This window comes from Chelonia mydas, chromosome 2, assembly GCF_015237465.2.
Source record: "Chelonia mydas isolate rCheMyd1 chromosome 2, rCheMyd1.pri.v2, whole genome shotgun sequence".
Taxonomy (NCBI): domain Eukaryota; kingdom Metazoa; phylum Chordata; order Testudines; family Cheloniidae; genus Chelonia; species Chelonia mydas.
Window position 1 is genome coordinate 231,005,562 of NC_057850.1, and position 72,089 is coordinate 231,077,650.

Sequence of the window (72,089 nt, forward strand, 5' to 3'; positions counted from 1 at the left end):
ACCTTTCTGTGATGGCCGATTTCAATGCTAGGAACTCCACTTGATAAGCAGGGTAGTTTCTCAGGTGGTGTGAGACCTCGACTTGCAAATGCTACTGGTTGGAGTTTGCCCTCATGCTCTTGATAAAGGACAGTGCCTAAACCGGTGTAGCTTGCATTGACATGAAGTTCATATGTCTGGGGGGGATCAGCGTACACCAAAACAGGTGCTTGAGTGAGCTGTTGAATGATTTTATGGAACGCTTCTTCCCACTCAGCGGTCTACCACTTTCCAAAAGGTGTACCCACATTAAAGTATTGATGCTGAAGTGGGTTCCCCTTCTTATTTGTGTGGGGGGGGTATCCCTTGGTGAGCTCTGTGAGTGCATGTACGATGTGCGAAAAATTCTTTATGAACCTGCGGTAATAGCCACAGAATCCCAGAAACTACTGTAATTCCTTGAGAGTCATGGGCCTCGGCCAGGGGGTTACCGCCTTCACCTTCTCTGGATCTGTAGATATACCATCTGCAGACACTATGCGTCACACATACTGCACGGATATCTTGCAGAAGATGCACTTGTCTAAGGATAACTTGAGGCCACCCTGTTCCAAACGATCCAGGACTTTGCACAGCTGAGTCTTGTGTTCTTCTAAAGTGCGCCCAGACACTACAACGTCATCCAAGTACACCAGACACTAATATGTGCATGTCCCCTACAACCTGCTCCATGAGTCATTGAAACGTGGCTGGGGGCTCCAGATACTCCCTGCGGCATCTGATTAAATTGGTAAAACCCTAAGGGGCAGATGAAAGCTGTCTTCTCCCGGTCCTCTGGTGCCATGGGCACTTGATGAACTCCACAGTGGAGTTCAAGGACAGAGAACCAGCAGCTACCATTCAGACTATCCAAGGCTTCATCCACCCAGGGCATTGTGTATTGGTCAGGGATCGTTCGCCAGTTCAGAGTGCGATAGTCGACGCACATGCGGACCTTTCCACTTTTCTTTCGTACTACAACGATCGGCGACGTGTAGGGGCTCCTGGATTCCTCAATGATACCTGCTTGAACCAGTTCCTGTAGGTGCTGCCTCACATCTTCAACATCAGTGGGGGCTAATTGTCTTGACCTCTCTTGAAAAGGCCAACCATCCTGCATTTGGATATGGGGCTCCACACCATGTGCACACCCAACATCCCACTCGTGCATAGACAAAACAGCCTCTCTTGACTAACTTCTCAAAGGCGGTCCTTCTGCTCAGCAGGAATAGGGGAATCCCCAAACTGGAAACTATCCCTCCCAAAAGGTCTAGCTTTGGTCTCCTCTTGAGAAGGGGGGCCCCCCCTCGCTCGCTGGTTTGCTGCTTTACATAAAGCGTGCATTGGCAGCTCCTGCAGATAGTTGTTCCCTGCCATTTCACGGCATTTCCACGCCAATCTCTGGAACAGGTTTGCATTTGTCCCTAGGATTAGAGGTGCATACTCTCTTCCCTTTGGATCTGGACAGACCAGTGCCGATGTTTCTATTTCCTAGTTTACCTCCACAATGTTCTTTGGAAACTGGACATTTAACAGGATATATCCCAGATGTGGCAGGAGTCAGAGCCAATTCCCCAGACTGTCAGTCCAGACAGGGGACGCATGGGCAAATGCTGCAGGTGTTCTCGGTAGTAAGATTCATAAAGTATGGTGACCTGTGATCTGCTGTCCAGCAATGCCTCACACAATCGTCCTTCTATACGAATGGGTACTATAACCTGGGGGCCTACCAGCCCATCTGGGTAACCCCTGTTTGTGTTTTTTTCTGGGGAGCCTTGGGATTTCTGGATCTTGGGTTGCTCCTTCTCCAAGCCCCGTTGGCGTTTCCCTGAAGCTCCCTAATGGTTTGCTGCAATCTCTGAGATACCCTTGTATGATCTGTCTTGTTTTGGCAGGCCAAAGCATAGTGACCATCTCTCCCACAGTTGTAACAGAAACCTCCTCGCCGACTATCAGCCCTCCTGCTACTCTCCCCTCTTGAGGATGGCACAGTATGTCTGAGCCTTCATCATGGCCACTTCTCGGGTCAAATCTCTCAGTGCCGCTGCCACTGATGGGGCCTCTACCATCTCTCCAAGCACTGTGGTGGTGTGACTCCCTGCCTTTTTTGGCTGCACCACTGCGTCCACTTGCAACTGTTGCTCCTCCTCTTCACGTATCTCTCGAATGAGCTTGTGAAACGGGGGTGGGTGTGGGGCCTACTCCCTCAGCTGCAGTCGTCACAACATCAACCCATCTTGGGTTCCCCGAAGGATCTGGTCCAACCTAGCGGAATCAATGCACTTGGTGGGGATGCCCTCCTTCCACACTACCTGTTGTAGCAAATCCTCCAGTCTCCTGATGAAATCTGACAATCGTTCTTGGGGCTCCTGATAGGTATGGCGGAAATGATAATACAGGTCTTCACTGCTATCAGTAGCACCCAAGAGCAGTTAAATAGTCTTGCACTGTGGCAGCTGGTTGGGAGTCTTTCAGGGCTCGGACAATTCACATGGCAGGTCCCCCAAAACTTTCAAGTACACGTTTCCGCTTCTCAGCATCAGAGCATTTCCATTCTTGGACAAGTGGCATTGTAAAATCCCTCCAGGTCTCATAATCATCCTCCCCCGAGGGTACAGGTGACACCTGAAAAAGAATGTAACTGCTTGTATGGAGCACTTTCATATGCTGGCTTCAATGCATCTTTGAGAGCATTTCCCAGCTCTTTGACCCATCCCACCAGGCTGGGTGCTGCGGGTGTTGGAGACCCTCCTAATGCCAAAATTAATTCCTCTCTTCTCCGCTTCTCATCCACCATCAGAGCTTGCAATTTCTGCGCTAAAGAATCCACCTCAAGTGACACAGGAACACTAGTAGGGGACTGCTCTGCCCCCCAGAATTGTCCAGGGGATACCTCCTACTTGCACCTCTTTGGTCACTTTATCAAGATCTGCTTCCTTGGAGTGAGTACATAGTGCACCGTGCCCTTCACTTCGCAGTAGTAAATACAGGGCTGGACCTTCACTCTCCAGTATTTCAGCTGAATCTAGGCTCTACTCAATTTCATTTGGTTCCGTCTCTTCTGGAAACCCCGCCACCAGCACAGCTTTGGTTCCTGGGATTCTAGTAATCCCCTCTCCATATTTTTTTTTTTTTTTTTTAAAGTGAGATGAAAGTCACTCGGGAGTTTCTTTGCTCTGTGAAGGAGAGCCCAGGGTGCACAGCGTAGGTGTGCGTGCATGTGTGTACTGCAAAGTCCCCGTACGGGCCACTGAGTGTAACTTTAGCACCCTTGTGGCCAAGATGGAGTCTGCTCTGCAGGCAGCTCTGGCCAAGAGACGGCGCGCGCAGGAATGTAGCAGGAAAAATTCCCTCCACTCCAGGGGCACCTGTTCTAAACCCCCCAGAGTGAACACACCCCCACAGGAAAAGTACAATAGATATAACAAAGGGAGATTTATTTACAGAGGGATGAGAGGAGAAAAACAAGGGGAAATGTAGGGGGAGCAGTAGAACAGGGTTGCATCGAAACCAAGGCGCCACAGGCCCAGTGGTAGCACAGTCTGAAAGGGCAGACACTGAGCAATGTGTCTGCACACAGAGTTCAGGAGTCCTGAGCAAAGTTCCAGTCCAGTGCTGAGTCTTGGGTGCTCCTGGTCGTCTTCAGCGCCAGTGAACTTACCCCAACAACCCCTCCAGTGCCCTCTTCTGCCGCTCTCTGCAGAGCCACACAGAGCAACAACCTCCCCACTTAACTAACTAGCAGCCTCCCTCCTTATTCCCAGAGTCACAAGCCCCAGTACTCAGAGTCCCATGCAGCTCTGGGCAGCAGTGATACCGGGTACAGCTCTGGCCTGTCCTTCTCTGGCAATTCCCCCCTGGCACAGTGCTCCTCCTGGCTCCTGTCCTGGGGTGTCCCCGATCGGCCACCCTGTCCTTCCCAGGCTTCAGGCAGGTTCTCTCTCCTTCACTTTGTCCAGGGCCTCCTTGCTGCATCCCTCCTCTCCTGGGGCTCCAGAGTCACACCCCCAAGTTTCCCTCCTTTCTCTCACTGCTCCCCCTCCCAATAGGAAAAAGATTTAAAGGGGCCATGCTCTCTAAACCCCAAGGGATTAGACCTGTTTTTACAGCTGTGTAGCACAAACTTCAGGGGGTTACCCTTAATTTATGTAAATGTAAGTGAAAGGAGATGAAGCTTAAAGGGGGACTGCAGCAGAAAATGGATCACAACTGTCCAGAAAGAAGGCAGGAGTCCCACTAAGCTCATCATGAGTACTGCAAGCAGTCAAGAAGCAGCTAATAACTGGGTGTAAGATGAACCAGGCCTGCTACTTTTATGTACAGTATGCCCACACCATGGTGGACCTCTCTCATCTGCCAAGAAGCCAGCAGTTGCAACCAGTCACTTCAGAGCTAGTTTTGAGAAAATGACCCCACAAAAATTCAGAGTTCTCCCCTCTCTGAATTCAGACCATTTTCACAAAATGTTACCAAAATTTGAAAGCCTTGTATTTCTGTGTTCCAGGATCCCTTTCCAGTCAGGCTGGGGACATGTTGCAGGTGGGGTGCAGAGCTCATAGAAAAATGGTAAATATATTTTTTGGGGAAAAAAATTTCTCAAAAATGTTCACTGTCTTTGATGAACAAATGAGAGCTGAGGATGTTTCAGTTTTTCTCCCCTTCCTCTCCTTTTTCCATTTGGCAATTGAAAAAGGGAGCTCTACTGTGGTGGCACACAAGGAAGCCCAAATGGCTGCCCAGTATGCTGTCCCTGTTCTGTGGATACATGGAGGCCTTGAGTCTCCAGGGCTGCCAATCCAGCATAGAATCATAGAACCATAGGGTTAGAAGGGACCACATGGGTCTAGTTTAACTCCCTGCCAGGCATGTCCCAGAAGAATTAAACTCCCTCACAAACATGAACAAAAAGTTTACAAACAGCAACTTTTCTTCTCAGCAGATCAGAAATAAATTCAAAACACTCGTATCTAACTTATTAGCATTTCTAACTTACCCACTAGTGGGTAATCCAGGCATCAGGAAAGTCCACTATAAAAAACCATAAGAGCTGCCATATTGGATCATACTGGTCCATGTTGCCCAGTAGCCTGTCTCTGAGAGTAGCCCATATCACAGCTGCAGAGGGAGAATACAGAACAGGACAATTACGGAGTGAGTCATCCGTCTTCCACTCCCAGCTTCTGGTAGTGGGAGTTTGGTCTCCCCTAGCATGGGGTTGCAACCCTGACCATTTTAGCTAATAGTCTTTGAGGGACCTATCCTCCATGAACTTATCCAGTTCTTTTTTGAACCCAGTTATACTGTTTGACATCACAACATCCCATGGCAATGAGTTCCACAGATTAACTGTGCATTGTGTGAAAAAGTACTCCCTCTTGTTTGTATTAAACCTGCTCTTTATTAATTTCATCAGGTGGCTGCTGGTTTTTGTATTGTGTGAAAAATTAAGTAACACTTCTCTATTCACTTTACCACACCATTCATGATTTTATAGTATATTTGTTCGGATGGGTATTAAGACATTTAAAAAGCCTACTAAAATATGTCTGGGACTCGCTTCAGGAAAAGCATGATCAGTAAGCAATCAAGAATAGCAGGGTTGTATTTGTTCAAGCAAAATCATTAAAGAACCCCCCTTCTCCTCTGTGTTTTCAATATTATGAATCAGTTTAGCTTGAAAATGAAGAAGGGGCATATGTAAAGTCTCAGCTTGCTACATAAAGCTTTTTAGATGCATAACTCTCATTAGCTTTAATAGGAGTTGACCAGTGAAAGCCAGCTGTGCAGTAAGTTGAGTAAATACCCTTCAGATATGAAACACAGTGCTTTCTCTTTAAAAAAAATCTCTAGATTCCAGACAAACCACAAAGATTCCTTCTATAAATAAAGGGTTGTACTTAAGAGATAAGGTGAATGAAACAGAACATTGTGAGTGGATAATAGTCTCATGCTACAAGATAAATACCAAGGCACTTACAGAAAATAAAACTCAAGACACAGTCAAGACATGTATTGTCGAAATAGGTTATTTCCCAGTACTTATATTCAGTGCCGTTGACATTTACTGTTGTACCCAATGTCATACTAAAAATATTTACAATAAATAAATATCACTGGCAGACTGTCAGGAGGCAAAACCACCAATCCATTGCAGTATGCTGGGGAAGGGGAGAGGCACACTACCCAAGCAAGAGTCATTGCCTCGAGGTGTTTAGAAAGCAAGTAGGACTGGATTCTGATCTTGCTTAAACCAGTGTAAAACAGGAGTCACTCTGCTAAGATCAGGAGTCACACTGGTGTAAAACCAATGCAAGAGGAGAATTAGAACAAATGTCTCTGCTCACAGGTGCCGACTTTCCAATGTGCTGTGGCGTGCTTGACCCGCAGCTCTGCCCCATGCCCTGCCCCCACTCCACTCCTTCCCCCAAGTCCTCACCCTGTGTTCCTGCCCCAACCCAGCCCTGTCTGTTCCTGCCTGAATTCTGCCCCCTCCCCTGAGCATGCCATATTCTCACTCCTTCCCCTTCCCGCAGAGCCTTCTGCACGCTGCAAAACAGCTGATTGTGATGGGCTGGAGGCACAGGGAGGGAGGGGGAGGCACTGATCGGCAGGGCCCACCAGTGGGCGAAAGGCACTGGGGGAAGGAAGGGGGCTGCTGGTGGGTGCTCAGCACCCACCATTTTTTCCTGTGGGTGCTCCAACCCATGGAGTCGGCGCCTATGTCTCTGCTGATGCTGGATGAGGGAGTGCCTGGGACATTTGAAAAAACTAGCCAACACTCCTACTCAGTACAGCGTTTCCAGCAGCACCCCTTGCTCTGCCTGCTCCCTGAAAGCAAACTGGGGTTGCTCCTGTGCTGGTGTCTTATGTGAGGGAAAATGGCTCCATAAGCCCTATTCCTCCAGTGCAACTGGACAGGCCAGGCAGAATTGGGCCCTAAATATATTCTGGTTCTAAATATGAGCTGTGATTTCTGCACGGAGTGGATGTGTTCTTTGCTCCAGCCAGCCTACAAAACAGTTTATTCATAACAATATTGTATATTTTATTTAATTGCTGTTTTATTGTTTGTAATGTTTTTATAAATAAATCTGTTCAGCCATCTGAGATCTGGTGGCTGCCAGACACCAAATGCAGTCATGAGTGTAGCAGACATGTTAGTTTGTATCCGCAAAAAGAACAGGAGTACTTGTGGCACCTTAGAGACTAACAAATGTATTTGATCATAAGCTTTTGTGAGCTACAGCTCACTGCATGCATCCGATGAAGTGAGCTGCAGCTCACGAAAGCTTATGCTCAAATACATTTGTTAGTCTCTAAGGTGCCACAAGTACTCCTGTTCTTTTTGCAAATGCAGTCAGTTAGTATAATTGACAGGGCTGGAAATCTATTGCCTTGCCCATCTCAGTGTGTGCTTGGTGAAAAGTGTTCTGGCAGTCCTTGAAAATGTAGTTCCAGAGCAAATCATTAGCACATCTAACCCCAAATATTTTGAAATCCAGAAAAAACACTGAGTCATGCTGCTTGTTCTATCAAGTTTTACTACATTTTTAAAGCTAGATAGTCAAAAGCAAGCATAGGATCATGCAAGTTATCTCTTCACATGTGTCAGACACAGGAATTTGGCACATGTATCAAAATGATGGAGTAGAACAAAGAGGCCACCCATAGCGTATCATTGAATGAAAATAACTTCATCATTGGGAATGTACAACAGATCATCAATCAGGATTGCCATTGTCTGTGCCATGTACCCAGCTCAATTTTCCATCTCTGAAGAGGTGAAGCCATAAATACCTTTGATGTATATTAAATATAAGCACTTTATAAAAACAATGGAGTTGGAAAAAATATGTTCTATTCTTAACCTGTGAGTGCCCTTAAAGGTATGTGTTGCCATGGTCACTGTATCTGCAGGCCAGTCTAGCCAGGGAGCTGTAGGAAGGCCTCAGGAAGACTGACAGTTGCTGATGAGAGTTTCCAGAAAACTCTAATCAGGAAAGGTCAGGATTCAATTATGACAGAAACCATCAGTCACCCTTTCATGAATGATCCCCACAATTCTGGTGATTGAGCTACTGGGACAATATTGTTATAGTTAAAGCTTTGGGGGAAATATATTACTCTGAGTTTTAGTGTGTTAGTAATAAGTGATAATAGTTTACATTTATGTAGTGACTTTCATACCATAAGATCCCAAGAGCGTTACAAGCTGTGGGGCAAATATGAGGTCCTTACTCAGGAAATACATTTAAGTTAATGGGCCAAATCACAGAGTCTTCTCTGTTATTAATCAGTCCTTACTCAGGCAAAACTCCCATTGAAATGCAGTAGGGTTTTGCCTGCGCAAAGACTGATTAATAACTGAATAAGCACTGAAGGATTTGGCCCCCCATGCCCAATTCTGCTGCCTTCACTCAGTCAGCACTCCCATTGGTCCTCTAGATGTGAAAATATTTGGGGTTAGATGCACCAGTGCAAATTGTTAGCACTACATTTTCAAGAAGTGCCAGAATGCGTTTCGCAAGCATACACTGGTTGAGGTAATAGATTTCCAGAATTGTCAATTAAGGGAAATGTATTTGGTGTCTGGCAGCTACCAGACCACAGCAGTAACTTTTTAATACAAATTACGTTGACATCCGTGGGAGTTTCACTTCAGTAAGACCTGCAGAATTGAGCCCTTGGTATATGATCTGTGTAATGAAATGCTGCCACCTCTGGAACTAAGCTGGACAACCCAGCACACTGCTCAATAAGGTGAGTGTTGAAAGGGCATCAGAACAAATCCATACACATCTAAGAATTGTCATGTGATATGTAGCGTCTATGCAGACAGCCAGGACCTTGGTTTAGCTTCAGTCACTCTGTTCCTATTCAATACACTTGTTGTTGAAAATGTGACCTTTCCACACCTTGGGGAGTAGCTGCAGAGCCACACCTTTTACTTTCCAAGGCCCCACAATGAAGAAGCAGGATGGGCAACTCCTTAATGAGGTCATTCAAACTGTCTTTTTCCAAGTCGTGAGGTGCTAAAGGCTTAAGCTTTCACAAATGGCCACTGGAGTACCTCATTTTTTAGGCCCTCAGCTTGAGATACTCCAGATCAGTGGCCTCCTGGAAAATGTAGGCCTAAATGACTTTTTGAAAACCCTTCACATATGCATCTATTTGCTTTGCATTATTGTCACAGATCCTAGCGAGCACTCCTCCCGACCGCCTCCAGGGACTGCTCTGAGGGGAATCCAACCCTGTGGGCTCTGGAGCCTCTGGGCTATGTTAAGCTTCTCGAGCCTCAGCAGGCTGTGGCACTAGTTCCTCTCTTGGCCTCTCTGGCATGTTTCCTGGGCACCAACTCTGAGTGTGCGGCCCCTTTTTGGAAGTCAAGCTCCTGAACCGATCTGTGCTGGGCCCTAGGACCAACAGTGACCGCTATGACACCTCAGTTACTCAAATACACCCCTTCCCCAGAACTCCACCCCACAGGTCTGACGCTTCTAATTTAGAGTCGAACTCTCTCAGGGGCACACAGGTTTTGTGAAGCAGTTGGCACAAATACACTTTGCACAAACTAACCCTTTTATGCTCTCTAAACTTAATCATGTAAAGCATAGAAGCAAAATAATTATACAAAACACTAAATGTACAGCCCTGCCTGAGTTTGCTCACCACTCCATGGTATTCTTTGGGCGGAGGTCTGAGTCCCTTGGGTTGTTCAGCATCCTAGGGGCCATCTGTGCTCAGGAAAGCAGGCAGGGACCTCCTGCCCCAAGAGGGTGCTACATGCTGGGTGATCTCTCCCTCCTGGAGCCCCCTTACCCACCTTCTGTGACCTGGCTCTCACTTACCCAGGCATCCTCTCGCTGTCTCTCTTCCTCTGTGGTGGCTCGCTATTTAACCCCCCCGTATTCATTTGTTCTGTCTTTTGGGTAACTTTCCACTGCTCCCTATCTTCTCCTCTCCCTTTAAAAGAATCCAGTAAACTGTTTTTTCTAAAGATGCAGCTGCTTTTTTAGCATAACTGTTTGTGACGTTTAAGTACCATTGTTACCCTTAAGTATTTTCCATAGTCCTTGTCTGGTTTGTATCTGCTACAGGGCCTGTCAGCAAAGGTGGATCAACACATATAGGAAGAGATGACACAGCAGGTTTTCATAATACAACTTCACAATATCAATCAGAATTCATAAGTTGTAGAGAGATAGCCCCAGTTCATCACAATTGTATTTTAACGAGGGATCTACAATACCTTACCTCTGTTTTGAAATGATCCCAGCCTAAAATAGTCAACATGGCCTTCTTACAGAGTGTCTGGATTTAACTGGGACTAACTGTATTTGGATCTACAATCTTTGCTAGATGCATTATGTGGGTTTCCACTTTCCTTTGCACAATCCAGGATTGGGCACTGCCAAAGGCAGTATACATGACTTGATGAGTAAATGGTCTGCTCCGGTAGGGCAGATCCTGTGTTCCTGAATCTTATGACTTCATATATTTAGAATAGCCCATTGTGAAAGTCTGAACTAGAGCCCACCAAAATAAGCAGAATGAGAACATTTCTTAGAAAGTGTTCTCCTGCTGTGTGGCCATGTGACATGCTGGGTAATTCATGGCAATGGCTAGCTATCGAATGCACATAAGGTAAACGAGCAAAATCTCCAAAGGCTTCAGCATTCAAGGGCAAGTCTCATCCCTCCCGCGCTGCTCCACCAGAGTCAGAGGGCCCCAGAGGCAGTGGGAATACTGCAGCCCTGCTGTACATGGAAGAACAGGATTTACCTGTGTGGCCAGGCCCACTCTCCATGAGCACCGTGTAGTTGGTGAGGGACTTTTGGAGAAGGCACCTGCACAGGTACACCGGCCATTCACCCCAGATACAGGGACACCGAAGTAGCAGCTGTAGAACAGCGCTTTTGTCACTCTGTTTGGGGAAGGGCTTCGTTCCCCTGACCCCCGTGGAACATGATCTGCCAAGCCCTTATATCTGGGCTTAGTTCACTGTCCAGAAGGAGGGTATCACGGCAATGCTCAACCTACCAAAGTCCAAATATGTGACAAATTCCTAATATGAGGCATATAACAAGGTACTAGGCGGATGCTTGAACCAAGATGGCCTTTAGTTTCTTTATGCATACAGTCTTCTCCTTATCCTCGCGTCTAAGATTTAATATGAGACGGATGGAAGTACTGATGCTAACAAACCCTTCCCACAGCACTGGCTGTCCCTTTGTCACATGGATGTGGGCTTTGTAGGAGCCTTGGTTTGGGGCTGACTGACATTAAGGCTTTACCAAAGGTAGCACTGTCACACTTGTGCATGAGATGAGGCAGGCTGAGTCAACAATCTTTTTCCAAAGCTGGGCTCACTGAATCAGCTACAAAAGGCCCAGCAGGCCCACAAATCTGTCTGGTTGACTTTGAAGAGTTGCTGTAAATGGAATGGTTTATTTTTTATTTTGTGGCTGTAGCTTGTTAATTTCTGTCAAGTTTATTTTTGCTGTTGTAGCCAGCTGCAGTGTGAACAAACCCACCTAGTTTGTGTTTTCACACTGTCAGTGTGTCTGATGTCAAGAGATTAAAGTAATAGACAAGGAGAAGACATTAGGTGTGTGCAAGGAAGTCAGTTTGGGTCCTGAATGAGTGCTGTACCTGAACGAGCGTTCTGTTCCCAAAAAATGCAGAATGCTAGATCCACTCCAATTCTGTCTTAGAGGATATACATGCATTGTCCTTATGCCCTTTTTAGCCCAACCATATTTCCATTTGGAGATCCATTGTCTCCTGTATAGAAAAGCCATGAGTTTAGCATAAAGTGCTGATTAGGATATGTAAAAAGCCTGTGTATCCCCAGTTACATTTCAGCCCCTCAAATAAGGGGTATATCTGAGTTCCTTTCCACCAGTCTGATAGTAGTACTTGGCAACTAGAAAGTGAGCTATTGCCAGCCCATTCCCTCTTCCACCCACATTCCTACCTCTTATTGGAAATGGGGTGGAGACTATTCCATCTGATGATGGTGACAGTTTAAGTACAAAGAACTGTCCCCCCATCCCAATTTGATGCTGGAAAAGGACTGACCCTAATAACTTGAGGACCAAATTCTGCCCTCTAATATCCACACACAACTCCCAGTGAAGTTATATATGCAGATCTATGGGCGGAGTGGGAAAATATTTCCATGGTGAGTGAAAGACTGCACAGAGACGGCAGAGAGGTAAATTTTTCATATGAACTAAATAAAGGAAAGCATTTAGAGTTCATAAATAGCCTAATTAGTGTTAATCCTTTATTTTGCTTTAGCTATAAGCAGCTCTGGATTCTTGCCGCATGAAATCTCACTTCCTGATTCATTACTGACCCAGCAAAGTTACATGGTGTCATTTAAACTAAAAAAGGATGGTAAAGTGTGCTACAAGTTGAGAAGCAAAGTGTAATTTTCTGCTGCTCCACTTTAAACACTAATAACTGAGAGCATAAACAACTTTAGTTAAAAAAATGCTTGCTGAAGGTTACTTCACTTCTCTGTGTTGGCTGGTTTTAGGCGGCAAGAGGGAAGCAGTTTTTTTTTTTTAATCAGAAGAATATACCAACTATAAATTATATGTGCTTGTTATACATCTAGTTAATGTTTTCTTGAGTTTGTTATTGTTGTTGTGTGGGTTTTATTATGGGCTGACCTTTTCATTTTGTTTATATTTTCCTCACGCAAATAGTGACTTTTAGCCAAAGTCTTTCTTCACAAATGCAAAGAAGACAGGAAACTAATAACAATTCCCACAAAGCAACTTTTACTCTTTTTAGCCATGATAATTCTCCTAGCAGGATCCCAGACATCCATATGTAGATCAGCGTATCAGATTAACATGCCATGGAGGCTCTCATCTGTACTAGGGAACAGGCTAGTCTAAATGGGGCTGTGATGGATGGGGATACCCTGTCCAGTGTGGGGTGAATGCATCCTGTGAATAAGTGCCAGATTGCCCTTGGCCTCAGGCCAGTAGGGCCTAATGGTTAGAGCCAAAGGCGTTGTCATAAAAACGTAAGTGCAGCCATACTAGGTCAGACCAAAGGTCCATCTAGCTTAGTATCCTGTCTTTTGACAGTGGCCAATGCCAGATGCCCCAGAGGGAATGAACAGAGCAGGCAATCAAGTGATCCATCCTCTGTTGCCCATTCCGAGCTTCTGGCAAACAGAGGCTAGGGACACCATCCCTGCCCATCCTGGCTAATAAGCCACAGATGGACCTATACTCCATTAGCTTATCTAGTTCTTTTTGAACCCTGTTATAGTCTTGGCCTTCACCACATCCTCTGGCAAAGAGTTCCACAGACTGACTGAGTTGTGTGGAAAAAATACTTCCTCTTGTTTGTTTTAAACCTGCTACCTATTAATTTCGTTTGGTGACCCCTACTTCTTGTGTTATGCGAAGGAGTAAACAACACTTCCTTATTTACTTTCTCCACACCAGTCATGATTTTATAGACCTCTATTATATCCCCCCTTAGTCGTCTCTTTTCCAAGCTGAAAAGTCCCAGTCTTATTAATCTCTCCTCATATGGAAGCCATTCTATACCCCTAATCATTTTCTGAACCTTTTCCAATTCCAATATATCTTTTTTGAGATGGGGCGACCACATCTGCATGCAATATTCCAGATGTGGGTGTACCATGGATTTATATAGAGGCAATATGATATTCTCTGTTTTATTACCTATACCTTTCTTAATGATTCCCAACATTCTGTTGTTTTTTTGACTGCTGCTGCACATTGAGTGGATGTTTTCAGAGAACTATCCACAATGACTCCAAGATCTCTTTCTTGAGTGGTAACAGCTAATTTAGACCCCATCATTTTATATGAATAGTTGGGATTGTGTTTTCCAATTACAACTGCATTACTTTGAATTTATCAACATTGCATTCCATCTGCCATTTTGTTGCCCAGTCACCCAGTTTTGAGAGACCCTTTTGTAACTCTTTGCAGTCTGCCTGGGACTTAACTATCTTGAGTAGTTTTGTATCATCTGCAAATTTTACCACCTCACTGTTTACCCCATTTTCCAGATCATTTATGAATATGTTGAACAGAACTGGTCCCAGTACAGACCCTGGGATACACCACTATTTACCTCTCTCCATTCTGAAAACTGACCATTTATTCCTACACTTTGTTTCTTATCTTTTAACCAATTACCACTCCATGAGAGGACCTTCCCTCTTTTCCCATGACAGCTTATTGTGCTTAAGAGTCTTTGGTGAGGGACCTTGTCAAAGGCTTTCTGAAAATCTATGTACACTATATCCACTGGATCCCCCTTGTCCACATGCTTGTTGACCCCCCACCAAAGTTGTCCCTCCTCAGAGTTGTAAGGCCTAACAGATAGAGTTGTCCTGACTCTCCTGGCTCTCAGGCCTAGTAACCAAAGTCAATAGGACTGCCCTTACTTCTAGGGCTGTAAAACCTAGTGGTTGGAGTCAGTAGGGTCAGCCTGGCTCTCAGGGCTGTAAGGCCTAGCGGCCGGTTGGGAAAGGGGGGCATCACTTAGGGGGTGGGTGACAGTTGGGGTATGGGGACCCGGGCCCTCCCTGCTCCACCAGGTCATGGCCCAGGGCCCTAGCAGTGGCAGAGTGTTCCTTCACTGAGCCAGCAGGAGTCCAACTGAAGAACACTGGCTTCCCGCAGGACTATAGCTGAACAGCTGTCTAGATCTATTCCTGAGAGATGCACAAGATCAAGGATCCACATCCTTAGGCCTAGTCCTTCACCAAGACCAGATATCTCTGTGGTTCTCCCAGTCTCCACTGGTTGGAGGTGCAAGCATCCCATGATAGTTTGGGCATGGATCTCATTCTTGGTTGCTCACTGAGCTACTGAATAAGGCCCTGATCCTGCAAAGATTTATGTATATGCATAACTTTGCACCCTGCACATGGTATCATTAACTTCAGTGGAACTACTCACATTGCGTAAAGTTAAATACATGCTTACAGCTTTTTAGAACTGCGGCCTATGTCCTCTGGCTGTTGTTAGATAAAATAGATCCTCAATCTCTGCTCCCCCACATACCTTATTACTAGATATTTCATTTTGACAAGTTTCTATTTTTCATGCCTATGATATTTAGTTACTACATAAAACAATGAATTCTATTAAAAATGGAAGATCCAAATTCTGTAGTGATTGACCACATGTGTAACCCTGTTGGCCCTAACAGTTTATCCTACACAAGCATAGAATAATACAAAGGTAGGGCTGGAAGGGACCTCAAGAGGCAGGACCAATTAAACCTAGACTATCCCTGACAGGTGTTTGCCCAACCTGTTCTTAAAAGTCTCCAGTGATGGGGGTTCCATAACCTTCATTGGAAACCTATTCCAGAGCTTAACTCCCTTTATAGTTAGACAGTTATTCATAATCTCTACCTAAATCTCTATTTATGCAGATTAAGCCCATTATGTCTCATCCTTCCTTCAATAGACTTGGAGAACAATTGATCACCATCCTTTTCATAAGTGCCCTTAACATATTTGAATACTTTTATCAGGTCCCCCCATAGTCTTCTTTTCTCAAGATTAAACATGCCCAGTTTTTTAATCTTTCCTCATAAATCAGGTTTTCCAAACCTTTTATCATTTTCATTGCTCTCCTCTGACCTCTCTCCAGTTTATCCACATCTTTCCTAAAGTGTGATGGCCAGAACTGGACACAGTACTCCAGCTGAGACATCACCAGTGTGGATTAGAGCAGGACAATTATCTCCATAAGGCATTTCTGTTAGTACTGTAATAGAGCCGGACTCACCTGGTGACACCTCCTGCTGGTTGTCCTTGGGAATTAGCTCATCAGTCTCTGGAGCGCCCTCTGCCATCTGGTGATCCACCTTACTACCAGCCCCAGTCCTTCCCAGGACCCGGTGCCTCCTCCCACTGGGGTGCTGCCCCCTGGCAGTAAACCCCAACAATCCCTGAGGGTCTCCCCTCCCCAGGGAACCCCCACCCACTATCCCCACCTCGCCTCAGTCTTGGCTACTGCCAATCCTCACTTAGCCCTGCTCCCTGGGCAGACTGCAGTGTATCAGCCACTCATCACAGGCAAAGGGGTTTGGACCCACTGCCTCTGTCTACCCGTCAGCTGCCCCCTGGCAACCCCAGTACCTAATAGGCCCTAACCTAGGCCTCACAGCCTTGGGGTTTCCAGGCCGGAGCTCCCCTGCTCCAATCTAGGTATTCCCTCAGGTCCCTGCAGTCAGGCCCTTCCCTCTCTAAACACAGAGAAAGACTGGCTAAGCTTCAGCCTAGCAGCCCCTTTATAGGCCCAGCTGCAGCCTGATTGGGGCATGGCCCAGCTGCGGACATTTCCCCAATCAGTCCATCTTTTCTTGCTCTCAGCCCTGGCTCTCTCCCAGGGCTGGCTTTTAAGCCCCACAGGGCAGGAGCAGGTAACCCCGCTACAGTACACAGCAGAATATTAACCTTTTTTGCAACTGCATCACAGTGTTGATTCATATTCAATTTGTGGTCCACTAGAACACCCAGATCCTTGTCAGCTGTACTATCACCTGGCCAGGTGTTCCCAATTGTGTGATTGTGCACTTGATCTTTCCTTCCTAAGTGAAGTACTTTGCACTTGTCTTTATTTCATTTCATCTTCTTGATTTCAGACCAATTGTCTAATTTGTCAAACTCGTTTTTGAATTCTAATCCTGTCCTCCAAAGTGCTTGCGACCCCTCCCATTTTGGTGTCATAAATTTTATAAGCATACTTTCCATGCTATTATCCATGTCTTTAATAAAAATATTGAATAGTACGGGAACCAGGACTGACCCTTGATACACCATCCCAGTTTTACAGTGAATCATTGATAAGTACTCTTTGAGTATAGTCTTTCAATCAGCTGTGCACCCAACTTATAGTAATTTAATCTAAACCACATTTCCTTAGTTTGTTTGAGAATGTCATGTGGGACTGTATCAAAACCCTAACTACAATCAAGGTGGATCATGTCTACTGCTTCCCCCATCCTAAAGGGCAATAACTCTGTCAAAGAAGGAAATTAGGTTGGTTTGGCACTATTTGTTCTTGACAAATCTATGATGGCTATTCCCAGAGGTGGGCCAGTACGGACGTACTGGTAAGAAGTGTCCACCTTTCTGTCACTTTCTAGGTATTCAGGTAAATGAGTCCAATAAGGTGTGTGTATTATTAAGCAGCTTGGAAACCTATATTGCTCTAGATCTGTGGTAGAGGTCTATGTTGTGTCTGTGAGGTAGTGGTGAACCTACTGTGTGTATCCACTGTTGCCCAAAAGTAAGGCAATATGTTCCCAGGCACTAGCGTTATCAAATGAGTCAAAAAGAGGCACAAACTGTGATGTGGATCTTCTTTGGTAGAAATACATCTTGATCAATTCAGGTTGAGTCAAGCTGTTCCAAAGGTATGATAAAGAAAAAATTCTTATTAGCATTTATGATAATCCTGTGGGTACCATATTTATTCATTTCTCTGTGGGCTGGTTTGTTAACGAGGAGAGCTCAGCTTCTAGCTTCATGCCACTACTTCATTTCCCACTCCCCATTACTGCCATCCACAGATGATATGTACAAATTGTACTTACAAACCAGATAACAGTGGAGATTGGAAAAAGACTGATGATTAGAAATAGTAAATGGAAGGGTTAGTGTAATGGGACCTGTGATGCTGGCAGAACAGGTGACAGCTCATGCCAAGGCCCTTAGGCATCACTGAACACTGACAAATGCATAGCTGGAACCCAGTCTGGCTCACCTGTGTGTTAGTACTGTTAAAAATGAGTTTAGTGTTTAGACTTTATGAAATGCTTGTAAGTTATTGCATGCATTAATCTCACTTATAACATCTGTATCCCATGTTATAAGGTAATATGTTTGCTCTGTAATTGTGTAAGTCATCAAACAGGAGAGAAGTGTTACCAAGTGTGAAATACTAGTTTACTATAAGAGGTGTCATCTAGGGATTTCCCTACACCCCTCCCCCCCATGGCAGTGTTTACCCCCCCTGAATTTCCCCAACACCCTCCCCCCCGCACAGTTTTGTGAACTAGTTACATGCAGTGTTGCCAATTTAGTGATTGTTTGGAAATGTGAATTGAAATTGAAACATTAATACAAACTTTAAAAGCATATACAGTGTATGATAAAATACATGTATCTGAAAAAGTATAAAAGTATGAACATAGACTAGCTTCCTTGTACAGCTGTTGTTTTTATGACCCTGTCAGTGCATTCATTTTGGTGATGTTGGCCAACCTAATAATTTCAAATTATGATTTGTAAGCAAAGTCTAAATGAGCTCTCCCTGACAGCTAGTGATGAGCTGGAGGCTGGGGGGAAAGGCTTCAGGACCAGATTGTATTTACATTCACACCTAATCTACCTAGGTATCCAGCAAACAGAGGTGTGTTGCCCAAGTGATAGGTTTTGGCTAGGGTTGGGTTACAAATCAGTTGAATACGGGGGGGGGTAAAGAAATGTTGTTCACTTGAATACGGGGGTAAAGAAATGTTGTTATTCTTATTGTCTGAGTAAACGGCAGTAGAACTGTACTTAGCCTGTGCTGATGAGGGCATCAAGAGAGAGGGTGGGGACAGGTGTTTTGCTTGATGGTCTGCCTGAGTCACAAGTACTATTTGACCTGCCCCTCTCCACTGTTTAAAGACAGAGCTGATTAGGGCTCCATAAATAGTTTTTTGTTCTGTTAAGTGACCACTACAGTTGAAATCACTGATAATCAGGTCTAAGTGCTTAGACCGGCTGTGGGACAGTGTTTCTGTGGAAGAGATGGTCCAGTCTGCACTAGCAGTGAGGTTCCCCCTGTTGTGAGCTCAGCTGAAATCACTGAGAGCTGGGTGGAACCTCAAGAGACCAACCCGCAGAGGTCACAGTGGCAGGTGGCAGCAGAAGGTGATGGCCCAGGGCTATTGGCAACAGAGTGATGGAGTGAATGGTGGCACAATGAACAACAGTGGCCAGAGTGAACAGTGAGCAGCTGGAGGAACAAGCAAGGTGCCTTCTTGCCCCCCACGTAGGAGGTGAACTCATGTGAAAGCACCTCTGAACTCTGAGTCTCTGCTGACCAAGGACAACACTGGTGAGTGTTAATGAGGCTGTTAAGAATGCTGGAGACACAACACAGTTCATGCCAACAAACATGGCCGTGGCATCATACTTTCTATTTAAGCAAGAGATACCACACACTACAAACTGGAGGCCAATGTTAAGTGCATTGTCACTTGTTCATCCTGAAGTTAAACAGTGGTTCCGAACAAGACCAGCAAATGCTCCTATCTTTCTGCAAGAAACTCAACTGACTGGCTAGACGCATGTGATGTGAAAGACTCAACAGTTGAAAAAGTGAAGAACTCTCTCACCACATTCAAAAAATTTGCAGACATGGCTGATGAATGCACCAATGCAAATGGTCATCAAGTATTAAGTCACTGTGTACATTATCTTGATGTCAGAGGTAGGCCAGTACATGCATTTCTAGTTGTTCAAGTTATAGAAGACAGATTGGCTGCATCTGTGACAACCCACATCTTAGAAGAGTTAAATGCTTGTCAATTGGACCCCAAACAGATGGCTGCTTGTGCATTTGATGGAGCTGCAAACTTCTCTGGAAGACATAGTGAATCATAAGCTTTGCTCAGAGAAAAGTGTAACCCTAATCTCTCCTATACACACTGCAGAGGCCATCTACTCCAACTAGCGCTAGTACGAGCTGCAGACTCTTCAAAAGACATTTAAAAAGCTATAAATTTAATGTCTTCATTACATTCTTTTTTCAGCAAGAGTCCAAAAAGACTGAATATCTTGGAAAATATAGAAGATACACTGGGACTGAAGTTCACATTAGTCCAACCTGGGAAAACCCTCTGACTTTCTCATGAGCGATCCTTGGCTGTTGTCTTAAAATTACTCCAGCCGCTATTACTGGCTTTGGAAAGTATCTACCAAGATGGGATGGATCTAAGTAGTGAGGCTGGTGGATTACTTTTGCTACTACGTTCAGAGAAGACTATTGCCATTCTCTGTCATGTAAGTCTACTGTTGAAACCACTTGGGTCATTAAACAATGTCATCCAGGCATCTGCTACAACATTAGTAGATCTTTGTCCAGCAATAGAAGCTACATTTGGATCAATCAGAGAGCTGTCCTTTGAAAAAGTACAGGAAGAAGCAAAGGCTTCAGTCCAGAAGTTGACTAATGAAGGCATTTATTTTGAATTCTTAAGCGAAGAGGACAAGAAGTGTTTGTTAAGACAACTGAAAAAATACACAGACTTGATTCTTAAAAAACTACAACAGCGACTTCTAGATTCTACTCAACCTCTTTGTAGCTTTTACAGATCCCTGTCTTATAAAACACCAACAGTTGAGTGGAGTGAGGCACTACCAGCAATGGGACTGCCATGTGCTCAGGACAGAATAGAGAATTTGAACACAGAGTGGAATATTGTATGACGAATGAATGAAGATTTGACTTCAACTTCTTTTTTATCATTACTAGTGGCTCGACCCGATCTTCATGCTATGTTTTCTGGGCTGAAAGAAGTAGGAATTCATCTCTTGCTACTCCCAGTCACAACAGCTACAGTTTAGCATTCTTTTTCATCATTGAATAGAATTTTGTGTTTTGAAAGAAGTCGCCTTCTGCCTGATCATGTGAATGAAAAAATGAGCATATCAACTGAAGGAATGGAAGTACCGGACACACGAGAAGCCACCAAAGATGAATGCATTGCATTCAAGAAGTTCATTAACAGAGTTGTGCAAAATTATAACAAGAAACCAAGATGGATGTAGATGTAGTGCTTCATGGAAGGCTTGAGTAGCCAACTTTAATTTGTGTGATGATTTTCAAATCTAATAAAATGGTCATGAAACATTTTTCAGTTTTTACTATGGTGCCATACAGCCCAACTTCACCCTCACAGTCTCACCCCTCATCGGCCCTGACACCCCCCTAGTTTGAACACCCCCCCCTAATTTCAATTCCTGGGGAAAACACTGGTGTCATCTCCTCTCCAACCAAAGAAGGCCCAGAGAAACCAGACAGGCCATTGTGGAACATTGGTGGACAAAAGACTTTGTTGACTGTTTCCCCCATGTCCAAGAAGGGGAGACATGCATGAACACTCGTCCCATCAGCCTGAACTCTGGAGGAAGGGAATAAAAATTCCTGTCAAGAAGAAATTATTGTCTCTATGCTGCTTGAACTCTGAAGGGTGAAGATTACTAAGCATAAGCAAGGGATCCCCAGCTATTTAGATTGGGTTAGCTCTGAAGCATATATAGAGCTAGCATATTGCAGCAACTTCTATTCCCCTTTGGAACTTAAGACTGTATCTCATTTGTCTGTGTATGTTTGCCTGCTTTCACCTTGTAAATAACTCTTATTTTTTTCTAGTTAATAAATCTTAAGTTAATTATAGGATTGGGTACTGGTGTTATCCTTGCTTTGATATCTGAGGTGCAATTGACGTGGGATAAGTGACTGATCCTTTGGGCCTGGGAATAACCTGAGTATTGTTGTAATTTTTGGTGTAAGGGACCATCTATCACAAAGGCAAGCTTGGCCTGAGTGGCAAGATAGACCACATGCCCAAGGGGACTGTTTGTGACTCCATCTTAAGGCAGTTATAGTGCCTGAGGAGTTCACACTTGAAACTTACTAGGTGAAATCTAAGTATATAACTCACAATCAGGTTGGGGTTTGTGCCCTAATTTGTAATAGTCTGCCCTGAGGTTGGTACACATGTTCGTGAGCCACTCCAGACAGCTTGACAAAATCTATCTAATTATCTCCAGGGCACATGGAGAATATGAAATAAAAAAGTGAATTACTAAAATGAACAATAAAGTAAACCTTTGTTCAGAATCAGAAGTAGGTAGTGGGATTTAATTATACAAAGCAATTTCTGACTAAGCAGCTCCTACAGGAATATAGACTGCACAGCAATAAATCTGTAGTGTAAAAAGCAATATAAGAGTAAAACCAGGAAGAACTTGGACTCTTAACAACAAGGTAATTAGAAACTAATACCACTGTTGGCTGTCATTCAACGGATTCAAAGGCTACCCATTGAAAAGAAGATAATAATATACTAATAACATGAAATATTAATGAATCGATGTTGCCAGTAAGACCGCAAGCAAGGAAGTGTCATAAAACCCTTATCGAGGAAGAGACCTAACAAATTTTACATGTTTTGGAGCTCCTAGTCTATGACCCTGATGGAAAGTTTTCAGGTTCTCTCTTCCTCCTCAATAGCCATCTACAGAATCTGGACCAACAGAACAGGTGGTAGGCAGTCAGGAGAATCTAAACTCTCTCCCTCACCAACACAAAGTCAGCCAGCACTCTCTGAAAAGAATTTTCCATTTATCAACCACATTTGAACCATGTGCATTGCTTCTGTGGGATCAGGGCTGTACCAGGAGGACACATCATCTCCTATAGTCTAAGCTAGTCTTGCTTTATTTCCATGTAAGCAGAGGGGGAGAGGGAGGGAGAAAGAGAAACATCTTTTGTCAGTTCATTCCCAGGCTCTTAAGTCATGGGGTTACAACTGGAGTGCTCTGAAGCCATCATCTCTGCAGCAGCAAAGATGAAAGTCAGACAAAATAATCCAAAGAAGTGCTTAACTGTGACTATTAAGTCCCTAAGGATTTATCAGAGTTTACTTTCCTCTGACTGCTGGGAGAAACTTCGGCTGAAGTCCATTAAGCAAATTAAAAAGCAGAAGGAAAATAAACACAGATTAATGGAGATAGTCATTTTATGAGGGAGTGAAGCAGCTAGTCCTTCTGACAAAGCTCCTGGGCTGATATTCAGGTTTTAGGGGCCCCAGACCTTATACATGGAAGAGATTATTCTCTCCACATTACCCTGCTGGTAGTCATAAAAGAAAGTTAATAGAATTTTTTTCCCGACCACTGAGAAATCCTGAAGAAACTAGAGTAATAATAGAATCCATAATGTTTCACTTCAGTGCACGACATACAGCTATTTGTTTCTTTGTTTCCAAGCAGGGAATTAAGTTGTAAATCTTGTAGTGTCAGAGATACTGTACTTGCTCAGTCTCCTGCTGAAACAGAAACCCATCAGAAATGTTTCCACGCGATAAGGGACTTGCATGCTAATATAATCAGGAAGACTTGATTTATTTATTACTCTGATGCTGTGATTAATATTTAATCTAAAAGAAGAGAAATATTATATATGTTTGAAATCTCTTATAGCTTGATACAAAATAAATTTATTCCAAGAAGTAAAATTACGCCACTACCACAACCCTATTTTTGGTTAATTTTAGGCATTTAAAAATAAAGCAAATCAGCTCTGTTGCTTTAAGTTATTCAGGTGCCCCCTTAAGAAGGGATTTCCATCCTCTTCTCCCCCTTCCCCCACAGTATTTTTAAATGGGTTTATTAATTTTCCATGCTGAGTATAACAAATACATGATGAGCTGATAAAACAAAATGGAGCTAAACAAAATCTTGGAGCTAGCAAACAGGGGAATTTTTGCTAGGCAGTTCTCCAGGTGAAGGAGGAGCCACTAAGTGACCCTTGGGGTGAGTTTGTTGCCTGTTTGTTTGTTTGTTTGTTTGTTTGTTTGTTTGTTTGTTTGTTTGTTTGTTGTGCATGCCTCCTTGATTGAAGTTTATAGTGTAGCCTGTTTGGGGGGCTGTGTGCTGAGCCCAGCCGCCAGCTAGGCAAGGCTGAGAACTTCCTAAGGAGGCTCTAGTCTGCCATTCTTTGATCAACTAATCCCTTTAGGATCCCTTGACAAGGGGGCAAGGGTAAGTCAGGGTAACTGGAGCAGAGAGGAATGATTGCACAGTCGGGACTCTCCTTCCAGATGATATCATGGTATCTTCTTGCACTGAGGATACCCCTCTGGCGGAGGGGACCCCTGTTATTAGGAAGAGACAGGTAATAGTAATGGGAGATTCGATTATTAGAAATATAGATTGCTGGGTTTGTGATGACCAGGAGAAGGGCATGGTGAATTGCCAGCCGGGTGTGAAGGTTGCAGACCTCTTGAGACATCTAGATAGACTTATGTGCAGTGCTGGGGAGGAGACGGTGGTTGTGGTACATGTAGGTACCAGTGACATAAGGGAAGGTAGAAAAGAGGTCCAGGAGACCAAATTTAGGCTGCTAGGTAAGAGTATCAAGGCCAGGGCCTCCATGGTAGCATTCTCTGAAATCCTTCCCGTTCCATGCGGAGAGCCAGTTAGACAGGCAGAACTGCAGGGTGTCAATGTATGGATGAGACCAGTGGTGAGCTGGAACCAGTTCGCACCGGTTCACACGAACCGGTTGTTAAATTTAGAAGCAGTTTTAGAACCGGTTGTTAGGGCTCTCTGAGCTCCCAGCCAGGCAGGCTCCCCCGGCCCCTCCCCCACCCTCCGCCGTCTCGCAGAGCCTCAGCATGCCGTGCCGCCGGCACCAGCGCCCTGGACTGCTCCTGGGCAGCTCTGCAGCCCCTGCCGCTTTGAGCAGCATGGTACAGGGTGGGGCTGCGAGCTCCAGCGGGCCGCGCGGCATCCATACACGCTGCCCTGAGCAGCATAGGAAGGGGGCTGGGCCGGGGCTGGGAGGAGGGGCTGGATAAGGAGCAGGGAGCAGTTGGAGGGGGCGGAGGTTCTGGGGGGGCAGTCAGGGGACAGGGAACAGGGAGGGTTGGGTAGGCAGTCGGTGCCCCAGAAAGTCCCAGCCATGCTGTGGCTCGGTTGGGGCAGCCCCAGGCCAAGGGGGCCCCGACTCGTGGCGCTAGGGAGGGTGCATGGTGTAGGGCTCAGTGTTATAGAAGGGGGCTTTTGGAGACAGGGCCGGCTCTAGGCACCAGCAAAACAAGCAGGTGCTTGGGGCAGCCCATTTCTAGGGGCGGCATTCCGGCGCCGGCCATACCACCCCTAGAAATGTGCCCCCGCCACCCTAGCTCGCCTCCGCTCCACCTCCGCCTGCTGCCCTGAGCGCAGCGCCGCCACTCCGCTTCTCCCCCTCCCTCCCAGGCTTGCCGCATGCCAAACAGCTGTTTGGCGCGGCAAGCCTGGGAGGGAGGGAGGAGAAGCCGAGCACCAGTGCGCTCGGGGGAGGCGGCAGCGGTGGAGAGGAGCTGAGCTGGGGCAGGAAGCGGTTCCTCTACCCTCCCCCCATTATTTCCTGCGCTTCCCCCCCCCCCCGCTCACCTCCGCTCCGCCCGCTTCCCTGAACGCGCTACCTCTCCCTTGCCTGAGAGGGAGGGGGGAGAAGTGGAGCAGTGCCGTGTTCAGTGGAGCAGGCGGAGCAGAGGTGAGCTAGGGCAGGGGGTTGCGGGGGGAGAACTGTAGGAAGCAATGGGGGGGGGGGAAATGTGGCATGCCCGGGGGAGGAAGCGGGGCCGGGGATTTAGGGAAGGGGTTGGAAAGGGGAGGAGCCAGGGGTGGGGAGGGCATGAAAAAAAGTGGGGGCGGTCAAAAAATTTTTTGCTTGGGGTGGCAAAAATCCTAGAGCCGGCCCTGGTTGGAGAAGGGGCTTGGTGCTAGAGGGGGGTGCATGGAGCAGCACCGTTTCGGGGGCACGGGGCTATGGAAGGGCTGCGGGGCCCCATGTCCTGTCTCGGGGCAGGGGCCATGCTGCGGCTGGTCCCTGTGCTGCGCAGACATCCGGGCAGCTGCTCCGGGGCCCTGCACGCAGAGGCCGATCCGATGCCGCCTCGCTCAGCAGCCATGGCCAAGCTCCATGCTGCTTCCTGTCCGGACCAAGAAGCGCGACCAGCTGCGCTGGGCAGGGAGATCAGGCACCATGTGACTGGGCACTGCATAGGGCCGGGGAGCCAGGCCCCTGGCAGCAGCAGCCTCCTCTGCCCCAGGAGCCGGGCAGGGCTGGCTGTTGCCATGGCTGGGGGCTGCCTTGGGCATGCTGGGGTGAGTTCCCCCCAGTCTCTCCCACTCCTGCTCTGTGGGGCTGTCCGGCCTCTGCCACTCGGGGGCGCTCACATCCCGCAGTGGGGAGTCGGGCAGACGGCAGCCTTTGCCCCCCGCCTCCCCCACATGCCGGGAGCGACCCCACTGATGCAAGGGCTGCAGGACTCCTGCACCACCGGCAGGCACCTGGGATGGAGAACGGGCCTGGGGAGGGCAGGGAGGCAGGACAGAGCCGGGGGGGAGGGGACAGGACAGAGCCTGGGGGGCAGGATGGAGCCTGGGGGGAGGGTTGGGGAGGGAGCAGACAGAGGCACATCCCTTAAATCAGAACTTTTTATAGGGAACTGATTGTTAAGATTTTGGCAACTTATCACTGGATGAGCCAATGATGTTCAGAGGAGGAATTTACATTTATTAGGAACTGGTGAACCTTTTGGGAAAGCAGGAGCCTGTAAAGAAAAGATGGGTTCCACCTAAACCAAAATGGAACCAGATTGCTGGTATGTAAAATTAAAAAGGTGGTAGAAGAGTTTTTAAACGAAGAGCTGGGGGAAAGTCCATAGGTGCAGGGGAGCACATGGTTCAGACAAACGAATCACTTAGGGAATGATTTAATAAAGGGGATATTCTATATACTACTAAAGAGGAGAGGATAGAAGTTAATAGAGCACAGGTAGGAGGAACTGGAGAGAAAGTTAAATGAAAAAGAGTCCCATTCAGTTTCATAACACAAAGACAGAAAACTAAATATTGATAGATTTTATAAGTACTTGTATACAAATGCAAGAAGTCTAAAAACTGAGATTGGTGAACTTGAGTCCCTGGTATTAAATGAGGATATTGATATAACTGGCATCACAGAAACTTGGTGGAAGGATGATTATCAATGGGAGATGGTAATATCAGGATCCAAAATATATAGGAATGACAGAGTAGGTCACACTGGTTGGGGGAGGGCCACTATATGTAAAAGAAAGCATAGAGTCAAATCTAATAAAAGTTTTAAATGAATCAAACAATACCAGAGAAATTCCATGTTTGAATAATCAGAGTATAGCAGTAAGAATATACTATCAACCACCTGACCAGAATTGTGAGGGTCATTGAGAAATGATCACCCTCACTAAGCAGCAGTTCTGCAGAAAAGGACCTGGGGATTACAGTGGACGAGAAGCTGGATATGAGTCAGCAGTGTGCCCTTGTTGCCAAGAAAGCCAATGGCATATTGGGCTGCATTAGTAGGAGCATTGCCAGTAGATCGAGGGAAGTGATTATTCTCCTCTATTTGGCACTGGTAAGGCCACATCTGGAGTATTGCGTCCAGTTTTGGGCCTCCCGCTACAGAAAGGATGTGGACAAATTGGAGAGAGTCCAGCAGAGGGCAACAAAAATTATCAGGGGGCTGGGGCATGTGACTTACGAGGAGAGGCTGAGGGAAGTTGACTTGTTTAGTCTGCAGAAGAGAAGAGTGATGGGGGATTTGATAGCAGCCTTCAACTACCTGAAGGGGGGTTCCAAAGAGGATGGAGCTCGACTGTTCTCAGTGGTAGCTGATGACAGAACAAGGAGCCATGGTCTCAAATTGCAGTGTGGGAGGTCTAGGTTGGATATTAGGAAACACTATTTCACTAGGACGGTGGTGAAGCACTGGAATGGGTTACCTAGAGAGGAGGTAGAATCTCCATCCTTAGAGGTTTTTAAGGCCCAGCTTGACAAAGCCTTGGCTGGGATGATTTAGTTGGCGTTGGTCCTGCTTTGAGCAGGAGGTTGGACTAGATGATCTCCTGAGGTCTCTTCCAACCTAATCTTCTATGATTCTATGATCAGGAGATTGGAGAGGCTACAAAAACAGAAAACCCAATAATAATAGGGGATTTCAACTATCCACATATTGACTGGGAATATGTCACCTCAGGATGGAATGCAGAGATAAAATTTCTAGACACCATTAATAACTACTTCTTGGAGCAGGAACCCAGAAGTGGGGAGGCAATTTTTGATTTAGTCCTAAGTGGCACACAAGATCTATTCCAAGAGATGAATCTAGCTGAACTGCTCAGTAAGAGCAACCATAATGTAATTAAATTTGACATCTTTGTAGAGGGAAAATACCAAAGAAATCCACCACATTAGGATTTAACTTTGAAAAGGGGAACTACACAAAAATGAGGCGACTACTTAAACGGAAATTAAAAGAAACAGACACAAGAGTGAAATGCCTGCAAGCTGTGTGGAATTTTTTTAGAAACACCATAATAGAGGCTCAAACTATACGTATACCCCAAATAAAAAAATCAGTAAGAGGACCAAAAATGCCACCACAGCTAAATAACAGAGTAAAAGATGGGGTTAGAGACAAAAAGACATCTTTAAAAATTGGAAGTCAAATCCTTCTGAGGAAAATAGAAAGGAACATAAACTCTGGCAAATCGAGTGTAAAAGTATAGTTAAACAGGCCAAAAAAGAATTTGAAGAGCAACTAGCAAAAAGACACAAAAACTAACAGAAAACATCAGAAGCAGGTAGCCTACCAAACAATCAGTGGAGCCACTGTATGATGGTGGTGCTAAAGAAGCACTCACGGAAGACAAGGCCATTGCAAAGAATCGAAATGAATTATTTGCATCAGTCTTCACTGAAGAGGATGTGAGGGAGATTCCCACTCCTGAGTCAGGTTTTTTTTTATGTGACAAATCTGAGGAACTGTCCCAGACTGAGGTGTCAATAGAGGAGGTTTGAAACAAAGAACATAAGAATGGCCATACTGGGTCAGACCAAAGGTCCATCCAGACCAGTATCCTGTCTACCGACAGTGGCCAATGCCAGGTGCCCCAGAGGGGGTCAACCTAACAGGTAATGATCAAGTGATCTCTCTCCTGCCATCCATCTCCACTCTCTGACAAACAGAGGCTAGGGACACCATCTTGGCTAATAGCCCTTAATGGACTTAACCTCCATGAATTTATCCAGTTCTCTTTTAAACCCTGTTATAGTCCTAACCTTCACAACCTCAGACAAGGAGTTCCACAGGTTGACTGTGCGCTGAGTGAAGAGGAACTTCCTTTTTTTTGTTTTAAATCTGCTACCTATTAATTTCAGTTGGTGGCCCCTAGTTCTTATATTATGGGAACAAGTAATAACTTTTCCTTATTTTCTTTCTCCACACCACTCATGATTTTATATATCTCTATCATATCCCCCCATTAGTCTCCTCTTTTCCAAGCTGAAAAGTCCTAGCCTCTTTAATCTCTCCTCGTATGGGACCCGTTCCAAACCCCTAATAATTTTAGTTGCCCTTTTCTGAATCTTTTCTAATGCCAGTATATCTTTTTTGAGATGAGGGGACCACTTCTGCACACAGTATTCAAGATGTGGGCGTACCATGGATTTATATAAGGGCAATAAGATTTTCTCCATCTTATTCTCTGTCCGGTTTGCTTTTTTGACTGCCGCTGCACACTGCGTGGACGTCTTCAGAGAACTATCCATGATGACTCCAAGATCTTTCTCCTGATTAATTGTAGCTAAATTAGCCCACATCATATTGTATATATAGTTGGGGTTATTTTTTCCAATGTGCATTACTTTACATTTATCCACATTAAATTTTATTTGCCATTTTGTTGCCCAATCACATAGTTTTGTGAGATCTTTTTGAAATTCTTCACAGTCTGCTTTGGTCTTCACTATCTTGAGCAGTTTAGTATCATCTGCAAACTTTGCCACCTCACTGTTTACCCCTGTCTCCAGATCATTTATGAATAAGTTGAATAGGATTGGTCCTAGGACTGACCCTTGGGGAACACCACTAGTTACCCCTCTCCATTCTGAAAATTTACCATTTATTGCTACCCTTTGTTCCCTGCCTTTTAACCAGTTCTCAATCCATGAAAGGATCTTCCCTCTTATCTCATGACAACTTAATTTACATAAGAGCCTTTGATAAAAACAAATTGAACAAATTGATAAATTAAACAGTATTAAGTCACCAGCCCCAGATGGTATTTACCCAAGAGTTCTTAAGGAACTCAGATATGAAACTGCAGAACTACTAACTGCGGTATGTAACCTATTGCTTAAATCAGCCTCTGTACCAGATGTCTGGCAGATAACTAATCTAACACCTATTTTTTTAAAGGCACCAGAGGTGATCCTGGCAATTACTGGCCACTATGCCTAATTTCAGTGCCATGCAAATTGGTTGAAACTATAGTAAAGAACAGAATTATCAGACACATAGATGAACACAGCTTTTGTACAGGGAAATCATGCCTCACTAATCTATTAGACTTGTTTGAGGGAGTCAAAAAAGATGGACAAGGATGATCCAGTGAATATAGTGTACTTGCACTTTCAGAAAGCCTTTGACAAGGTCCCTCACCAAAGGCTCTTAAGAAAAGTAATCAGGAATGGCAATAAGGGGGAAGGTCCTCTCATGGATCAGTAACTGGCTAAAAGATAGGAAACAAAGGGTAGGAATGACCGGTTAGTTTTCACAATGGAGAGAAGTAAATAGCAGGGTTTCCAAGGATCTGTACTAGAACTAGTGCTGTTCAACACATTCATAAATGGCCCCAAAAAAGGGGTAAACAGTGAGGTGGCAAAGTTTGTAGACAATACAAAATTACATAAGATACTTAAGTCCAAAGCTGACTGCGAAGAATTACAAAAGGATCTCACAAAACTGGGTGACTGGGCAACAAAATGGCAAGTGAAATTCAGTGTGGATAAATGCAAAGGAATGCACACTGGGAAAGAGAATCCCAACTACACATACAAAATGACGGGGTCTAGATTAGCTGTTATCACTCAAGAAAGAGATCTTGGAATTGTAGATAGTTCTCTGAAAACATCTGCTGTATGTACAGTGGCAGTCAAAAAAGCTAACAGAATGTTGGGAACCATTAGAAAAGTGATAGATAATAAGACAGAAAAACATCATAATGCCACTATGTAAATCCATGGTATGCCAACACTTTGAATACTGCATGCAGTCTTGGTTGTCCCATCTCAAAGAAAGATGTATTAGACTTGGGAAAAGTACAGAGAAGGGCAGCAGAAATGATTAGGGGTATGGAACAGTTTCTGTATAAGGAGAGATTAAAAAAGACTGAGACCAGGTCTGACCATTCTTATATTCTTAACAATTGAACCTTGTTCTATATGAGACTCATACGCTTTAAGGTCAGAAGGGCCCAACGTGATCATCTACTATGCTCTCCTGCAGATTGCAAGACACAGAACCTTACTCATCTACTCCGTTAATAGACCCATCACCTCTGGCTGAGTTACTGAAGTCCTCAAATCATGATTTAAAGACTTCAAGTTACAGAGACTTGTAGCTGAGGCCTAGCCCAACATGAGTAAGTAACACATGGAGGGAAGCCTCATTTTTTGGAAGACAGAATTAGGGCGTAAATGAATTCATCAGGTTCAAAACAAAACATTTGTGCTAAAAAAGATAAGTAAATAGGTCAGTAGGCTAAGAAGACAGAACGTCTGAACCAACTAAGCCAAGAGAGAGAACAGGGAACTATTTCCTGTGAACTAGATAACAAAGGACAAAATAAGTTAGGAATGTAAGGTGAAGGTAAGGTGAAGAGGAAATCAAAGCATGGACAGTGCATGGACAGCTCATGCTGCACAGGGATTGGTTCCTGCAAAGTAACCAGACCAATCCAGAAATGTGTGATGCAATGTATGGTAAATGCAATGAGACAGGTAATGAATTTTCTGTGTAACTTTGGAGCTGTGATGTATCCTGCATCTACCACCCTACATCCTGTGTTTGAGTCTGATCAACTCAGTGTAGCACTGCTATATGCCAAATAAATATACCTGAGTGATGAAAACTGGAGTTGAACTGAGTTCTTGGGAAGTTGAGTTGAAAGAGGTCTCGGAGGGAATCCCAACAAGAACCCGCGACTTACACTAGTTTAAGCCTGCAAGTGATGCAGGCCCCATGCTGCAGAGGAAGGAGAAAACCCCCCTGGGTCTCTGCTAATCTGACCTGGGGGAAAATTTCTTCCTGTTCCCAACTATGGCGATTAGTTGGACCCTGAGCAGGTGGGCAAGACCCACCAGCCAGACACCTGGGAAAGAATTTTCTGTAGTAACTCAGAGCCCTCCCCATCAGTGTCCCATCAGTGGCCATTTGAGATACTTGTGCAAGCAGTTGCAGATCGGCTACATGCCATTATAGGCAGTCTTATCATGCCATCCCCTCCATAAACTTATCAAGCTCAATCTTGAAGCCAGTTAGGTTTTTTTCCCCTACTGCTCCCCTTGGAAGGCTGTTCCAGAAATTCACTCCTCTGATGGTTAGAAACAAGCTTAAACTTGTTGATGGCCATTTTATATCCATTTGTTCTTGTGTCCACATTGGTGCTTAGCTTAAATAACTCCTCTCCCTCCCTGGTATTTATCCCTCTTATGTATTAATAGAAAGTAATCATATCTCCCCTTAGCTCTCTTTTGGTTAGGTTAAACAAGCCAAGCTCTTTGAGTCTCTTCTCATAAGGTAGGTTTTTCATTCCTCGGGTCATCCTAGTTGTCCTTCTCTTCCCCTGTTCCAGTTTGAATTCATCTTTCTTAAACATAGGAGACCAGAACTGCACACACTAAACCAGATGAGGTCTCACCAGTGCCCTGTATAATGTTACTACACTTTCCTGTCTCTAGCAGCCAGGTTCACTGGTCCAACTGAGCTGCAATACCAGATAGGGGACCAGAAGTTCCTGCTGGAGGCACACAGCACCAGCAGGAGTTCCAGGAGATAATGTGCATTGTATCAAGCAGTCACAGTGCCTGGGGAACATAGGGAGAGAACTCTGCTCCCCTCTGTGTTGAGGCAGAGGTGAGGATGAGGGACCTACATTATGTCCCTGACCCTTGAGAGGAAGGATGGTCTTGTGGTTAAGGCACTGAATGGAGTCTCAGGAGACTAGCTCCTGGTTCTACCAGAGACTTGCTGCATGACCTTGGGTAAGTCCTTTAGGGCCTGACCAGGCCTTTGCTCTGTATGTAGTTCCCCATCGATCAAAAGGGTATAAAAATGCTTCCTTGTCATTCTTGATAGGAACTGTCTCTCACTATTTGTGTTCTAGCACAAGGATCTAGCACAACGGGGCCCCAAGCTTAACTGAGGCCTCTGAATGCTACCACAATACAAATAAATAATCTGTTGTTTGAATGCATTCACTGAATAATTTATGGGAATAATTCTTGGTCTGTAGCTTGTTCACAATTAACTCATTGTGAGTGTTTTAGAAGTGTTTTTGACACAGGTTTTACATGAGCATTTGGTCACATGACAAGCTTCTGTTGCCTGATTGGAGGAGTTAGAATCCATTTTCAGGTGTGAATACTTGTGATTAAGGATTCAAAACTATTTTTGTTCACATATCCTAAAATAGGATCCTAAACATGCTTTTAGAAGTGACGATTTGAAGAAATATGTTTGCAGTATTCACCCAGCTCTGCTACAGATGACCACTTCCTTGCATTATTTAATTCTGCAGTATATTTTAGAATGCAGGAGTCTGAGATGTACGACACACAACAAAGCTTTGTTGTGTTGTTTTGAACTGAGAATGGCGGTGAGTGATGTCACAGGGACATGGGGAGGAGCAGGTTCTAGAAGGGGGAGCAGTTAGAGGGGGAGACACTGGGTGTCGGTTGGGAACTTTCAGACCAGACTCTGCTGTGGAGGGAGCTGTGATCAGAAGCTGTACGTTAAGGTTTGGGGGGGTACAATTGTCCTTTAAAATATTAGCCATCCTGTCCAAGAAGGCTCTGTCCTGCTGTTGCTATTGCCATCAGTAAGAGCTGATAATACCTTTTGCTACTGTTTCATTAATACCACCACACCTGCCAACATCTGGAGACAAAACAGTGCTCAGTAAATTAGCATTAATGTGTAGATATTTGCATAAGTTCAGGCTCAACCTATCAGAAGCTTATGTCTTCCCATTTTAGGGGCAACAAACCACCAGGGAGAGAAATATTTGCATGTTTGATGGCTCTAGATAAGGGTCATAAGGGGTGGGGTCAATAGCAGCTTTATACCTTCCTGATTGGGGTCTAGCTAGAAGCTGGCATAGCAGTGTGCTGACCACCCTGCATTCTCCCCCAACATGTACCCTATTCGAGAGGTGGGGTAGGGCCAGCCACAGTTAAGAGAATCCCCAACGGGCCGGTTAAGTCAATTTTCCAGCTGCTTTCCACTGCTGGAGAGATGTGAAACAGGTGGAACAAGGGGCCTAAGAGCAGGCCCCATATATATAAGTCCAATAAATAATAAACCCATGCAATATTCCCCCTCTTACTCTTATTCTTTTATTCATGGTGACAAGTCCTAAGAAGATGAGGAAGAGGAGAGTAGGGAAAATGTTAGCATTATAACTGTATCACTTAATTAATCCCAAAAATGCCATAATGAAATAAAGTAAGCCAGGTCACTTTCAACAAGTCTCTACTGGTGGGTTTAAAAGATCCAGCAATGACATATTAAATATTCAGTCTGGAAATACAGGGATTAAAAAAGCCACATTCCCATTTTTTCCCCGTCTTTGCTTTCTGACCTCAGGAACAAGCTGATAAATTGCTAAGTAGCTCCTAAGACGCTTTCACAGTAGATTTCAAGATGGAATAGGATGAAAGGAAAAATCTGAGAAATGTGGTCCAAAAAACCGGAACAGAAAGTATTTTCTGTCTTGTGAGGCTGGGGAATCTGGGGTTGGAGAATCTAAAGGAGGGATGCCAGAGAAACACTAGATGACTCTGAAACATTTTAGTGTCAAGGCTTTTCTAATACATACAAACAATGCTCCAATTTCATAAGATTTCTCCCTTTGATGCCTCCCTCCATCCACACACACTCAGAGCCGAGAATCAGAAAAAAACAAGTTTCCTTGAAGACCTGTAGAAAAGACCAAAACTGTAGCATACAGGGAGAAGCAGTAGACTTGGCAGGTCTGGGCCTTCAATGCTACAAACTATTCTTATAAGGGTCCCAGGGAAAATGTGGGGAGGGAGGGAAGAGAAGGGCCCCTGAGAGAGCAAAGTTACTGCTATCATTGTGGACATGCTTCGAGAGTAAGAAGTGGCCATTGGCCAAAACGTCTTAGCCTTTAATATGTGTAACCCTTTGCCAGGCGGATCACACTTGTCAGCCTTCCAGTTCCCAGGGGACATCTGACTCTTCACCATCTACATAATTATGAGAAAGTCAGCTGTGAAGTTCTGATGCCGTTAGCCTCAGTGTTTTCAGTTTTTGGATTAATAAAACTTGTTAGTCTTTTAGATTGTCCAGTTTACAGTGTGTGTTTGTGCACGCATGCACACTCTGTAGTGCCTCTGTGCGAAACAAATACCCCTCTGAGGGCAAGATTATAGCCATGGGCAAAAGAGAAGGTACCACAGCTGGGGTGAAAAGTTTAATACTGGGTTAAATCAGGGACAGTCAGGCCAGTATTTGTTATGGAAATAGGGAGTTAGACCTTTGGCCACAGAATTCCCCCTCTGATATTTAGTTCTTCTATTTTTTCCTCAAAGGTGGAACTGAGGTTCCCCATTCTCTGGCAAAAATGAAGGCACTCACACTTCTCTCCCTGCTCGGCTGCCTGATCACGGCAAACGAAGCAAAAATCTTTAGCCGATGTGAACTAGCCTATACGCTGCATGAAGAAGGGCTGGACGGGTACGAGGGTTACAGCCTCGCCAACTGTGAGTTTTAGTGCTCCCTCCTTCTCACACACACACTTCTCCCCAATTTCCCCTCACGCCAAACTCCCTTCACTCTTTCACCCTGTCTACCACTCCCTCGTTCCCGCTGCCTTTTCCCCACTCCCACTATTTGTCTGTCTCTGCATGCTGTCTCCCTCCTCTCCAGGGCTCTGCCTTCATGTACTCCCCCGAGTTGCCCCTGTTTCTGTGGACAGCCTCTGCAGTGGACAGTGAGCATGTTCTCTTCCCGCATTAGGGATCTGCATGGCATTCTTTGAGAGCGGCTTCAATTCGGCAGCAGAGGACGACAATGCAGATGGCAGCACGGACTATGGCATCTTCCAGATCAACAGCCGTGTCTGGTGCAACAACTACCGGAGCCCCACTGAGAACCTCTGTCACATACCCTGCACTGGTACTGTCCCTAACCCTCCCCCTCATCCACCCCCCCTCCCCAAGAGTGGAGAGAGCAGCTGCAGGATTCCTGCCCATGTTGTGGTAGGCTGCTCTTCATTCCTCAGTTAAAAATTAACACACAGCTCTCATTCCCCCTGCATGGAAGAGGGGGTCAGCCAGCTCCATGGTACCATCCCCCCTGTCTAGGACCCTGTGGAGGGCTCCCTGCAGGGCTGGGCTCTGGGTGGAGAGTAGGCAGCCCTGAATTGGGTGGGGCTGAGGTAGAGAAAACACATTTTCTCACCATTAGCCATGTGGTGGTTACCTGGGAAAGATAACAGCCTGGAGCCGTGTTACTTGTTACGTGGAACCACTTCCATCATGGGAACTCCCCACTTTTAAGGGGGACACCCAGGCACAGCCATAGTAATGTGTTTTTCCTGGAAGCCACTTTACCTGGGCTGGGGTGGGAAGGCAGGTTCAGAGCCATCCCAGAGGGGATGGGCAGAATGAGGTATCATCCCCTTTGGCAGGGATACACATAATGCATATCCTGGGATAATAACACTCTGCCTTTCACCTGCGAGTATCAAAGTATGTCACACACTTGAATTAATTCAATCTCCCAACTCACCTGTGGGAACAGTGTTATTACACCAATTGGTTAACTGACATGACCAAAACCATGCAACTCGTTGGAGCTGTGAACAGAATCCAGGAGTCCAGACTCCCACTCTCCTGTTCCAACCAACACATCAGATGCGCTCTTCAATGGAAAGTAGCAGAGGGTGCAGTGCAGCCTCTGGCAAGCTGGGGTGGGAGGTACCTGCTATTTACCATGTATGCTGAGGGGATTCTCCTCTTGACCTTCCTGGGTAGGGTAGGCCCTTGGATCTCTCAGCTACCCAACAATGGTCCCTTCGATTCTTTTCTCTGTGTGTGGCTTGATAGGCTGAGTGAGCGCAAGTTTAATTCCTATGAGCTCAGCCCCTCTAGCCCATGCACCTCACTCGCTCTTCCCTACATTAAATCTAACTGTCCTCACAGGTTCTCTCCTCTAGCAACCTCTGCCCTCCTCACTCTCATTGCTTCTCGCTCATTCCCTTAGCCTGGCCTCACGTCTTTCTCCCACTCCAATTCCTTCTGCCCACCACCACATTCTCTTCAGCCCATTCCCCCATCCCATCACATCGCTCTTTCCCTACCTTACCCTTCCCCTCCCATCGGCTTTCCCTTCTCTCTTAGGCCATCTTTCTCTTTCCACATGTGAGGGCTGGGGAGGTCTAGGCAGATCTCTCCCTACCCGGTTCTGAGTGTGTGTGTGTGGGGGGGAAGGGGGGCAGATGTTCTGGGATTGTCACCGCTTAGGTGGAGGACTCAGCCTGCCAATGTTCAGGCACAGCCGGGAGGTGTTGCTCTGATCTAGGATCCCCTCACTCTTCCTGCTCTGAGAGTGCAGCAAGGAGGACAAGGGGAGCCCAGTTCAATACTGCAGCTCTGCAGCTGCACAAGCAAGCAGCCCCTTTTGAATGCCACAGAGAGAGCACTACATAGGGCTGGCCAGCCAAACAGCCATGTCCCTTATACTTGGGTGCACCACACTGAGGTCTCACATGGGAAACCCCCATTCATGCTCCCCTCTTTTCCTTGCAGACTTGCTGTCAAATGACATAACAGATGACATCGTCTGTGCCAAAAGAATTGTGCGAGACCCACAAGGAATGGATGCCTGGTAAGGGGAGCCCTCGGAGATTCTCTTTGGAAATACAGATATGCATTTGTGATTGTGAATGTTTGCCCTTCGCTTAAGTCTAATACCGAAGCAATACAAGTAAACACAATACATCCTTAGAACTTGGTGAACGGACAGTACCTGATAAGCAAACTCATATTGCCTAATTTCAATTAAGAGAAACCATTTAGGAGAGACTATAGAGAAAGGAACAGAGGAAAAGAACTGTTGGACAAAACAAGGCAAAAATGAGGCATAAAGGGACAGTAAACATTCACATAGCCATTACACTGGCCTCTTTAAGGCTCACCTTTGCCATGATAGCTACACAACTGCTATGCAGTTGTCCGGCTGAAACTGCTGCTCATTGTACCAGCCATAGTGATTTCATGTTCCCTTGTCTGCCCCGCCTTTGTTTTTCCTCCACCTGTAGTCTCTTGTCATATGCTAAGACTGGAATTTCCTTCGCAAGGGGCAGTCTTTTTAGGATGTACAGTGCCTAGCATAAAGAAAAGGAGTACTTGTGGCACCTTAGAGACTAACAAATTTATCTGAGCATAAGCTTTCGTGAGCTACAGCTCACTTCATCGGATGCATACTGTGGAAAATACAGTGGGGAGATTTATATACACAGAGAACATGAAACAATGGGTGTTACCATACACACTGTAAGGACAGTGATCAGGTAAGGTGAGCTATTACCAGCAGGAGAGCCGGGGGGAGGGTGAGGGGGGACCTTTTATAGTGATAATCAAGGTGGGCCATTTCCAGCAGCTGACAAGAACTTCTGAGGAACAGCGGGGGGTGGGGGGGGGATGAATAAACATGGAGAAATAGTTTTACTTTGTGTAATGACCCATCCACTCCCAGTCTTTATTCAAGCCTAAGTTAATTGTATCCAGTTTGCAAATTAATTCCAATTCAGCAGTCTCTCCTTAGAGTCTGTTTTTGAAGTTTTTTTGTTGAAAAATTGCTACTTTTAGGTCTGTAATCGAGTGACCAAAGAGGTTGAAGTGTTCTCCGACTGGTTTTTGAATGTTATAATTCTTGACGTCTGATTTGTGTCCATTGATTCTTTTACATAGAGACTGTCCAGTTTGGCTAATGTACATGGCAGAGGGGCATTGCTGGCACATGATGGCATATATCACATTGGTAGATGTGCAGGTGACATAGTGGAGCCCCAAGTCCCGATTAAGGAGTATAATTCATGATAAAGACAGAATAATAAACAAATAGAGACTGAGAAAGGAGGTCAGAGAAAAATTCCAAAGCACATATAAATATGGAGTCATCACAAGACCCATAGCACTTTGTGCAAAAATAGATGGGTGAACCCCAGTGTCCTGACTAAGTTCCAATTTGGGGAGCCACCCATTCTGTTTTCAGGTTTCCCTCCTGTAGTTTCAGTTGGGCACATTATCCCCCTGCTCTTCCTGCAGTAGGGTGTTGCTGTGCATGTTTCACCACAGAGGCAGCAGTATGTAAGAGTGGATGAGGTAATTTCTGTATGCTATGTAGACAATAAATTACTTAGGGATCCTTTGGCATGGAAATTACTGCAGCATGGTTGACTAGCCATTCAGTGAGCTCAATTCTGCTGCCCTGACACTGAGGAGTACCTTACTCCTTGGGTTTCATTTCAGTAGGACTGTTCCATCAGAGAGGAACTATTCGATGTGGGTAAGGGTGATGGGATCTGGCCTTATGATTGCTTAATCCAGGCCAGGTTTAGATAGACTTAGTGTGGTAACACACTGCACAGCACAGGCTGTGTTCCTCAGTCTGTGAGATATACGAGCCAGGGAGCTTCAGGGTCTCTGCGTGTCCAACATCCTGAAATCAGAATCCTCTTCCAGGGTTTACTACAACAGATTCCCATCTCTTCTCTATTGCTAGGGACATTAGAGAAACATAATTTATTACTGATAATAATAATAAAACCTAAGTTTCACTCTTTGCCTTTTCCTTCCTCAGGGAGGACTGGACAATGCACTGCAAAGGGCGAGACCTGTCTGAGTGGGTGGATGGATGTGACCTGTGAGAAAGTCACCAGCCTGGCTCTGCTATGACTTCTCAGGGTTTTCCTGAAAAGGGAATGTTTCTGTCTCTCCCTGTGCACTTCTGGCAGATAGCACATACAAACAATCCATTCCACAAACCAACAGGAAAAACACAAAACAACAAATACTAATTTAAAGTATAACTTTCAAAAAAAAATAAATGGATTTATTAATTTAAAAGAAATCAGCTTAGGCCTTTAGTTTCACATACTATTTAGGACTCAACTCCAGATGATTTTCCTGAGCTTAGTTCTGTGTGAAACAGCAACTGGAAGGTGAAGTGGCTGATAGGCAAGGTTCTGGAGCTGCAATTATAACTGGTTCAAAAGGGTTTCCAGAAACTGCTGGGTGCTTTGGGGTTTTCAAAGAGGGCAAACTGGAGAAGCTCAAAGGTGTATGAACATGTCCCACAGAGAACGCATAAGATTTACCTGTATGCTAAAGGGTGCAAAATATGTGCCATGGTCTCACTGGGAGCTGGGCAAAATTTGTAAGTATTTGCTAACCAAAATGATGAGCAATTCCATCCTGTCTCTGACACACATTCCCACTGAAATGCAGCAAAATGTGCAATAAGTATGAAATCAATTTCCAAGTGGCTGAAAAGATAAATAAATGCTACTATAATCCAAAGTTTAGAAAACTTAGCCACAGCACAAGCATGGTGAAGTCTACAATCATCCCAGATTGTCCTCATCTGCCTAGAGACAAGTGGAGCCTTGTATCTTGCAGGCCAGTGCATTTGTGTTCCTATCTGGGGTCAGAGTGAGGGTTAGAGTCCAACCCCCAGCAGGTTCTGTTAACCCCTGGTCAGAAGTACCCATGTCCTGTTCTTACTCCCATTGAAGTCAATCAGAGTTTTGTCAGTGACATCAGTGGGAACAGAATTGAGCCCCAAAGTTTTGGTGGCTGGTGCATGCAGTAGTCTTGTTTATATCAGATCTCTGCTACTACAAAGTGGGAGTTTGATCCTAATTTGAAAACCATTTCTAGACCTTCTAAAAATCCCAAATAAATAGTCCACAGCAAAAGCAGAAATTAAATCAAGGACTCAGACTCAGCTAAGGCTGACGAGTGCCCTGTGTAACTCATGGCTTTAAGCCATGTTTATACTTCCCTGTGCCTGGGCTGGCTGAGTGCTGGGCCAATCCCTCAGCATCAGTTAGATCACCCTGAGAGACAGCATGCATCAGTTACCTATGCCTCTCCTCATCCCCCAGGAGCTGATACACCAGCTGCATCACCTCTCACCCATTCCCTCTACACTAGCTGCAGGGGTTGCATGGGAGTTGCTATGCTGGCTCTGTGCTGCTGAAATATGGGTAATCCCCCAGTGTCCACATATGCAGAATTTAGATTGAGTTGAGTCCACAGTGCAGTGCAAAACAACTACAGTGCAGCCCACATGATAGGCCAAAGAGCTGAGATGGGAATCCCATAAAATGGCTGGAAACATTCCTAAATCTTTGGGATCCATTCAGATTATTACAGTCTATTATTAGATTTTTATAGAATTCTTTAATGTGTGTTGATCATTACCCATCTGTATGATGTGTTCTTTTGCTTTCACTAAAATGAATGGCGCCACATCGGAGTGGGTTGATTGGCACAGTACCAGTTGGAATTCAAAAGCTAAAGTGACACTAAGTTTGACACAAAGAGATTGAGAGTGTGATGCTTCCCAGGGGCACCCAGGGCATGAGGAAATCTTGTCTGTGCCTGCTGTGGATCAGCTCCCTGAAACCACCAGCCTCTGACAACACAAATACTGTAGGCCTAACTCTCTCTGTACAGATTAGCAATAGGCACACACAAAACCCCGAGTCCTCCGAGCAACCCTCTGAAGTGCTCCGCCCCTGTTCCACTGAACACTCACAGAATTACCAGGCCTGCTGTTCCCAAAGAAACAGTACACACCAACTTGTAGGATTCAGTTCAGAATGACCACTTTACGTAACACACAGCACTTACATATCTATCTCGAAAACAAGAATAAGTTTATCATCAAAGAACAGACATTCAAGTGAAAGAGAGTGAGAATATTGGAAACAAATGGTTACATATAAAATAAAATCATAACACACTTTCTAGAGGCTAAACTTAGCTAACAAGGCGTTCCCCTATCTTCTGCAAGATGGGTTACTTCAAGTTCTTTCCCTGGCATTTTCAACCAGTTTGACTGAGACCCCCCTCTCATAAGATCAGCCCACTGACAGTTTGCCTCAGAGATTGAAGGAATAACTAGGGGTTCAACTGTACCCCATATATAGTACCCCACTCCATTGTTTTAGTTTGCAAAACAGGATAAACCCTGCTGTTTACCTCTTCCTATTAATTTTCTCTCTTTGAAGATTTCACAATCCTTCATTATCATTGGGTTCAGACTTGTAAGTGGAGGTCCATTGTGAGCCATACAATACATACTTTACATGAAAACAGATAGATGGTTTTCTTTCAGACACAAAATGTTTATCTATTTTTCACCTTTGCTAGTGACCAGTCCCTAGACACAGATCTTAACATAATTTTCCATGTATATACATAACTCCTTACACACCAGCCATATATGCATTTTCCATGTGACACAGGCTTTCATTGGAGACCTCGCATGACAGTCTGATGAACTAGAATGTAAATACCTCACCAGGGGATTCCTATAACCCTTATGGCCTCTGCGAGTTGGCATCAAGAGGTCCCCGAGACACACAGTTAAAGAGAAATAGTTAGTTGTCCCCACTTCTGAGAATTGCCTGTGCCTGGTTATTTCTTGCTATCTTTTGGCAATGTACAAAAATACCAGAAGGTAGTTTTTGCTAAAAGGAAAAAAAAAATCAGAGCAACCATCCTGTTATAAATGGATTTGGGTCTGAAAATATTCCCAGGTTCATCAAACTTTGGCAGTTTTGACAACCCAACCTAGATTAAACAGACAGCATGGGGCTGACATTGAAATAATTAATGATAATCTTTTTCACAAAAGGCCCCTCTCACATCAAGACTCCAGATCCTAACCCACAGGAATGTTGGCATGTGAGACATCTATATCACAGAATGTATCCAAATTTGGAGGAAACAGATTTCCGTTTTTCCCCACTCTAGAGCTAAGGACAGTAGGGTGGATTAAGTATCAAATTCTCCTCTGTGATTCAAACTACAGATCTCTGTTACATATTCCTTGCATGTTCTGCAGACTTACAGTCCTATTAAGTGCCTGGAGCAGGCATAGAGATGTGATGGACTTCTGTGAATTTCTTGATGGTATCAGCTACAGTTGCGTCAAACTACCTGTCGTAAAAGGTCTTCCTGGATATTTTGTTCAGCTAGAAAAATACTACTTGTGCTGCATTTTTGTAGCACTATGGGGACATCGAATGGTTGCTTTGAGTAATAGCTGATTGGTATCCTCCCTCTTGCCCTATAATTATATAAGGGAAGATCGGGAGTCCTAAATTCACTTTTATTCAGACATGGAATAAGTAATTCACTTTCAACATGATCCATGTGTAATCTCAAAGGACATGCAGAATATATTTTCCTTGGTTTCTGTGTGAAAGCAAGTTTTCCATTCATTTCTACAGCTAGCATTTGCTAGGTTTTCTCTAAGATCACCATATTTCCACTGCATTTCAGAACCTGTAAATCTTGTGATGACATAAGTATTCCAGGTAACTTGGCTAGCACTTATGTTTGAGCTAGCTAACCAATTGCTGGAAGACATTGCCAGCACTCATGGACAACAGGGATCATGAGATCATCTCTGGACACAGTATGAAAACTCCCACTGAGACATGAAAAATTACATACAGGGCCTGGGCATCTTCCCATTCAAGTCAAAGAGAGGCTTGCCACTGACTTCAGTAGAAACAGGGCTGACCCCATACAATACGTCAGTGCATAGCACTGCATTGCTTAAGACTATTTCAATATTTCCATTATATCCCCCCATCTTTCAGAAGTTTATAACTTGGACATAAAATATTCACTTGGCAAAAATCTCGGCAGCAAATAAATTAGGGGATTTGTTTTTAACATATTTTCCCTGACACCAAAAATCCTCCTTGGATGTTTTTAAGTTAAAAGAGTGCTACTATATATAAATGTTTACTAGTTGCACAGGATTTTTGCACTCCTGTAACTTAAAAATTACTGCACTCTTTCTTAAAGGAAAACTGCAATACAACTTAATGACTATCCCAATTACTACATCCAAGTGCCAAGAGGGGTAAGTTACTAAGGGTATGTCTACACTATGAAATTAGGTCGAATTTATAGAAGTCAGTTTTTTAGAAATCGGTTTTATATATTCGAGTGTGTGTCTCCCCACAGAAAATGCTCTAAGTGCATTAAGTGCATTAACTCGGTGGAGTGCTTCCACAGTACCGAGGCTAGAGTCGACTTCCGGAGCGTTGCACTGTGGGTAGCTATCCCACAGTTCCCGCCATCTCCGCTGCCCATTGGAATTCTGGGTTGAGATCCCAATGCCTGATGGGGCTAAAACATTGTCGCGGGTGGTTCTGGGTACATATCGTCAGGCCCCCGTTCCCTCCCTCCCTCCATGAAAGCAAGGGCAGACAATCGTTTAGTGCCTTTTTTCCTGAGTTACCTGTGCAGACGCCATACGACGACACGCATGGAGCCCACTCAGCTCACTGTCACCGTATGTCTCCGGGTGCTGGCAAACACGGTACTGCATTGCTACACAGTAGCAGCAACCCATTGCCTTGTGGCAGCAGACGGTACAATATGACTGGTAGCCGTCATCGTCATGTACGAGGTGCTCCTGGTCGTCTGTGTGAGGTCGATCAGGAGCGCCTGGGCAGACATGGGCACAGGGACTAAATTTGGAGTGACTTGATCAAGTCATTCTCTTTAGTCCTGCAGTCAGTCCTATTGAACCATCTTATGGTGAGCAGGCAGGCGATATGGATTGCTAGCAGTCCTATTGCATCATCTTCTGCCGGGCAGGCAAGAGATGAGGATGGCTAGCAGTCGTATTGTACCATCTTCTGCCAAGCAGCCCTGAGATGTGGATGGCATGCAGTCCTTCTGCACAGTCTGCTGCCAGCCAAAGATGTAAAAGATAGATGGAGTGGATCAAAACACGACATAGACCAGATTTGTTTTGTACTCATTTGCTTCCTCCCCCTTCCCCTGTCTAGGGGACTCATTCCTCTAGGTCACACTGCAGTCACTCACAGAGAAGGTGCAGCGAGGTAAATCTAGCCATGTATCAATCAGAGGCCAGACCAACCTGCTTGTTCCAATAAGAACAACAACTTAGGTGTACCATTTCTTATTGGAACCCTCCGTGAAGTCCTGCCTGAAATACTCCTTGATGTAAAGCCACCCCTTTTGTTGATTTAGCTCCCTGAAGCCAACCCTGTAAGCCGTGTCGTCATTCGCCCCTCCCTCTGTCAGAGCAACGGCAGACAATCGTTCCGCACCTTTTTTCTGTGCGGACGCCATACCAAGGCAAGCATGAAGGCCGCTCAGCTCACTTTGGCAATTAGGAGCACATTAAACACCACACGGATTATCCAGCAGTATATGCAGCACCAGAACCTGGCAGAGCGATACCGGGCGAGGAGGCGACGTCAGCGTGGTCACATGAGTGATCAGGACATGGACACAGATTTCTCTGACAGCATGGGCCCTGCCAATGCATGCATCATGGTGCTAATGGGGCAGGTTCAAGCTGTGGAACGCCGATTCTGGGCTCGGGAAACAAGCACAGACTGGTGGGACCACACAGTGTTGCAGGTCTGGGACGATTCCCAGTGGCTGCGAAACTTTTGCATGCGTAAGTGCACTTTCATGGAACTTTGTGACTTGCTTTCCCCTGCCCTGAAGCGCATGAATACCAAGATGAGAGCAGCCCTCACAGTTGAGAAGCGAGTGGCGATAGTCCTGTGGAAGCTTGCAACGCCAGACAGCTACCGGTCAGTTGGGAATCAATTTGGAGTGGGCAAATCTACTGTGGGGGCTGCTATGATGCAAGTAGCCAACGCAATCAAAGATCTGCTGATATCAAGGGTAGTGACCCTGGGAAATGTGCAGGTCATAGTGGATGGCTTTGCTGCAATGGGATTCCCTAACTGTGGTGGGGCCATAGACGGAACCCATATCCCTATCTTGGCACCGGAGCACCAAGCCGGCGAGTACATAAACCGCAAGGGGTACTTTTCAATAGTGCTGCAAGCTCTGGTGGATCACAAGGGACATTTCACCAACATCAACGTGGGATGGCCGGGAAAGGTACATGACGCTCGCATCTACAAGAACTCTGGTCTGTTTCAAAAGCTGCAGGAAGGGACTTTGTTCCCAGACCAGAAAATAACTGTTGGGGATGTTGAAATGCCTATAGTTATCCTTGGGGACCCAGGCTACCCCTTAATGCCATGGCTCATGAAGCCGTACACAGGCAGCCTGGACAGTAGTCAGGAGCTGTTCAACTACAGGCTGAGGAAGTGCAGAATGGTGGTAGAATGTGCATTTGGACGTTTACAAGCGCGCTGGCGCAGTTTACTGACTCGCTTAGACCTCAGCAAAACCAATATTCCCACTGTTATTACTGCTTGCTGTGCGCTCCACAATATCTGTGAGAGTAAGGGGGAAACGTTTATGGCGGGGTGGGAGGTTTGAGGCAAATCGCCTGGCTGCTGGTTACGCGCAGCCAGACACCAGGGCGGTTAGAAGAGCACAGGAGGGCGCGGTACGCATCAGAGAAGCTTTGAAAACCAGTTTCATGACTGGCCAGGCTACGGTGTGAAAGTTCTGTTTGTTTCTCCTTGATGAGACCCCCCACCCCTTGGTTCACTCTACTTCCCTGTAAGCTAACCACCCTCCTCTCCTCCCTTTGATCACCGCTTGCAGAGGCAATAAAGTCATTGTTGCTTCACATTCATGCATTCTTTATTCATTCATCACACAAATAGGGGGATAACTACCAAGGTAGCCCCGGAGGGGTGGTTGAGGAGGGAAGGAAAATGCCACACAGCACTTTAAAAGTTTACAACTTTAAAATTTATTGAATGCCAGCCTTCTGTTTTTTGGGCAATCCTCTGTGGTGGAGTGGCTGGTTGGCCGGAGGCCCCCCCACCGCGTTCTTGGGCGTCTGGGTGTGGAGGCTATGGAACTTGGGGAGGAGGGCGGTTGGTTACACAGGGGCTGTAGTGGCAGTCTGTGCTCCAGCTGCCTTTGCTGCAGCTCAACCATACGCTGGAGCATACTGGTTTGATCCTCCAGCAGCCTCAGCATTGAATCCTGCCTCCTCTCATCACGCTGCCGCCACATTTGAGCTTCAGCCCTGTCTTCAGCCCGCCACTTACTCTCTTCAGCCCGCCACTTACTCTCTTCAGCCCGCCACCTCTCCTCCCGGTCATTTTGTGCTTTCCTGCAGTCTGACATTATTTGCCTCCACGCATTCATCTGTGCTCTGTCAGTGTGGGAGGACAGCATGAGCTCAGAGAACATTTCATCACGAGTGCGTTTTTTTTCTTTCTAATCTACACTAGCCTCTGGGAAGGAGAAGATCCTGTGATCATTGAAACACATGCAGCTGGTGGAGAAAAAAAAAGGGACAGCGGTATTTAAAAAGACACATTTTATAAAACACTGGCTACACTCTTTCAGGGTAAATCTTGCTGTTAACATTACATACATAGCACATGTGCTTTCGTTACAAAGTCGCATTTTACCTCCCCTCACCGCGTGGCTACCCCCTCAACATGGCTAACAGCGGGGAACATTTCTGTTCAGACATAGGCAAACAGCCCAGCAGGAATGGGCTCCTCTGAGTGTCCCCTGAAGAAAAGCACCCTATTTCAACCAGGTGACCATGAATGATACCTCACTCTCCTGAGGATAACACAGAGAGATAAAGAACGGATATTGTTTGAACGCCAGCAAACATACACTGCAATGCTTTGTTGTACAATGATTCCCGAGTACGTGTTACTGACCTGGAGTGGTAAAGTGTCCTACCATGGAGGATGCAATAAGGCTGCCCTCCACAGAAACCTTTTGCAAAGGCTTTGGGAGTACATCCAGGAGAGCCGCGAATGCCAGGGCAAATTAATCCTTTCACATGCTTGCTTTTAAACCATGTATAGTATTTTAAAAGGTACACTCACCAGAGGTTCCTTCTCCGCCTGCTGGGTCCAGGAGGCAGCCTTGGGTGGGTTCAGGGGGTACTGGCTCCAGGTCCAGGGTGAGAAACAGTTCCTGGCTGTCGGGAAAACCGGTTTCTCTGCTTGCTTGCTGTGAGCTATCTACAACCTCATCATCATCATCATCTTCTTCGTCCCCAAAACCTGCTTCCATGTTGCCTCCATCTCCATTGAAGGAGTCAAACAACATGGCTGGGGTAGTGGTGGCTGAACCCCCTAAAATGGCATGCAGCTCATCATAGAAGCGGCATGTTTGGGGCTCTGACCCGGAGCGGCCGTTCGCCTCTCTGGTTTTCTGGTAGGCTTGCCTCAGCTCCTTAAGTTTCACGCGGCACTGCTTCGGCTCCCTGTTATGGCCTCTGTCCTTCATGCCCTGGGAGATTTTAACAAAGGTTTTGGCATTTCGAAAACTGGAACAGAGTTCTGATAGCACGGATTCCTCTCCCCATACAGCGATCAGATCCTGTACCTCCCATTCAGTCCATGCTGGAGCTCTTTTGCGATTCTGGGACTCCATCATGGTCACCTCTGCTGATGAGCTCTGCATGGCCACCTGCAGCTTGCCACGCTGGCCAAACAGGAAATGAGATTCAAAAGTTCGCGGTCCTTTTCCTGTCTACCTGGCCAGTGCATCTGAGTTGAGAGTGCTGTCCAGAGCGGTCACAATGGAGCACTCTGGGATAGCTCCCGGAGGCCAATACCGTCGAATTGTGTCCACAGTACCCCAAATTCGACCCGGCAAGGCCAATTTAAGCGCTAATCCACTTGTCAGCGGTGGAGTAAGGAAATCGATTTTAAGAGCCCTTTAAGTCGAAAAAAAGGGCTTCATCGTGTGGACGGGTGCAGGTTTACATCGATTTAACGCTGCTAAATTCGACCTAAAGTCCTAGTGTAGACCAGGGCTAATAGGAACAACATTCAGGCAGGAGGTTACACTCTGGAGAGACTGCTGCTATAGGGTGCCTAGTCCTGCAGTCCTTACTCATACAAATAATGCCCACTGCAGTCAGTGGAGCATTTTGGCTGTGTTACAAATGCAGGACCAGTTCCAGGAACTGCCTCCCACTATGTGAATGGCCACAGCAAGATACTTTCAAAGGTGGGGGTTGTAAGTTCTATTTTATTTGGTTAATTTAACAGTTGTTTCTATCAGCAAAATGTCTGCTGCCATTGAGAGACATACCAGCACCATTCCGCATAATGGCAATATTTCTGCAATATATTTCTGCAAATTTCTCTGAAAAATAATGTATTACCACAGATATAACAAGAATATTTATTACATATTTATTTTCTAGCCAAGGGTCTGCTCCTGCATGCCCTTAGTCACATGAGTAAAACTTACTCCTGAAAATAGACACCAGTGGCATTTACTGATGAGAATCTGGTCTGATATCTTTAGTCTTGTGTGGCCAGTAGAACCAGTCCTGTATCAAATCACTGCTCCTCTCAACCACTCTTCTCTATCTTAATGAGATCTCTATCTCAGGACTTAAAGAGCTCAATCTGTTTAGTTTATCAAAAAGTAGACTGAGAAATGACTTGATGGCAGTGACATCCCTGCTTATACTTGCTCAGTCTCAGTAAGGACAGGAGCTATTAGGATATACACCTACATAGCAAATGAAGGTGTGATTGTAGCATGAATAGCTACATCTGTGTTAGCTTTAATCTAGCTGCCATGGATAACAATAGTAGTGAAGATGTGGCAGCACGGGCTTCAGTGCAGACTAGCTGTCCCAATACAAGCTGTCCAGGGATCTTTGGTATCTAATCAGGTTCCTAGCCCATGCTGAAGTCCATGCCACCATGTCTTTACTGCTATTTTTATCCATGCCAGCTAGAATAAAGTTAGCATTGGTATGCCTACTGATGTTACAATCACCTCTATTTGCTGTGTACGCATACCCTTTGTTTGTCATTGGATCATTTACATGAATGAGATTCTAAATAGCATTGAAACACACAGAAAACCCCAAAACAAAAAAACCCTTTGCTTTAACATTAGTGACAAGAGAAAATCCATGTGGGAAAAAAAGCCAGAAGTACTTTTGATTTTAGAGCATCACTAATTTTGGCTGATTTTCTGCAATAACCTTCAAATTCTAAGATGTCATTACAGAGTTAACGGGCTAACTTTTTCATGTGTGAATATACAGCTATTGGACTAAAACTGATGGAAGTAATGTGGAAAGGGAAGTACAAGGAAGGAGTACTATGAAAAGGGAATTGGGGGTTACAGTGGATCCCAAGCTAAATATGAGTCAACAGTGTAACTGTAACTGTTGCAAAAAAAAGCCAACATCATTCCGGGATGTATGAGCAGGAGCACTGTAAGCAAGACACAAGTAGTAATTCTACCACTCTACTCTGATAAGGCCTCAGCTGGAGTCTTGTGTCCAGTTCTGGGTGCCACATTTCAGGAAAGATGTGAAGAAATTGGAGGAAGTCCAGAGGAGAACAACAAAAACGATTAAAGGTCTAGAAAACATGACCCATGAGGAAAGATTGAAAAAAAATGGGGTTGTTTAGACTGCAGAAGAGAAGATTGGGGGGGAGGGGGTTATGATAATAGTTTTCAAATCCATAAAAGTTTGTTATAGGGAGGAAGGTAAAAAAAATGTTCTCAATCTCTGAGGATAGGACAAGAAGCAATGGTCTTAAATTGCAGCAAGGGAGGTTTAGATTGGACATTAGGGAAAACTTCTAACTGTCAGGGTGGTTAAGCACTGGAAAAAGTTACCTAGGGAGGCTGTGAAATCTCCATCACTGGAGGTTTCTAAGAACAGGTTAGACAACTACCTGTCAGGAATGGTCTAGTTATTACTTAGTCCTGCCCTGAATGCAGGGGACTGGACTAGATGACCTACCGAAGCCCTCCCTTCCAGTCCTACATTTCTATGATGTGCTGCTGCCCTGTTAAACCACTGTACCAGAAAACTAACTCTAGCCAAATAATATCACCATGAAGGGTGGAATTCACTCCATTTTTCTACTCAATTCATCTTGATGAAGGATGTTTTTAAACTAAACTGTTAAGTGAATAAAAGTGTTAATGCAGCTTTCAGCCTGCACAGTTAAATTCATAAAGACAGAAAATGCTACATTTCATGGTAAAGCAGCAAAGTTAACACAGCCCATTGCACATAATTAGTATTTAATCTTCCTGCTTTCCAGATTAAATCCATAGCATAATATATTGCACTTTATTTTATACTTTATATTATAAAACTTAAAGGATGTTGTTGGTAGCTTAGTTTCTGCCCATTCTGACTTTTAATGATTTTCATTATGCCACCTAAACACTGCAATGTTTTAAGTCTTATTACTATAATGTTTACTTCTGTTTTACCTTATTACATTGCACAAACCCAGAGAACATTCAATTCCTTTTATTAAATAAGTGCGGATATTTTACTTTGCTTATTTTCTGATTTCCATTTCCCTTTCTTTCTCAATGCATTTCTGAAGAGCGCAAAGACATTTCCTTGTCTCATTTATGTTGGATCCTTTTAATAAAAGCTTCTACATCAAAGTTACAGGATCCATTTGATGAAGTGAATCAGTTTCTCTGAGAGGTCACAGTTGGAGTTTTAGCATTTAAGAAAAGCAAAAGATCTAAAGGCAGGAGAAATGGACAACAGTTTTAACAAGATCTCAGATAAACACACAGTAACACAGCAAGAAATTCAGCCTCTACAAAGCAGAACAGCTCAGTGTGATTTGTCTTAACTACATCCAGGTGATCGGAGCCAGCCTACCCACTGAAAAGTGAGCCTGTGCTTCCGGCCCCTCATTAGTTTGTTTTTTGTGGCATGATGTCATTTTGTAAAGTTACAACAGTTGGTATATCAGGAATGAGAGGAAGACCTGGGAGCATTAGCACTTCCCTGGCTCAGTCATGCCATTTGTTAGATATTTACACATTTGCTTTTATTCAAATAAGGGTAGAAGGGTGAAATAATCAAAGTTTTCTATAGAATAAAAATTTCTAAAAAAAAAATCTATTTGAAATGTTTTGTTTTGATATTACCACAGAAAAAAGGTTTAACATTCCTGAATCAAAACATATCATTTGGGCTCAGTTCAACATTCATCTGCATCCCCCTGACCTGCTATTGTGCTGTCATAAATATAAAGGGAAGGGTAAACACCTTTAAAATCCCTCCTGGCCAGAGGAAAAACCCTTTCGCCTGTAAAGGGTTAAGAAGCTAAAGATAACCTCGCTGGCACCTGACCAAAATGACCAATGAGGAGACAAGATACTTTCAAAGCTGGAGGGGGGAGAAACAAAGGCTCTGTCTGTCTGTCTGTCTGATGCTTTTGTAGGGAACAGAACAGGAATGGAGTCTTAGAACTTAGTCAGTAATCTAGCTAGATATGTGTTAGATTCTGTTTTGTTTAAATGGCTGATAAAATAGCTGTGCTGAATGGAATGTATATTCCTGTTTTTTTGTCTTTTTGTAACTTAAGGTTTTGCCTAGAGGGATTCTCCATGTTTTGAATCTAATTACCCTGAAAGGTATTTACCATCCTGATTTTACAGAGGTGATTCTTTTACTTTTTCTTCTATTAAAATTCTTCTTTTATGAAACTGATTGCTTTTTCATTGCTCTTAAGATCCAAGTGTTTGGGGTCTGTGTTCACCTATGCAAATTGGTGAGGATTTTTATCAAGCCTTCCCCAGGAAAGGGGGTGTAGGGTTTGGGAGGATTTGGGGGGGAAAGACGTTTCCAAGCGGGATCTTTCCCGGTTACATATCTGTTAGACGCTTGGTGGTGGCAGCAATAAAGTCCAAGGGAAAAAGGAAAATAGTTTGTACCTTGGGGAAATTTTAACCTAAGCTGGTAAAAACAAGCTTAGGAGGTTTTCATGCAGGTCCACAAATCTGTACGCTAGACTTCAGAGTGGGGAAGGAAGCTTGACAGTGCCTCATGGGAGTTGTAGTTCAAGTGCCTCAAGCTCCCAGTTTTCATCTATGGGCCAGGCTCCCCAGCCAGACAACAACTCCCATGATGCACTGAGATCATAAGACTCCCATGATGCAACACGTTGGTTCAACTGGAGGGGAGACAACAACGTATCTTGGGAGATGTAGTCCAGCCAGGGACCCTGGTCTATAGGAAAGAATGGGAGCATAAAGAATCCAAACTACAACTCTCATGAGACAGCATGGCCGCTCAAAGAGACACAGATTAATGCCAGATTGACCTGAAATTAAACATTTCAATTAGGTTCAACAAACCAAAATGTTTCATTTCAAATCAACCCAAAATGAAATATTTCATCAGTTTTTTTCCTCAATGGCAAATCAAAATATTTCACCCTTCAGTGCCAGGAGGGTCATTCTTAGCTTTGTCCTGGTTTCAAACCTAACCAAGAGGACACATCCCATTGGTGCCCAGATACCAAGAACAAGGATTTTGGGAAGCAGGTGGTAATTAGTAGGATTGTTAGCATCAAGCTTAGACTTCTTCAAATTTGGCCAGCCCATTGCATTCTTTAGGAAAACTGGTAACTAGCCTTCTTTGAACAAGACATAGATTATCTCAGTTATCGCAGGAGTCAGGTGTTTTATTGCTCTTCTACACCACTGCTATTCTTCCCACAGTGGGTAAGGAATCTTTTTAACAGTTGGTGGGTTTGATACTTTTCAGAGCTTCCAGGGCTTTGACATGGGTGATGGGCCCAACTCCATACCAAGTTGAGTGCCGTTCCTGGATTTAGTTTTGTTTCCTTTGTCCCAGTGTGTCCCTCTGATTCTACAGATTTTTCCTATGAAGTAGCCAGATTAGAGAGCTTTGAACGTTAGGCAGGGTTAGGTCTGAAGGCATGTTTAGGCACGCTAGGTCAATGAGCCAGTTCACGGCTCAGTAACCCAGATTCTTCATACTATTCTGCTGGTCACGATTTGGACAATGTAAATGTTGCTGAGAGGAAGGTTTCCTTAGTTTCTCTTCTTAAGGATGCAGTATATGTCTGTAGGTGAGTTTTGACCTTCTCATGTACAGGTGCTGATTGGGTTTTCCACCACAGGTATTCCAACCTTCTGTCTTCCTTCGTTATTGCATGCAGTTCAGAGAATCCTAGTGACCATCTTTGGCAAGTGGACATTTTGGGACTATTCCATTGGTGGTTTCAACCAGCCATCAGTTTTAATATTCCACCAGTTGTTACTTTTGTTTAAGGACAGTTTTTTTATTATTTGTAGTTGGGAATATCACTACAGCATTAAAAAATACAAAACAAAATATAAAGAATCTCATCCACTATTCCTTTGGATTTACTTTTAGTGGACTTCATTTAATGTTAAAATATATCAATAAAAAGAAAATCAATTTGCAAAGAATCAGCCCATAGATAGAGATATTGGTTGCCAAATTATTCTTTGCCTTTTACTTTCCTAATGTTTGTTTGGCGGTGCTCTAATATAAAAATTGAAGATAAGTGTTTGTCAGGGCTGATGTTATTTTTACATGACCGAATAAGTGTGTGGCAGATGAGCCAATGAATAGGTAATGAGTTGTGCAGACTGTATGTCTTTAAAGTCTAGCCCATAGAAGTTCACAAGAAGAATGAGTGGCAATAATGCGAAGACACAAAAGGCCACATCTGAGTGCTACACCAGGATGACAACTAGGAAAGAAAATCAGATGATGGAGTGATAACTCCTCCCCCCTAGAAATATAAAATGTTTGAGGAAAGAGTGGGGAACAAAAGATGACTAAGCCTCCTGAGAATGAAGTGTGTGAAGGTGATGAGCAATTCCTGTGAGGAACTAAGAGTGCTCATTGTGGTCTAGGTGAGGAAGGGGCAGTAACTCAGTATCCCAGGAGCTGATGAGATGAATCCAACATTAACTGCAGAGGACTGATTCTACAAAGGTAGCTTAGTTGCTATAAAACATGTCCATCAGTCTTCATTTTTGCTATGACTTTCGCAGCTTAGGACTTCTCTAAATTTACCATGAAAAACCTACAGCTGTACTAATCCGAATATAAATTTAGAGACTGCAATCTGCTCCTCCAAGACTGATGTTTGCACAGTGAATGAGCTGCTAACATTTCATTATAAACACCGTGATGTCATGATGAGGAAAATAAGCACAACAGGGATGCCAGGAGCAAGATTTTTATCCACTGAGATCTCATCAGAAAACACTGACTCAACTTGAAACAGTGAGAGTGAAATTCAGTTCCTTGTTAGCAGAAAGACTAGCAAACCACTAAACAGTATGGCTTTGCCTTTCTATGAAATTACTCTGTTGAACTTTTCTCTGAAGTTAAATTACGTTGAGATAATGGGAATGATATGGGTGAGAGCTTCAGACCTGTTCTGAGTCAATTATAGTGAAACATTGGGCAAATGTTTACATTTTAGCAAATCCTTCAGTAACAAGTTCAGGAAAACGTGGTAAACTGTGTATATATAAACATATAACCTGCTCAGATGAAAATACACTCTTCTAACAGATCCCTTAGTCAAACAGGTATTTAGTAAACAGCACCTAATTTTTTTCTGGAATAAATTTTGGTTTGGCATGTATCAGATTATGCATTGATAAATCAGATCTATTATTTGAATAGAAAATCTAGACATCTTAAGTACTCTTATACCCTGGTGTATCTGAGTACCTCACAGTCTTCAATGTATTTATCCTCACAGCGCTCCTGTGAGGTAGGGCAGTGCTACTATCCCCTTTTACAGATGGGAATTAGGGAACAGAGAGGTTAAGTGATTTGCCCAAGGTCACGCAGAGAGCCTGTGGCAGAGCAGGGAAGGGAATCCAGGTCTCCCAAGTTCCAGGCCAGTGCTCTTCCCACTGGGCCATCCTTCCTCTCTATTATCTTTTATCTGTCATTGCATTCCCTATAGGCATTATTTTGGCCAAAAGATTTGCATCTTTCAAGGGTGCCAAAGCCCTAGAAGGCTGTGCATCTCAGCCGGGCACTAGGGTGACCTATCCTAGGGATGGGTAGCTTGGATGGGTAAGGGCCAAAAGCCATTTAAAATCCCCACTGTGTGTAATGTAAACATCTCCTGTCCTGCATTATTCCCTGTTCTCAGACTCTCTTGCTTCCTCCAGGGAGGCTACACAAGAAGACAGAGCTACTATAGCCTTAAGACTGTAGTCAACAGCGCGGGGGTAATTCCAGCAGGAAGAGAGAGACCAACTCAGTCACAGCCTGAGCAATATAAAACATGGCAGCAATGAGAAAAACAAAGGACGAGCCAAACCTGCTGCTGCAAGGGCTCTTGAATGGATGTTCTGGCTACAGGGGCTGGAAGCCCCTGGGGTAGTGGGTGTCCCCAGAACTGTCAGGGCTCTGCTGATAGAACGGGAGTTTTCTCCTCCCTCCCTCCCTTTCCAGTGATCACTGTTTGGGTGGGGCCAGATGGAGAAATCTTCATGACAGTTCTGTGCTTACTGAGAGCTCCTGTCCCATCCCTTTAGCGCAGAGATTCTCTGCCCAGTGCCTGGCATCACCGCTGGGGCCTGTGCGTGCTACCACAGTAGAAAGAGTTACTACTACTACGAACTGCCAGACAGGGGTTAGTGTTCATAAAAGGTGGCTCCTTTATGCCTCTTCCTCAGATGCCAGTCAGTCAGCCAACCAGAGCGGATCCTGCCTCCTGCAGGAAGGTCCGGGGCAGGGGAAGCACCGGCAGACACAGGAGCAGTGGCAGTGCTGTGTTTGGGGGCTGAATACAATCCCATGGGAGTTTAGTCTTTCAGCAGGTCCATCCCTCTGTCCCTGGACACTCAATGCAAAGTGACTCCTTGGCATATGGAACATTGTATACCTTGCGTCAGAGCAAGAGGGCACATATCTATCTCACGAACGGGGGCTCCCCCAGGCTGTAGGCAGTGTATTCCTCTCCAAGGCTGCATAGTAGCTATTTTTGGTTGGCGAACACTGTGTCATGGATTTGATGTGATGGAGCCTGGAGTGCACAGGGGGAGAAAATTGCCCCTCCTCTTTCCCCTTCACGCCCCTGCCCCCAAAATACAGAGGAGCCTGCTTAGCGATCAGTTGGTTTGAATGAAACTCCACTTCCAGGCTGTGTCTACGCTAGCCTTTCCCCCCTACGTTTTCCCACCATGGCTCCAGCTCCACCAGCAGTAGCAATAGTGGGAACTCTAGCGTGGACCACACACTAGTGTGTTAACCACCATATCATGCAGCCCGACTACCTGGTCCAGGCTGTATGGTGGCAAACACTGTGCCTAGCCTGTACTAACGCTTCCATTACAGCTAGTGCCACGGCAGCTGCACTGTGGCACATTATAGCTCCTCAGCTGACGAGGGTGGGTGCAGCCCGAGTGAAGTTTAGTGTGTTCCATCACGCCAACTTACCTTCTTGGAATGCAGCAAGGACCAGCTGTCAGAGAGGTGTCAACTGCTGCATCCGGTTGGATCACCATCTGCCCTTCTCACACTGCGCAGAAGAGGAAGAGCAGGAGGAAATTTCCACTGCACCAAAGAGGAGGCCTGAGGAGGAATCCCTGGCTCCGCGTCTTGTTTCAGCTCTTCTCGGTAGCGTGTAAAAAGCCTTGCTACAGCTGCTGTGAGTAAAAAGGAAGCCTACTCTTTTAGCCTCATATTGATCTGAGGCTTTATTATTACTATACTCACTTTACAATCAATAAGCTGAGGCACAGAAAGATTTAAGGCCAAGATTGTCAGACTTGGCCTCATGAAGTTAGACATCTTGGCCCAGACCCTCAAAGGCATTTACAGACCCAAGTCCCATTGAAATCAATGGGAGCTAGACATTTAAATACCTTTGAGGATCTGGGCCTTAAAGCCAGAAAGTGGCCTAATTTTAAAAGACGCTGAGCTTCCTACTTGTGTCAGTCGGAGTTGCAGCTGCTCAGATCTACAAAAAGCAGGTGACAGGTTTGAGTGCCGAACTTTAGGCACCCAAAATCATAAGTTTTGGATCCAAAGAATCACCAAAGCTCGTGCAAGGAGCAAGTTGCTCCGCTGGGAATGGAACAAAGGAGTTTGGTTTCCTAATCACTCACTCTCCTTTTTTACCATACTCCCTCCCAAAGAGGCGCAAAGTCCACTGCCAAGAAAGGCACAGCAACGTTTGTCAACAGAGCTCCACGTTTCTGAGAACAGTAGTTTGACAATTACTCAGACACAGCTTTAGCCTTCTCTACACATACCCTTCCCCCTTGCAGGGGCAAAATCGTTCTTACTGGAGAAGAAACGTTTTTTTTAAAAAAAACCTATAGCTGCCTTGAAAAGCACTCATGCAAAATAAAGCCTAAATTCATACAGTAATCTGAATTTTGCATCACTTTTCAAAACAGTGTCCCGTTACAAGCTAAAACAAACAGCGTGGTTATAGCCACAGGAACTGCCAGGCGGTGCAGAAGGGCAGATTGGAAAAGATTAAATATTTGTACAAAAAAAAAAGGGCTCTGCACAAAGGACTGCCTTAGTTCAGAGCAAAAAGGGAAAAGCATTATCCTCTCCGTGCAATAATCCTTCTTGGAAGGAGAAGGGAAAAATTCTGTCATACTGACCAAGTCCGTCAGATCTTGTCACTAAGTCGAATGTGATAGGCGTGGGGCTGCTGTCGCCAGCCCTAGGAGCCTGCACTTTTGAACTGTGCAGTCAAGTCAGGCCGAGCGGACCCACGGGAAGATGGAAACAGGATGACTAGACCTTTGAAGTTGCCAGGGTGTAATCGTAAAGGCAGACGGGCGAGTCTATGCTCACAGTAACTCACTGTCTCTCATCAACAGCACTACATTAATTTGCCCTGTGAGCATCATGTGAAAGAAGGGGCAGAGAAGCTCATAAGGGAAAAAAAACACTGGGAAGAGTGGGGGAAGGGAAGCTTTTAGAAAATTGCTTAAAATTACAGTATTCAGCTTTTGCTGACAGTATATCAAAGCCTGGCTTCGGCCTTTATGATATTGAAATCCCTGCCACTTCCCCAGAAAAACAGCCTCTGTACAATAGAAACATTATGTGCTTGGAGAGGGGGTGGGGGAAATGCGGATGAGATGAGAATCATTTAGGAACTAGGATTTTGATGTGGACTTTGAGAGCCTAATGGCTCCACCACAAAGATGAACAAAGTGCCGGTCTACAGTGACAAGGTCCCGAGGAGGCACTTTGAATTCATCTCATGTTACTTGGTTTCAAAACCAGAAAAATGACCCAGCTGTTCCACTGGGTTAGAACACTGAAGATGCAACAGTATTAAAGTTAAACAGGAAGATAAATCAGAACTGACAGCATGGTAAGAGGATTAAAACTCCTGCCAGGGATTTATGCATTCTTCCAGTTACATTACTTTTGTCTCCTTTATGGGACCTGTACCCCCTTTATGGCTGGTGCCAAGTGCACCTTCATAATTTCCAAGTTCGCTGTAAGTCAGTGGCCCTCAAAGGCCAGACCTGAAACAATAAGGACTCAGACACAGGGCAAAGAGGAAGGAAGGTGTGGGAGAAAGTCAAACTTGCCAAGGGAATATTAGCTGCGTGAGAAAGACACAGCAGGTTGCATCCACCACTGTGAGAACCCAGGTTCCTGGGAGCCTGTACTTGTCGTCCCAACAGTGACACTGTGCCAAGGCAAAAGCAGGTGCCATGCAAACCAGTATTTGTTATCAATGCTAACCACTAGCAAGAGGTACTCACAGAACCCCTAGCTGACTGTTTCATAGCCAAGTCACACAGAAACTCACACCAAGCAACCTGAGAAATATGTGCCTCCAACTGGCAGGGCTGAAGGATTGAGGAAAAGATAGGTCCTTTTTGGTATGATTTCAATTTAAGACTGGAGCTGCCTGCAGCTTCCACACTGAGTTAGGCCCACAGGAATGGAACAAATCAGCAACACTAACTGATTAATACCAATGATCTCCAGAGAACCCTCCAAGCATTAATGTATCCTCACAACACCCTGCGAGGCAGGGTATTATTCTTACCTCATTTTGCAGATTGGGAAACTGAGGTTCTGGCAATTTGCCTTGGGCACCAGAAAGAGCCAGCGTCAAAAAAAGTTCAGCAGTCTCTAGCTGCTGCCTTCCAGTCATGGGCTTGGCCCGCCAGACCATGCCTCTCTCTGCTCTACGGAGCAAAAGGAGATCAGGAATAAGGTTAAAAAACAAGATCATAATGATATATTTAGGCACATGAAGTGTCACCCGGTATCCTTCAGAAAATTAAAGTTCTCTTAGGAGTGAAACCAATGGAGTTATACCAGGGATGCATTGGGCCCAATGATTGAAACATGTGATAGCATTTTATTGACTACTGTGTTTTATGTACACTTTACAGACTGTAAGCACGGGGTGAGATTGTGCCCACCCCTGTGCAAACGTGCAAAAGGGATGGTATGACACCCCTCAGCCCCACTGCCTCCCTGCACAGGGGTCAGGCACTGTTCTGGCCACTTATGTTCCTAGCACACATGTACAAGGAAAGTCTAGCACTGACAGGGAGGTGACACTTCCTCCAAAGGGAATTATGGAGTGGACCATAACTCCGGTCCACCTACCCCAGAACTGGCAAAGCTAGGTTGGCTGCAGGCCAGTACAGCACACAGCTGTAAGAGGGTGATTGCACCAGGAACAGGCTAACCAAATTTCTTGTCCCAATTTCCCAGCTTGTCCGTGTCTGAAAGGGCAGGGGTGGAGCAAACTGTCAAGGGGCATGAGCATGGCCAAGGGGCGGGGCTACTCAAGGATGAATGGAAAGACATTTCAGCATTACTGACAACATTCATTGAAGCCATAAGCAAAAGAGAAAGGGAGTGAAGGAGACACCCCGCCCCCCCCCCACTGCAAGCTGCCCATTTCCTTCCTGCATTCTTTCGACATCTTTTAGTTATCACAAAGCAGAGACCTAGGCCCTCCTGCCAGAGGGAATCTCTTTACCTCCAAGAGTTTTCTCTGGAACAAGGATCAGTACTTACTGAGAGACACCATGTGAGGTCATCTGATGGGGTGGGGAATGCTGCTATTCATACCCTGGCACAGCACCATCTAGTGTGAGGAATCAGCACTGCAGCGTCTCATTGAGGCATAGTCAACTTGCCCAATATAAGTTAGGCGGTAGTAGTTTGTGTTGTCCTGTTTTGTAGCCCTGATTTATGTGGCTGATTAAGAACATAAGAATGACCATACTGGGTCAGACCAAAGGTCCATCAAGCCCAGTATCCTGTCTTCTGACAGTGGCCAATGCCAGGTACCCCAGTGGGAATGAACAGAACGGGTAATCAACAAGTGATCCATCCCCGGTCACCCATTCCCAGCTTCTGGCAAACAGGGGCTAGGGACACCATCCCTGCCCATTCTGGTTAGTAGCCATTGATGGACCAATCCTCCATGAACTTATCTAGTTCTTTTTGGAACCCTGTTATTGGTACTGGGAGGAAACAACATGAAATAGTGGAGAGGGGGGGAAGCAAAAAGCGTCCAAAATCTGCAATGTCTGCCCCCTTCAGATTTCCTCACATTCTTCCCCTCCTCCCCCACCCACAGGCCTACTCTCCCAAATATTATTGCTCCCACCTTCCAGCTCTGCTCCTCCTGCAGTCAAGTAGTGCAGCTACTCACAGAGCAGCAGTATAGGTGGGGGAGCATGGACCAGAGGGAGCAGAGATTACAGTCCCAGACAATAATCTGCATCTGACGAGCTGCAGAGCAGGGAAAGGGGGCATTTCAGGGTTGGGGGATACTGTGGAGTGTGTAAGGGACCAGAGAGGGGGTACCCAGCAAACTACAGAGATTCACCAGCTGAGGGAGTAGTTATTTTTGTCCAGCCTCTCTACTCAAATCAATGCAAGGTGGCCTAGTGGGGCAAACTTTATACTCATTCCCGGTGGGTAGCATGGACCCATTCAGTCAGCTCAGTACAACTGGCTGAAGTACAGTCCACTGAATGCCTGAAGCTGATCCTGAGTCCTTAGCAGCTCAGTCCAGTTTAGAATTCATATGGCAGCTCAGGCCAGGTCAGATTTCAGGCAGAAGTTCTTACATTTAAAACTTAGCCTCAATGAGAAAAGAGCATCTTATCTGAAATGAGTTATTGGAATTTAATAGATCCAATTAATTTACACTGGTGGGGATATTACTTTAAAATACCAGTTGTCAGGTACAATGGACTCCTGATTTCTTTTGCTTTTCCTCTGCTCTTTGATTTTATTTATAGGGCTCACTGACTGACATTTTCTATGCTGAACTGAGTGAGTGACCCTATGCTAGGTATTCCTATGTAAATGTGTGTAGAGCTTTGGGGAAAAAACAGGCCCGTAACTGCTTGGTGCCTCAGTTTCCTCATCTGCAAAACAGGATTAACAACCACTACTCCGTTGGGGTATTGTGAGGTTTCATTATGAATTACTCTTTGTAAAAATGCTCTGAGATCATTCTACTTCTATAGCACCTCCCAGCCAAAGTATTTTTATTAGATTTCTTTCATTTTTATGCATCTTTGCACTTCTGACTCTGAGTTCTGGTTAGGAAACGAACATGGAGTGCTGAAGTGCTGCGGAAAAGCCTGCTGTCATGGTATTTCCAGCCCAACCAGAAATGCAGAAAATCTCCCAAGAAAGCTTGTTTTTGCAGGCTCTCCAGGCACACTTTGCATATATCAGCTATGTTTATCCAAACCAAACCCCAGCGCCAATCCTCTTGAGATTCATTCATTGCTAATATTAATGCCTTTTTCATTTCCATTTGAATGGTGTAAGTTCATTTGCAAGACTTCTGGAAACCTTGGAGCAGAAAATATGTGTGGACAGCTGTTGTGGCGTGGATGTTGTTTTGTTTATTGTAATTCTAGCCAAAACAAGTAATATATTTCAATGTGTTCATTTTTCATACGTTTCACTTCCTTGCATCTCCGACTTAGAAATGTGGTGGGGTTAGTTGTGATCAGTTACATAAGTCACATAAAGCTGGCTCAGAATAAAGAAAAGACATTTTGTGAATGTTACTTCTCTCCTTTTTCAAAATGTAAACTTTTGAAATAAGAAAAATTTGAGACAGATGTACAGCTGATCAAAAATAAGGGCGAAGATGGAAAAAATATCAAAATTTCCTGATTTTTGTTCAAATTCAAAATGTTCTAAAATGTTTGACCAACTCTAGATACATGATATTGTTTCTTGAGCCTGGCGAGTTGAGCATAACTCTTATAATCGGGCTTCTAGTGCAAAAACCCATAAAAAGCAAATTTAACATTTGTCTTCCAGGAATAGTCATTGTTGCAGGCTTGTCTGTTTAAAAAAAAAAAAAAAAAAAAGCTATTAATGCTAACCAAATCTGATCATCCAAATATCTGCAGAAAGTCAACACGTACAAGTTGAAAACATGGCTGGAACGAATTAGTTTAAAATATGAATATTAACCAAAGATTTTATTAGTATTACCCAACTTTGGGTAATAGTAATGTTGCATACTGAACAGATAATTAAGCCCACAGGTAATGTTCTCTGTTGAATTAAAAATAAAACCACATGGTACTCAGTGATTATGGTATAGAAGGCATAGTTTGCCTCGGAAGATAAATTTAATATATAAAATAAAGTTAATATGAAAGCCTCTAAAACCAGCAAAGTTTGTCTGCTCAGCGAAACGAGCAGAAATCTGTAGATCTGCTGATAGCCAGCGTGCTCCACTCTGAAATGCGGCTTTCTGGGCACCGTTGTCAGGAGCTGATCTAGAATGCTAGTTATATCCTGCATTAGGAGATACAATCTACATTTCCCAGTGTGTTAATAACTTGACCTCCTTGCGAGGGCCTGCTGTGTGTACTGAAGCTGTCTATTAACTCCCTTGTGGACTGCTGGTTTTGGTATTTAATCTCCAGCAGGAATTTAAGAAGGTCAAAGTCCCCTTCTTTGAGGAATGCCATACAAGCAATAAAACAAAGTAAGTTCACCCCTCAAAGAGCTAAAAGTCTGAGAGCTATGTTGACAAGAGACCTTTAGACTATTTATACAGGTATTAGAAATTGGGGGAACAGGCGGAAAGTTACTGTAGCTTAACAAGTAAAGGGCGGGGGAACAGCTAAAATACATGGAGCTTCACCCTGCTGTGGCATTTCATTTACATTAACTACACATGTTGGATCAAATTCTGATCTCATACCCATGTAAACAAATTGGCTACACTAGGATTGCACACGCATAACAGAAGGTAGAATTTGGCCCACTACATTTTCTATGTGTGAATGAGTATAGGAAGCAATAAAAGCTTAGATGACTTAGTATAAGAACAGGTTTCAGAGTAACAGCCGTGTTAGTCTGTATTCGTAAAAAGAAAAGGAGTACTTGTGGCACCTTAGAGACTAACCAGTTTATTTGAGCATGAGCTTTCGTGAGCTACAGCTCACTTCATCGGATGCATAGGCTATGCATCCGATGAAGTGAGCTGTAGCTCACGAAAGCTCATGCTCAAATAAACTGGTTAGTCTCTAAGGTGCCACAAGTACTCCTTTTCTTTTTAGTATAAGAAGGATCTTGCTGACATAAGAGAAGTTCTCACTGTGTATGAGAAATCAATCTAAGTATTAATGAGGCCACAGCTCTATTAAAATAGATTCCAACAATTGTGATGTACACATCATTTCATTGGGTCAATCCTAAAGTCCTAATGAAGGCAAAAATCTCAGTGGAGGCATTGTTTTAGCTCCCTGATTGGGTGACTGAAATTTTTATAAGCAGGCGGAAGGAAGTAAAAGAAATGGCAAGATGGCAGTGCAAGCATTTCTTGTGTAAACGCTCTGGGAAGAATTCACACAAGCATTCGCAAACTTTCATTTGCCATTGACATTCTTATGGACAAAAAACAGCCCCTGCTCATACAATTATCATACACTATCCCATACCATATCATTACTGTTCATCGAACACTACTAAAAAGGACTGAATAGAATAATAGAATCATAGAATCATAGAATATCAGGGTTGGAAGGGACCTCAGAAGGTCATCTAGTCCAACCCCCTGCTCGAAGCAGGACCAAGTCCCAGTTAAATCATCCCAGCCAGGGCTTTGTCAAGCCTGACCTTAAAAATCTCTAAGGAAGGAGATTCTACCACCTCCCTAGGTAACGCATTCCAGTGTTTCACCACCCTCTTAGTGAAAAAGTTTTTCCTAATATCCAATCTAAACCTCCCCCACTGCAACTTGAGACCATTACTCCTCGTTCTGTCATCTGCTACCATTGAGAACAGTCTAGAGCCATCCTCTTTGGAACCCCCTTTCAGGTAGTTGAAAGCAGCTATCAAATCCCCCCTCATTCTTCTCTTCTGTAGACTAAACAATCCCAGCTCCCTCAGCCTCTCCTCATAAGTCATGTGTTCTAGACCCCTAATAATTTTTGTTGCCCTTCGCTGGACTCTCTCCAATTTATCCACATCCTTCTTGTAGTGTGGGGCCCAAAACTGGACACAGTACTCCAGATGAGGCCTCACCAATGTCATAGAATCATAGAATCATAGAATATCAGGGTTGGAAGGGACCCCAGAAGGTCATCTAGTCCAACCCCCTGCTCAAAGCAGGACCAAGTCCCAGTTAAATCATCCCAGCCAGGGCTTTGTCAAGCCTGACCTTAAAAACCTCTAAGGAAGGAGATTCTACCACCTCCCTAGGTAACGCATTCCAGTGTTTCACCACCCTCTTAGTGAAAAAGTTTTTCCTAATATCCAATCTAAACCTCCCCCATTGCAACTTGAGACCATTACTCCTCGTTCTGTCATCTGCTACCATTGAGAACAGTCTAGAGCCATTCTCTTTGGAACCCCCTTTCAGGTAGTTGAAAGCAGCTATCAAATCCCCCCTCATTCTTCTCTTCTGCAGACTAAACAATCCCAGCTCCCTCAGCCTCTCCTCATAAGTCATGTGCTCTAGACCCCTAATCATTTTTGTTGCCCTTCGCTGGACTCTTTCCAATTTATCCGCATCCTTCTTGTAGTGTGGGGCCCAAAACTGGACACAGTACTCCAGATGAGGCCTCACCAGTGTCGAATAGAGGGGAACGATCACGTCCCTCGATCTGCTCGCTATGCCCCTACTTATACATCCCAAAATGCCATTGGCCTTCTTGGCAACAAGGGCACACTGCTGACTCATATCCAGCTTCTCGTCTACTGTCACCCCTAGGTCCTTTTCCGCAGAACTGCTGCCTAGCCATTCGGTCCCTAGTCTGTAGCGGTGCATTGGATTCTTCCATCCTAAGTGCAGGACCCTGCACTTATCCTTATTGAACCTCATTAGATTTCTTTTGGCCCAATCCTCCAATTTGTCTAGGTCCTTCTGTATCCTATCCCTCCCCTCCAGCGTATCTACCACTCCTCCCAGTTTAGTATCATCCGCAAATTTGCTCAGAGTGCAATCCACACCATCCTCCAGATCATTTATGAAGATATTGAACAAAACCGGCCCCAGGACCGACCCCTGGGGCACTCCACTTGACACCGGCTGCCAACTAGACATGGAGCCATTGATCACTACCCGTTGAGCCCGACAATCTAGCCAGCTTTCTACCCACCTTATAGTGCATTCATCCAGCCCATACTTCCTTAACTTGCTGACAAGAATGCTGTGGGAGACCGTGTCAAAAGCTTTGCTAAAGTCAAGAAACAATACATCCACTGCTTTCCCTTCATCCACAGAACCAGTAATCTCATCATAAAAGGCGATTAGATTAGTCAGGCATGACCTTCCCTTGGTGAATCCATGCTGACTGTTCCTGATCACTTTCCTCTCCTCTAAGTGCTTCAGGATTGATTCTTTGAGGACCTGCTCCATGATTTTTCCAGGGACTGAGGTGAGGCTGACTGGCCTGTAGTTCCCAGGATCCTCCTTCTTCCCTTTTTTAAAGATGGGCACTACATTAGCCTTTTTCCAGTCATCCGGGACTTCCCCCGTTCGCCACGAGTTTTCAAAGATAATGGCCAAGGGCTCTGCAATCACAGCCGCCAATTCCTTCAGCACTCTCGGATGCAATTCGTCCGGCCCCATGGACTTGTGCACGTCCAGCTTTTCTAAATAGTCCCTAACCACCTCTATCTCTACAGAGGGCTGGCCATCTCTTCCCCATTTTGTGATGCCCAGCACAGCAGTCTGGGAGCTGACCTTGTTAGTGTCGAATAGAGGGGAACGATCACGTCCCTCGATCTGCTCGCTATGCCCCTACTTATACATCCCAAAATGCCATTGGCCTTTTTGGCAACAAGGGCACACTGCTGACTCATATCCAACTTGTCGTCCACTGTCACCCCTAGGTCCTTTTCCGCAGAACTGCTGCCTAGGCATTCGGTCCCTAGTCTGTAGCGGTGCATTGGATTCTTCCGTCCTAAGTGCAGGACCCTGCACTTATCCTTATTGAACCTCATCAGATTTCTTTTGGCCCAACCTCCAATTTGTCTAGGTCCTTCTGTATCCTATCCCTCCCCTCCAGCGTATCTACCACTCCTCCCAGTTTAGTATCATCCGCAAATTTGCTGAGAGTGCAATCCACACCATCCTCCAGATCATTTATGAAGATATTGAACAAAACCGGCCCCAGGACCGACCCCTGGGGCACTCCACTTCACACCGGCTGCCAACTAGACATGGAGCCATTGATCACTACCCGTTGAGCCCGACAATCTAGCCAACTTTCTACCCACCTTATAGTGCATTCATCCAGCCCATACTTCCTTAACTTGCTGACAAGAATGCTGTGGGAGACCGTGTCAAAAGCTTTGCTAAAGTCAAGAAACAATACATCCACTGCTTTCCCTTCATCCACAGAACCAGTAATCTCATCATAAAAGGCGATTAGATTAGTCAGGCATGACCTTCCCTTGGTGAATCCATGCTGGCTGTTCCTGATCACTTTCCTCTCATGCAAGTGCTTCAGGATTGATTCTTTGAGGACCTGCTCCATGATTTTTCCAGGGACTGAGGTGAGGCTGACTGGCCTGTAGTTCCCAGGATCCTCCTTCTTCCCTTTTTTAAAGATTGGCACTACATTAGCCTTTTTCCAGTCATCTGGGACTTCCCCCGTTCGCCACGAGTTTTCAAAGATAATGGCCAATGGCTCTGCAATCACAGCCGCCAATTCCTTCAGCACTCTCGGATGCAACTCGTCCGGCCCCATGGACTTGTGCACGTCCAGCTTTTCTAAATAGTCCCTAACCACCTCTATCTCCACAGAGGGCTGGCCATCTCTTCCCCATTTTGTGATGCCCAGCGCAGCAGTCTGGGAGCTGACCTTGTTAGTGAAGACAGAGGCAAAAAAAGCATTGAGTACATTAGCTTTTTCCACATCCTCTGTCACTAGGTTGCCTCCCTCATTCATTAAGGGGCCCACACTTTCCTTGGCTTTCTTCTTGTTGCCAACATACCTGAAGAAACTCTTCTTGTTACTCTTGACATCTCTTGCTAGCTGCAGCTCCAGGTGCGATTTGGCCCTCCTGATATCATTCCTACATGCCCGAGCAATATTTTTATACTCTTCCCTGGTCATATGTCCAACCTTCCACTTCTTGTAAGCTTCTTTTTTATGTTTAAGATCCGCTAGGATTTCACCGTTAAGCCAAGCTGGTCACCTGCCATATTTACTATTCTTTCGACTCATCGGGATGGTTTGTCCCTGTAACCTCAACAGGGATTCCTTGAAATACAGCCAGCTCTCCTGGACTCCTTTCCCCTTCATGTTATTCCCCCAGGGGATCCTACCCATCCGTTCCCTGAGGGAGTCCAAGTCTGCTTTCCTGAAGTCCAGGGTCCGTATCCTGCTGCTTACCTTTCTTCCCTGCGTCAGGATCCTGAACTCAACCAACTCATGGTCACTGCCTCCCAGATTCCCATCCACTTTTGCTTCCCCCACTAATTCTACCCGGTTTGTGAGCAGCAGGTGAAGAAAAGCGCCCCCCCTAGTTGGCTCCTCTAGCACTTGCGCCAGGAAATTGTCCCCTACGCTTTCCAAAAACTTCCTGGATTGTCTATGCACCGCTGTATTGCTCTCCCAGCAGATATCAGGAAAATTAAAGTCACCCATGAGAATCAGGGCATGCGATCTAGTAGCTTCCGTGAGCTGCCGGAAGAAAGCCTCATCCACCTCATCCCCCTGGTCCGGTGGTCTATAGCAGACTCCCACCACTACATCACTCTTGTTGCACACACTTCTAAACTTAATCCAGAGACACTCAGGTTTTTCTACAGTTTCATACCGGAGCTCTGAGCAGTCATACTGCTCCCTTACATACAGTGCTACTCCCCCACCTTTTCTGCCCTGCCTGTCCTTCCTGAAGGTACTAAATACTAAAGGTAAAGGTGAATTCTCAGTTTTATTTGGACAAATGCTGGGCAATACCTATTCAATATTTGCCCTACTCTGCTGCTAAGGAACATCCCCACACACACTTTCACGCACTAAACCCCAGCAGCTTGTTAATATTCCCCTGTAGTGTAGGTGGAAAGGGCATTATTGCCTTCGATTCACTGGACAGTAGGAAAAGAACATTCCCGCTTTTCTCATTCCCTGCTCTGCACCCTGCATTCTCCAGGTGCAGGAGAGTTAATTACTCCTGTTTCACTTTTATTGCTGCTCCTATTTTATCTGCAGTCAAGTGTTTGGAGGTTTCTTTGACAGTCGTCTCAGATGTCTGATTACAAGAAGTCCTTCTCTTATCCCACGCCTTGGTTAGCTGATTACTTCAAAGGGACAGTCCCTCCCGTCTCCCACTTTCGCTGCCCAAATATCTTATTTTTCAGCTTTTGAGATTCAGGGCTTTATTTCTAGCCAGGTGGGGAAAAAGGATCATTATTGTCACTATCCGTACAGGACTCAACTTGATGACAAATCTGGGCTTCTGGCCCAGCGATACCAAACCTTGGGAGGGGAAAGCCTTGTGGAATTTGAGGTTTTGTGAATCTCAAATTATTGTGTGTTCACAGGGTGCACAGAATTAGTTCAAGGTGATGAACCCTGTTTTTCCCCAGGTAATTCGAAACCGTGAGTTTTTTCAAGTGTGATTCACTCGGTTTAAAATAATATTTCCCAGCTAAACAGAAGCCCGGGCTATTGGATATATGGGATTATTTTCTGGATATACAGTGAAATAGAAGGACAACTTCAGAAGTTAGTCTTCCACAAGTGAGTGCCCTATACATGTGATTAGGTACATTGGGTGAAATCTTGGCCTCACTGAAGCTAATAGCAAAACACCCATTGACGAACAGGGCCAGGATTTCACCTCCCCCACCCCACATTAGAGTTTCTCTCTCTCTCAAAGGAGGCCATGGTTGTTTTTAATCCTGCTCACTCTCTATCACTTTTTTTGCACTTTTCTTGATTGGATGTTTTTTTAATCCACTACTGCTTCTTGCATAGCCTCTCTTCAGTAGAATCTGACCTTGGAAATATTTGAGTTGAATGTTTGATCCCACATTTGAGTGGGCTCAGAATGAGGCAAAATAAATTGGCCCTGCTCTAACTGGAACCTCATTCTTTCTGACGTTTCATATGGATCTCACTTTAGCATCACATGTAGAAAACAATGCCTTGCCTGTATTTATAGGCAAATTGTATTTACAGTGGAAGTTCCTTATGGCAGAAACCAGCCAATTTATTTGTCTGCAGAGTACAATGTATACATGTGGCACTGAATAAATATTTGTATGTACCAAATGTATCAAAACTCTTTGGTCTTCCCACATTTTTACCAGAGCTGTAGACTATAATAATTGAAGGGGGACAGATTCTCCACTAAAAAGAAAAGGAGTACTTGTGGCACCTTACAGACTAACAAATTTATTTGAGCTGGCCACAGGAGGGTCACCCCAGTGATCCCTGAAGCTGGCACAAGTGTGTGGCCAGGAAGAAGAGGCATGGCTGTGATATCCATGCCCCTGACAATCTCGAGGTGTCACAAAGGTCCCTCGGGACTGTTGGCAGCCAGCACAAGTCACAGCAGCTATCAGGGAGACCAGATCAGACAGGTACAGATCAGCCTCCATACTGGGGGAGTGCAAATCTGGCTTAAAGCTGCCTTTGCACACACATTGTTTGAGCTGTACCAAGCTCAGTGTTTCTGGAGCTACAGCTCAGGGCTTAAATCTGCTTTTGATGAAATTTTAATGCACATAGTTCTTGGTACGAGCTAGGCGGTGCAGGTTGAGCTGTATGTGCCTTATCTCCTGTTTAATTGTTCTGTTGTTTCTCACTCTCTCTGCCATAAGGTCTGAGGCCTTTCTCTGCAGCCATATTAGGAGAGCAGCAGCCATGTGCCAAGAAGCAGAAAGTCACATCCTCACATTCCATCTAAATTACATTAAAACAATGTAATATCGGGCTGTTAAGAAGGCGATCCTGTCCTCATAGCACCCACCATCATCAGGTAAAGAAACAGATCTTAAGATGGTGGAAGAAAATGTTGTTTGATAGCATTCTGTCTGGCAAGAAATCCCTTATCAACAGTTGTGATTGTGAAATCTATTGTTTTGCCCTACTTCTCTATTGTTTATCTGTATGGTCTGTCTGGTTCTTTGATTGCTTCTGTCGCATAACTAACTTTGCTAGGTGTAAATCAACTATAGTGGTGGGTATGATTGGTTAAAGAATTGTTTTACAATATGTTAGGTTTGGTTAGAGAATTGTTTAGTAATATTTTAGTAAAATGGTTGGTTAAGGTACAGCTAAGGAAGACTCAAGTTTCACTATATAAACTGGGGTCCAAACGGAAATTCTTTGGAACCAACTCCAGGACACAACCCCAAGATCAGAACTGCCAGACCTCACTCTGCTAATGACACTGTGCAGAAGCTCGAGTTCCCCAGATTACCTGACCCTGACTGGCCATCAAGAAAAGTTCATCTGCCTTATTGGGAGTGGTGAGCATTGTATGACTAGTGTGTGCATTCTGTTTTGGTGATTGTTAATAAATAGAGGTAAAAGATCCTGCAAATCCACAGAGTGTAAGGTTATGCCCTGAGCCCTTGGAAGGGTAAGGGTGGGTGCCTAAATTAACAGGGTTACCCCTGAGCTCTAGGAACTGGGTAAA

At 44.9% G+C, this 72,089-nt stretch overlaps 1 protein-coding gene across 1 annotated transcript; it reads left to right on the top strand.

Annotated features, from left to right (window-relative positions):
- The first annotated feature begins 12,180 nt into the window (after positions 1 to 12,180).
- LOC102936293 (sperm acrosome membrane-associated protein 3) lies at positions 12,181 to 40,085 on the top strand. Its single transcript, XM_007064283.3, has 5 exons — positions 12,181 to 12,235; positions 35,531 to 35,701; positions 35,958 to 36,116; positions 37,751 to 37,829; positions 39,807 to 40,085. The coding sequence occupies exons 2-5, from the start codon at positions 35,563 to 35,565 to the stop codon at positions 39,871 to 39,873; spliced, it is 444 nt and encodes a 147-aa protein (XP_007064345.1). The 5' UTR covers positions 12,181 to 12,235; positions 35,531 to 35,562; the 3' UTR covers positions 39,874 to 40,085.
- Positions 40,086 to 72,089: the final 32,004 nt, after the last annotated feature.

Coding starts and splice junctions, on each gene's coding strand:
- LOC102936293 (XM_007064283.3), top strand. CDS start 35,563: ATGAAGGCACTCACACTTCTCTCCCTGCTCGGCTGCCTGATCACGGCA. Junction 35,702..35,957: donor GGGTTACAGCCTCGCCAACT/GTGAGTTTTAGT, acceptor TTCCCGCATTAG/GGATCTGCATGGCATTCTTT. Junction 37,830..39,806: donor CCACAAGGAATGGATGCCTG/GTAAGGGGAGCC, acceptor TTCCTTCCTCAG/GGAGGACTGGACAATGCACT.